The 72,089-nt window shown below is 39.3% G+C and overlaps 2 protein-coding genes across 3 annotated transcripts; one reads left to right on the top strand and one right to left on the bottom strand.

The window, feature by feature from the left end:
- The first annotated feature begins 13,113 nt into the window (after positions 1-13,113).
- LOC129729550 (zonadhesin-like) lies at positions 13,114-33,235 on the top strand. Its single transcript, XM_055688198.1, has 3 exons — positions 13,114-13,181; positions 28,824-32,922; positions 32,991-33,235. Exons 2-3 carry the CDS (start codon positions 28,824-28,826, stop codon positions 33,161-33,163), a joined length of 4,272 nt encoding a protein of 1,423 aa, XP_055544173.1. The 5' UTR covers positions 13,114-13,181; the 3' UTR covers positions 33,164-33,235.
- Positions 33,236-52,607: 19,372 nt separating this feature from the next.
- Positions 52,608-67,712, bottom strand: LOC129731249 (glycogen [starch] synthase). Of its 2 annotated transcripts, none has more exons than XM_055691092.1 (6): positions 67,403-67,712; positions 55,267-55,391; positions 54,829-55,205; positions 53,433-54,773; positions 53,238-53,376; positions 52,608-53,178 (listed from the first exon to the last, which is right to left on the bottom strand). In XM_055691092.1, exons 2-6 carry the CDS (start codon positions 55,388-55,390, stop codon positions 53,072-53,074), a joined length of 2,088 nt encoding a protein of 695 aa, XP_055547067.1. In that variant the 5' UTR covers position 55,391; positions 67,403-67,712; the 3' UTR covers positions 52,608-53,071. The 2 variants fall into 2 exon arrangements, with proteins under 2 accessions (XP_055547067.1, XP_055547068.1); XM_055691093.1 differs by lacking the exon at positions 67,403-67,712 and adding an exon at positions 66,899-67,107.
- Between the last annotated feature and the right edge of the window lie 4,377 nt (positions 67,713-72,089).

Below are 72,089 nucleotides of genomic sequence, written 5' to 3'. Positions count from 1 at the left end.
TTTCTTATAATGTACGTATATGGCTTCTATATGGTTGGTCATATTTTACCAAATAAGTATTCACCTCACAGAGTTGAGCACGAGTTACGTAAACCAATTTGTTTGCTGGGTTACCTGCAGCAATGACAAGCGCATGGATACCTTAAAGGAGTGTTACCATGTCGAGTATTATCTAATGCAATTTTTACACCCGCGTCGAGTGATACCGAAAGTAATCACTCGCAATCCGGTATCTTTACCGAATAAAGGCGGGAATCCTCGAAAAGACCTGTTCCAGCCTTCAATGGTCAGTTTCGAGTCGGTGACCACGCCGTCGACCTCTACTACGCGAGTCTGGATATATACGTGATACTCCCACGTGAAAAGCTCCCAAGCTGCCATCTCATTTGCTTGCACGCCCTTTCGTTTTTAGTGCCTATTTGCTTATGAATGCTCCCAGTTGCAGTTCACCAACATTTTTTCCTTCGATCTACTCTACAAAACGACCATTTTCACAGTCATCTGACGTGGAACGCATACGGTTAAGCCCTATGGAAGACCCTTATCTGCTTAGCACATCTGTGCTGACTGTTGTATTCCCTCTTCTCGCCGTGCAAGTCCTTTCGGTCCTTCTTCTAGTGCTAATAATGGCTAATAATGCCTAGAATAGCAAGTATATTATAGATAATAATTTCCCATGTGATGGTTCTTCACCTCCCAGTACTGGATATCTTAATAGTAAAGCCGCCACAGCAGTTCTGATGTACAAAACATCGATAGGGTAATTTATAGCCAACAGAATTTTTGGTAATTAACAAAATCATCATTTCGTTGAGAGCAAAAGTGGTACATGTCCAATCTGTGCATGTTAGATGAATTGTAAGTCGAGGATCTTAGGATATAAAACAATCATGTCTTCAGCTAAGTTGGTCAAGTGATTGAGTACTTTCAGATGCAGATCTGTCTGCTTTGGAATTTTCTCACTACGTGGTGCTAGTGTACCCGTGACTATTTTGTAGCAGAAAGCATTTTACCTATTTCAGTATCAACTCGTATGCTGTTACCAAATACATATACACCAGCGCCACGAAGAGACAGAATTCCTCAACAAACAGATCATCATTCTATAGTACTCAATCACTTGGACAACTCTGCTGAAGACATGAATGTTCTATGTCCTAAGATTAGAAAGCTATAATGCATCCTTAATGCTCACACTGGACATGTACCACTTTTGCTCTCAACGTTTTCTGGTTGTCATTATTTTCCCATAGAACAAAAGTGGTACATGTTTTTCCATTGAAGTTTGTGTAAGTTTCTCAATCAGAACTTGTTATGCTTTCCTGTACCGTCTTTTGAAATCTTTCCAGCATTGATTTAGTGCAGTTGTGTTGAAAAAAATTGTTGGAAATAATTTACTATTTGAGTATTTTCGTTTACCGCGTCTCCTGAAAAATTTACTTAATGGCACATGTACCATTTTTGCTCTCAACGGCTCATATACTACTTTATCCTCTACTAAACTCTACCTTACATAAAAATTTCATGGTTTGCTGTGATAGGTGCACCGCAGTACTAGTGTAAACAAAGAAAACACCAAAAGTTGATGTTGCTGTAAGTTTTACGCTCGTGTGTTTGAGGTTTTTTGAGAATTTCTTCAATGTTTTCAGTCTAATCAGTTTTGCAGCCGCATGTTCAAGAAGGTATAAAATTTACAACTAATATTGTTATGAAATTGAAATTCAGCAATGATTTTAAATAATGCTGTAAATTTTCTAAATTGGAATGCTCGCTCTTTAAAAGCGAAAGAAGATGAATTTTTCAATTTTTTAACAGTCCACGATGTGCATATTGTAGTTGTGACTGAAACGCTTTTAAAGCCAAATATTGAACTAAAAAAGAACCCAAATTACATGGTTCATAGGTTTGATAGAATTGATGTTGCCGGTGGTGGAGTTGCAATAGTTATCCACCGTCGAATAAAACATCGTGTTTTACCCCATCTTGAAACCAAAGTTATCGAGAGTTTGGGAATTGAAATTGAAACAAGTATTGGCATATTATTTATAGCCGCAGTGTATTTGCCTTTTCAATACACTGGTGAGCGAAAAAATTATTTCAAGGGAGATTTGCAAAAACTCACAAGAAATGAATTTAAATTTTTAATCATCGGTGATTTTAATGCGAAACATCGATCTTGGAATGATGCTCAAAGCAATTGTAATGGAAAAATATTGTTTAATGATTGCTCGGCTGGATTTTATTCAGTTTTATTTCCAAATGGTCCTACATGCTATTCTTCTATTAGGAATCCATCTACAATTTGGTACTAACAAATCAAAGTCATTTATGCAGTGATTTATTAACTCATGCTGACTTTGATTCTGATCATCTTCCCATAACATTTTCTATTTCCCATGAAACTATTTTAAATCCCACTAGATCTGTGTTAAATTATCACAAGACTAATTGGGATAGATATCGTTCTACGATCGAAGAAAATTTGAATGATGATATTATTTTACAAAATAGTGCTGACATTGACAAAGCATTAGATAATTTTAGCAGCTTAATACTCAATGCCCGGAATTTATCAGTTCCTAAGGCTCGAGTGAAATTTAATGCTCCAATTATTGATAGTGAACTTCAACTTCTTATACGCTTGAAGAACATACGGAGACGTCAATACCAAATATCTCGTGATCCTGCTTTGAAAATTATTTTTCAAGAATTGCAAAAGGAAATTAAACATAGATTCACTCTCTTGCGAAATGAGAATTTCATGAGAGAAGTTGAACAACTAAAACCTTATTCAAAACCTTTCTGGAAGCTTTCGAAGGTTCTTAAGAAACCTTCGAAGCCCATTCCAGTCCTTAAAGATGGTGATTGCATTTTTCTAATGAATGAACAAAAATCTCAAAAACTTGCTCAGCAGTTTGAGAGCGTTCATAACTCCAATTTGAACGTAGTAAGTCCTATTGAAAATGAAGTAAACCAAAAGTATGATCAGATCACCACCCAAGAATTTCTTTCTGAAGAGGTATTGGAAACAAACTTGAATGATGTGCGAACTATTCTCAAAAAATTCAAAAACATGAAAGCACAAGGAGATGATGGGATTTTCTATATCCTCATCAAAAGACTTCCCGAAAACTCTTTCAATTTCTTGGTAAAAATTTTTAACAGATGCTTTGCACTAGCACATTTTCCTACGAAATGGAAAAGTGCCCAAGTCACTCCAATTTTAAAACCCGAAAAGAATCCAGCTGAGGCATCAAGTTATCGACCAAATAGTTTACTTTCCTCTATTAGCAAACTTTTTGAAAGAATAATACTCAATAGAATGATAACACATATTAATGAGAACTCAATTTTTGCAAATGAGCAGTTTGGTTTACGCCATGGGCATTCCACTACTCATCAGTTACTTAGAGTAACAAATATGATTCGAACTAATAAATCTGAAGGCTATTCGACTGGAGCAGCTCTACCAGATATAGAAAAGGCATTCGACAGTATTTGGCATAAAGGTTTAATAGCTAAAATGTCAAATTTCAGTTTTCCGCTTTACCTTACAAAAATGATACAAAGTTATTTAACTGACCGCACTCTTCAGGTTAACTATCTAAATGGTAAATTTAATAGATTGCCTGTTAGAGCTGGTGTGCCTCAGGGGAGTATCTTGGGCCCAATCTTATATAACATTTTTACTTCTGACCTTCCTAATTTACCACCAGGTTGTGAGAAATCTCTGTTTTGTGACGATACCAGCATTTCCGCAAAAGGAAAAAGCCTTCGTGTTATATGCAGTCGGCTACAAAAAAGTTTAGATATATTTTCTTCATACTTGCAGAAATGGAAGATTTCCCCTAATGCTTCTAAAACACAGTTAATTATTTTTCCTCATAAGCCAAGAGTTTCATTTCTCAAACCCACCCATAACCACATTATTAAGATGAACGGTGTGGTCTTAAATTGGTCTGATCAAGTTAAATACTTAGGGCTAATTTATGATAAGAACCTTACTTTCAAGGAGCACATTGAAAATATCCAGTCAAAGTGTAATAAGTATATGAATCGTTTATATCCTCTTATCAACAGGAATTCTAGACTTTGTCTCAAGAATAAACTGTTAATTTACAAACAAATTTTTAGGCCAGCAATGTTATATGCAGTTCCCATCTGGACAAGTTGTTGTACAACCAGGAAGAAGACACTTCAGAGAATTCAGAATAAACTTTTGAAAATGATTTTGAAGCGTCCTCCCTGGTTTAGCACGAACGAGCTACATAGGCTCACTAATGTAGAAACATTAGAAAATATGTCAAGCCAAATTATCAACAAATTCCAAAAAGTTTTGCAGCCGTGTTTATCTAGTAAAAGGCTACATTTTGATGAAAGATTACGATAAGTTTGATCAAAAATAGTGAGAGAAATTGCGTTATTAGGGATCCTGTTTACCCCAGTTACCCCAGGTACCCCAGGACAGTTTTTTGGGGTGATATGGTCAGGTTAGTTTGGAGTAAATTTTTTTGTCGCCGATGCTTCGGGCTTACAAAAACAAACGGACAGACGGCGGTGTACAAAGGATGAACTGCAAGAAGTATCGCAGGCAATCCGGGATGAATTATCTGTACACAAAGCATTGAATGTGTTTTCAACGCACAGTGGCAGGATTTGGAACAAAAAATCAGGAAGGTCTTTCTAAAATGACATGCAATGCCAATTTTTGGGTGTTGAACTCATTTCTGATGTCAGAAAATTTTATTCAACTTGAAATACCGTTAGACCTTTCTTATTGATAGATTTATTTTTTGTTCAGCGATGCTAAATATTGGTATATCGAAAAACTTTAGAGGCGACATCCATAAATTTGGTCCTTAGGGTTATTCTTTTCGAATTAGGGTTGCCAAAAATTAGCAATCTATTTTCAAAAACTTTGAGCCGTTTGGCCGATTTTAAATCATTCAATGGCAAATTGAGCGTACTTGATAGGTTTTCTTAGTAAAAATTAAAAATCTACGTCAAATTACGTTCGATATAATTTTTCCCATTTCTTAGGGGGTCCAAATTACCCCAAACTATCCTACAGCTCTCTCTCTCTCTCTCTCAGAGTACCAACTGCCATTCAGCGACGGTTGCTTCGACATTTACGCTTTGACGGAGAAGTGGTTCACCGCTAACACGATATCAAATCAATCAAAAATCAATTCAATGACTCTTACACAAATGTAGTTATAAATACTTTGAAGGTGGCGTTCTACTCGCTGTTCGATCGAGCTACAAACCACGTCTGGTAAGTCCTCCCGCTCTACGTATGTGCAGTGAAGTGTTGGACCATTTTTATTTCTGCTGTACATAAATGATGCCAACTTTATTCTAACGTACTCTAAAATGTCCTGCACAGCAATTAAAAGCCCTCTCTGACTGATGTTAACTCAACCGGATGTTTGGTCATCTCGTTTTGTCGCAGGCGCTCACATTCCATTTTAACTACGCTTTGGCAGTCATATACTTGAAGCGTGAATCGATGGTCCTGAGGAGCCTGATCGATACCAAATTAAACTTCGAAAAAACATGTTGCATACATCGTTTCGAACTCCTTTTTCGCTTTGCCAAGAAGTTGAAAAATATCTACTGCCTGGAAGCTCTTTACTGTGAAAATGTACGTACTTTTTCGGAATATTCGTCTGTGGTATGGGCACTCTATAATCAGGATGGAAAGAAACACCTTGAGACTGTTCAGCGTAGATTCGTACGCATCGCTTTACACTATCTTAGGTGAGCAAATCCTCACTACCTACCCTGCTACGCCAACGATACTTGCTGTTGAGATTGGAGCTGTTGCAAATAGACATAATTTGGCTAAAGCGTGCTTCAACGGTGACTCTATTCAGGCCAACATTGACTGCGTTGTGCTACTTAGCACTTTGTCCATCATAATACGTCGCCACAACTTCTGATCGCACTCGTTTCTGAGCATCTCTCGACCATCATGAGCCAATACGTAGTGAATCTCATGTGTTTGATAGCTATTACCATGTTTTAATTTTAATGTGTCTTGCGAATTGAACAAGCATAATTTTTTGCGTGTTTTGTGTTACTTTTTAATTTTTAGCTTTATTATTAGTTTTTTAATTATTAGTGGAATTTGTGGTAAAAATATTATCTGTTGACTAAATGAAATAAATGAATAAATAAATATGCAGCTTATTCTGACGGATTTGGGTGATATCGATCATAAATAAAAACCGGGGACTCAGATTCCTCAAAATTAGCATTGTATGCCTCCACTCTGGGCCGAAAAAACACAACCTAAGAGCCCGTAATTTATTCCTATGTTCTCCGTGATGAACACGCATCCAGCAAAATAGCTGTCTCGGCGCACTCAAACACCAAACTGTATGTAGCAATAGGCAGTAACGATCGGTAACACAAAGGAAGTAACACGTTGAGCGCGGATTAATTTCACACTGTACAGCACAAAACCAGGACTGGGCAAACAATTTCAATACACGCAGAACTACATGGAAACGATTGTCAAACATGATCGATGCTGCCGAGTGATCGAGACGGAATTGTTAGGACCTAAGGGGCCACAACTGCCTTCCTACTCTTTATCGCATACCTCGATGATGCTTGTTGTATTTTTCACATTTTTTGCCATTCACACGGGTAATACTTGAATGTTTCTAATGTCTGTTATAAAAATGATTCACAATCCCTCCTGCAGGCGCTAGATTTCCAGTCTCAGGTTGAAGACAAAGTAAACGCGTATAGCATCACAAAGCGATTCTCGTTGCCGTGGTTAAATGTACAGCCGTAAGAAGAGGGGTACATTAAACCACGGCAACGCGAATCACTTCACGGTTACTATGTCATCGACCTCAGGGTTACCGCAGAAACTCACAATTAGTTCACACTACACAACTTACTTTCGACAATCTCGTTGAACAACGGTGTGTCGTTCTCATGCTTCACACAAAGTCGTATCCATTCCTCGCACACTTTTTAATTTTTTGGAATGTAAAAGGGGTTATCCTGATGGGATTTTTTACTAATCCCGTAATTATAAGCTGTGCACTTCATTTAATTGTTTATTGAATATTATAACAAGTGAGCAATTCCACAAAGAGACGGGCAATCGATCATTTTTGATTTGGCTGAAACTTTGCATAGACGTTTCTATAGGCAAAAGACGTTATTTTGTGCTATTGTTTTGATATTTTGGAACACGGTTCATTTTTGAGAAACTATTGAATTTTTTTTCCGAAATATATTTTTTTGCCTTTCTCCTAGAATGGTACAGCAATCACTTGCAAAACCGAAAATATAAAAGTGCTCCAAAGAGCCGAATGGCATAAACCACTCGACTCAGTTCGACGAGCTGAGCATTTTCTGTATGTGTGTGTATGTATGTGTGTATGTGAAGATTTTTATTCTCACTCACTTTTCTTAGAGATGGCTGGACCGATTTTCATGAAATTAATTGCAAATGAAAGGTCTTGTTGTTCCATAAGACCCTATTCAATTTCATTGTAATCGGATTTTTAGTTTCGAGGTTATGTATCAAATAGTAAAAATCATAAAACATCATTATCTCAAAAACTACACAACCGATTTGAACAAAATTGGTCTCAAAAGAACGGGCTACCTGGAAAACCCTTAAGTTTTGAATTTTATAAAGATTGAATATGTTGTTTAAAAGTTATGAAAAGAAACGTGTTCTGAAGACTGTTTAATCTCACTCATGTTTCTCAGAGATGGCTGAGCCGATTTTCATAAAATCAGTGTCAAATGGAAGATCTAGTTGTCCCATAAAACCCTATCGATTTGTTTTGCAATCGGACTATTAGTTTGCCTGTTATGTTTAAAAATGTGAAATCCAGCTATGCAAAAGAACATATTCCGACGACTACTTGGACTCACTCACTTTTCTCAGAGATGGCTAACCCGATTTCCACAAAATTAGTGTCAAATGAATGGTCTAGCTGCCTCAGAAGACCCTATTGAATTTTACTGTAATCGAACTGTAACTTCATCTCTAATGTACCGACTTGTGAAAATCACGAAACTTCATTATCTCAGAAACTACACAACCGATTTGATCAATATTGATATCAGTTGAGCGGGCTAGTTAAGGGTTAACTGATGAATTATGAACACGTGGTTTCAAAGTTTGGCTGCCCTATACGTTCCCATTTCATTTGATTATGTTTGGTTTCTATGCATCATCACGTTTACGGAAATATCCATATTGAGTATTATTCGGTCATTTCCCACTGTTGCCTAGAAGTTGCCATTTAGCAATTCAAAATGGTGCCTGAGGACAATTGTTAGCTCCTTGCATCATTCTGGTTCCAGAGATACTCATAGTATTTTAGGCTGTTTTTCACAAACCGGTAGTCGCCATCTTGTATTTCAAAATGGTATTTAGGATACTGGTTTAAGAAAAACTCATATTGGGTGATATTTGGTCACTTTGGACTGTTTTCCAGAAACCGAAAGTCGTCATTTTGGATTAAAATTGCCTGTGAAATCAATTTCTGTCATCTGGGCGTAATTCTGGTTCCGAAAACATTCATATTGAATGGTATTTGGTCATTTCCGGCTGTTTGCCAGACACCGGAAGTCACCATCTTGAAATTCATGACTGTGTCTGTGATCAATTTTTAGCTTCTGTGCCTCTTTCTGGTTCCAGAAATACTCATATTTAATGGGAATCGTCCATTTCAGGCTGTTTTCCAGAAACCGGAAGTTGCCATCTTACAATTTAAAATGTTGTCTGAAGTCGATTTGTGGCTCCAGTGCATCATTACGGTTCCGGAAATACCCATATTGGGTGGTATTTGGTCCTTTGCGCTGTTTTTCCGACACCGGAAGTCGCCATTCTGGATTTCATAATGGCATTTGTAGACAATTTCTGGATTTTGAACGGCATACTGGTTGAAGAAAGACTCATATTGGGTGGTATTTGGTCATTTTCAGCTGTTTTCAGAAACCGGAAGTCACCATCTTAGAAGTTAAAATGCTATCTGTGGTCGATTTTAGCTCCTGTGTATTATTCTAGATCCGAATATTATTATATTGGGTGGAAATCGGCCATTTTTGGCTGTTTTCCAGAAACCGGAAGTTGCCATCTTACAATCCAAAATGTTGTCTGAGGTCGATTATGGAACATATTTGTTACCACTAAAAACATTCACCTGCCAATATGGTTCCATTTAGTTGATTAGTTCGCGAGATGTGCAGGAATTTGTGAAAAAACATGTACTTCCAGAAGAGGGAGGGGTGTCGAACCATTATGGACAAATTTGTTACCTCTAAAAACATTCACATACCAAATTTGGTTGTATTTTCTTGATTGGTTCTTGAACTGTACGAAACTTGTATTTAATTTTTATGGGACCCCTCCCTTATAGCAGAGGGATTCTGGTGTAAAACCATTATGTACATATTTGTTACCACTAAAAACATTTACCTGGCAAATTTTGTTCCATTTGGTTGATTAGTTCTCGAGATGTGCACAAATTTGTGTTTCATCTAACTATTATGGACATATTAGTTACCCCTTAAAACATCCACATGCCAAATTCGGTTTCATTTGCTTGGTTTGTTCTTGAGTTGTGCAGAAATTTATGTTTCATTTGTATGGGACCCCTCCCTTCCAGAAGAGGGAGGGCTATCAAACTGTCATAGGAACCTTTATCGGCAACAAAAACCCCTACATACAAATTTTCAGACAAAACCCCTACATACAGGATCAGACAGACAGACAGACCGGACTGCATTTTTATATTTATAGATTACAACATCAATATTTCAGAACCAAAAGAGTGAATATACATTTATTGGATGAAGCGTTCATGTAAATCTGTTTTCACAAATAAAAAATTGAATGAGAAAGGCTGGGTCTGACCGTTAGGTGGATTAATTTAGGTTTTTTTCTTGATTTCTCCATGATCTGACCGGTTGCATTGTTTAGATAACTCCTTGAAGTTTTTATGAAAAAAAAAATTGATTTAAAAAAAATTAGCTCTTTTAGATAATTGATTTTTAATTTTTATTTGAACTTTTTTTTCAAAAAATAAAGAATTTTTTTTGGAGTGTATATTTTTTCGGAAAGACAAAGTTATTATCTACAACTTTGTCCAGAGCGTCACACCGATCAAACAAACCGTTTTGGCCCTAAAAATATTTGTAATCATCACCTTCCCAAAATAGCATTTTTCTATAGCTTCTCAAAAATGAGTTGTATTCCAAAAAATATAACCCAATAGAACAAAATTGCATCTTTTGCCTATAGAAACGTCTATGCAAAGTTTTAGCCAAATCAAAAATGACAATTTATAAAAAAACTGGTTTACACAATACATTGTTTGTGGAACTGCTCAGGTGAAATCGTAAATAAATCATGTATCATTACAACGAAAACATGAGATTCAGAAACACTGTCAAAATCTATTCCCAGTTGTCTCCCTTCAGATAAGGAGTATTGAACATCGCTATTAAGAGTGCTACTAATACCATAAATTATGATACAAGAGCATTCAAAACACATAATAAATAAATTTCGTTCTGAACCCGTAATTCTTTCTTAAATTTACAAATGTAGTTGAAAATAATTAATCTGGTAACAACGACGTAGGAAAAATTCAGTAGAATTTGATTACGAGCTGTGGTTGATTACGAGCTGTGGTTGAAAGCTGTGGTTATTACCGAGAATTATCTACGTTAGATTACGAACTGAGCAAAAACCACAATCTGCACGCGATTCTTAAAAAAATGCCATTGCATATCTGATGAAAATCGACTAACTGGGAAGATTGTCTTTCCAGTTGATCTCGAGATAAGATGCTGGTCAGGCAAGCTAGTCATTGTATGTTCGAATCTCGGGTGGAAGAGACCGTTAGAGTCAATAGAATTGTAGTGCTGAACCCTGCAATTGTCCTGTACCGTGCTGGATCGAAACCCGTACAGTATCGAAATCCGTACACCTTGACGTTTTTCTTCAGTTTTAAGCATTATAAAAATGAAAATTCATGTGATAGTTACATGTACATGTCCGTTGAGCTGTTGGCCTTCTGTTAAATTAAACTATGCGTCAGTAGGCCATTAGATAAAAATATTAAAAATAAAAAATCAATCGTGTATCGCTTTCAGTTGTCATTTCGTTGTATCGTCAGAGAATTTACTAAGGAAACGTTCTTCAGATAAAAACGTCTTTCAAGTGGGATATACGTGTTTTACTCTGTGAATCTTCTTGAAATTGATGGAAAAGGTAAGTCTTTGTCATTTTCGAGCTGTATATTGTCTGGTAAATAGTGTAAATTGTATTTATTCAACCAAAACTGTGCCGTACGGATTTTGTTCCTTGTTAATTGCTTGAATCGAAATCCGTACAGCATGTGTATTGTTGAATTTTCTTCTTATTTTTAGCATATAATGGAAGAAAACAAGTATAAATATACAGCACACAATTTCGAAGGAGCTGTGACTGAGGTGCGCAAGGGAAAGTCGTACCGGGAAGCTTCAAGAGGTTCTATTTAAACATGATTTTTTCGAGTTTCGGAGTGATTTTAATCATTTTGCTTGAAAATAGTGATAAAATATAAGTAGACCTATAAGTAAACATGTTAGTTTAAAGCAATATGTGATTTCTTGATTTTATATTGACCGTCGAAGATTATCATGTGCTAAGGTGTACGGATTTCGATCCAGCACTGTACACTAACGGTTGGCAGCCCGCATAATCAATAACCATAAAATGTGCCTAACACCTAGTTCGGGATATAGTCACAACTGTATGGGCTATCGTTAAACCATATGGATTATCATCCGTTTATGGTTATTGATTATACGGGAGCAAAGTGTGTATCAAATGAACATAACGTCCAATTCGGAAACGAATGTAGTAGCACCTACGCTTTGCTTTTTGGTGAAGGCTTGAATGTCGGCCTGTACAACTGCCTTTTTCGTTTTCGTAGCCGAAACTTGTTTCTGAACAAAAAATACGAAAATGTTTTGGTGAACGTTAAAACTTTGCACATTTATTTAGCTGTTTGTTGTTTTGTTTTATTGGAGGAAGAAATACTTCTCTAGATGGGCGTATGCTTATCACATCTTATTTAAGGCATTGCAGCTTTGAAACCTTCGATTTTTTCAAAAAATATCTAGGAAGAAGAATTAGCAATTTTGTACGAAAAAAAAACGATGGGAAATACACATTGTCAGGCATTTTTTCCTTAAAATTTATAACACTCATTGGTTTTGTTGTTTTTCAAATGTCTATTGCAGTTATTGTACGCATACACATACTTTATCGACATTTTCACTAATTTTGATCAAATATTTCAAATTCAAAACAGAGTTTTCCAGCATCCGAAGACTTCAACCGGATTAAAAAATCAGACATTTGTAATTTCTCAGTCTTTTGTTACAGGAGTATTTTTGAAGATGAAAACTATGTCAACTTTGTCAAATGTTCGGCAATAAAGTTCTTACACAAATTTGTTATGACTGCCAAATAATTTTTTGTTGTTGCCATCGACATGCCTCTGTCTGCGGTAATCTATAAACATTCTTGGAAAAACGCAGTTTTAAGCCTTGAAGTTGGCGATAACCTTAAAAGGTTTTAAAATGACCTTGCCCCAGAACTCAGGGAAAATTTGAAGCTCAACCCAGTCAGTACTATGCGAGAAATCTACTCGCGTTTATTGATGCCACCTTTGCTCGCCAACCGGGTAGAATGGAGTTCCTAATTATACCTTACCCAGAATTCTGGCAAGCTGAATGATAATGAAGCTTGTGAATCGCGCTCGAACGTCGAACACTAGAATGACGTATTATAAATAAAGGTCATAAATGATGATTATATTTCTACCACAAGAATACTAACCACGAAACTTACAATGTCGTGCAAAATGTTGACTCAATTTTAGCTAGCAATTTTTACATTTGTTTAAGTGTTGCTTTGTGTTGAAGGTTTTTAACCCTCAATAACGTTTTCCCCGAAGTAGCATAATTATTTACGATTCCAAGAATGTTCCTATCAGCATCAACGCCGAGCATTCACGAATGTGTTGATAACATACATTGTTTCCTTATTTTGGATTTCGGATTCAGCGTCAGTCTTTTTCGAAAAATCAATTCAGCAGGATGTCTAAAGTTTAATTGTGCAGAAGGTTGAATTCAAAGTTACGGTGAGTATTTCCAACCAACGCAAGTTTGAGTGCTGAGAAGAAGTTGAGTTACTTTGAGGACATATTTTCGTCCTTTACAAGCCAAAATAAAAAACAGCAATTCAAAAACTAAAAAAAATTAATCTCCGCCACGCACACTTAATTTATGAGACGTTTAAAAGCAGTGAAGTATTTATCTTATTTTCAGATTAATTTCAAATAAATAAATTTTACAAATTTAACTAAGGAGAAAACTATCTTTCAATAACCTTATCAAGCAAGGAGAATGTAGTTATTTTTATTTTCTCGAATAAAACTAAGATTTAAGTAAAAATAATGTGATTTTTTTCTCTTATAATCTCTTATAACTTACAATAAATTATGATTGATCTATGATGAACACTAATTTTAATTGAAGTTCTAGTCTTATTTTATGTCAATGAAAATCGATAACATTTCCAGTGAGAAAATTATTTTCTATTGTGCCTCGATGCAGTTTAGCCTGTTATTTTTTCTAATTAATGTAACTGCTTGGCAGTTTAGATTGTTTACATTATTATTACAAAAAGACTTTCCAGTTGATCTTTAGATACAAAGCTGGACTCGCAACCAATAGGTCATTCGTTCCAATCTCGTTTAGAAGAAACTGCTAAATGCAATGCTGCAATCGTAGTGCAGGCCTCAAAGGACCAAAAATAGTTTTGTGACGTTATTTCATTAATTTATTGTGGTGTGAATAGATAAACTATAAATAAAGAATCATAGGGGGTCGTGCAAGACACAATTCTATAATTAGTTGTGCTATTTTTGGAAAACTTATACATGAAGAATAATTTGAAAAGATCAGAGTTCTTACTGTAGAACATGTGATAGGATAATCTATGTTACTTATACTGAAGTAACGGACTTCCTGTCCAACCGTTCTTGATATAGCTACAAGTGTGAGTCCATATACCATAATATATTTGCTGCCAAATATATTTTTGCCGAGGCGACCACACTGTACGATAGTATGACGAAATTGTTAATGAAATATTAAATAGCTGTTGTTGATAAGCAATCACGTAACGAAGATGTCTTATGTAATCACATTGAGCTATTCAAAGACCGTTACATTTTGCGTGGCTACAAATAATTAATCTTCATTGCTTTTACTAGTTGCGATCAACAAACTGTGAAGTGACAAAATTATATTTTATTTACGTGACAAACCAGCATTGCCAAATAGATTGCAGTATGAATGATTTTTCTAGAAAAACAAACCTTCGAAATTATCTCACGATTTTTTGAGGGGTTACTTTCAACACCGTGTTGGGTTAAACAATTTAACAAGACCCTGGAAGTCACTTTGTATCACAAAACAGTTATTTTTCGGTTGATGACAATATTTGATTCATTTTGGTTTCAAATGAAACTGATATTTTCTGATGCTTGAAGTGAGAATGGCACATGTGAGAAGAGTTGAATCAACTAAAAGTTTTGTTACTTTGAAGTCTACGAAGGCATGACAGTATTCTCTCGTGTAATAAGAAATAAAAGTTTTGTTGCGATAATTACGGTCGAGACTGTGATCTTTTCTGTAAATAGAACTGCATTCGAAAACTGTGTTAACCAATACGGTGTGGTTTTTTCAATTGTTAGTAACAACTTCTGGTATACTTTCTTGCTGGGGCCGCGATACCTAGTTTTGCAATGAGGCCGTCATCTTGGATGAAGCTGGCGAATCATTGCAACTCAGCCAGTCGGTACGAACCAGACGCTGTCACATGCCGTCCAACATGGAATAGCGGGTGTAGTTAATATATTCATCTGAAGTTTGCCAGTCTTAGGTTTTCAGTTTTGATCGACGGTCAGTACTTTGCGGATGTTATGGAGCGGTAGATGTAAAGCAGGAAAAACAGTGTAACTTCTGATTTGGTGCCGAGAATGATCTGTGCCAGACGATAAGAACTGGATCAGGAGTCGTACACGAATAGAAAACAAAAAAACACGAACTACTGACCTGCCTGCCGCGTAAGCATCAGTTTGGCTCTGTCCAGTCTCTTCTACGTTGAAGCCTGCGTGACCCCGTGAGCCTTCATTGAATTGTCGTCTATATTTGGCTAATTGTCAAGTCCTGTCCTGGTTTTGTGTCAGTAAAGGCCCAAGCACAATTGATACGTTGCGGATGCATTTGTGGCAATTTGATTGTTAGTCCATATATTTTCTATCAAATTATATCAACGCAACGGATCCTGCGATGCTCGACTGGCATACAAAATCACCCATTTTGGCATCACAATTCTATGCTCTTCGGCGGAAGAATTCGACAGAGTGAAAGTCTACCAAAAATCCAAATGGAGTTCTACACGCACGACAAACCAATCGATCCAATCGAATCTTATCGGGTCGTGCTCCGTGGCCTCCCTCTGGCTGACTCAACCAGGATCCTGGATCGGTTAAAGAAACAATCCAACATCTGCAAATGTGGCGAGCGGCTCTGCGTCCGTATCGGCAACTGAAACGCTCGCTCTGTTAGGGTGAAATAGATCGAGCTAAGCAACTACTCAACAAAATATCGATGTAGGAGTAATCACCGACACCAGGCTAAATCCAACATTCAACTTCTCGCCTGTCCAACCACATCATGGTCCGGCTAGATAGCCTCAGCTCCTGTAGTGGTGGTATTGCTGTTGGTGCGATCAATGCGCTGTAATCGTCAAACACGACATACGCTACGAAATTCTCCGGTATCCGAAGACGAGTATCATCGAAGCCATCGGAGTAAAAATCCATGCCCTCCACGGAGATATCATGTTCGTCAGTGTGAGGAACGCAACGGTTTATCCGAAAAGATCTTCAATAACTCACCGATACCAGAACCGGCTTTGTGGTGGTCGGTGACCTCAACGCTCGCCATATACAGTGAAAAACTGTGAACTCGAACTGTATCCAACACCTACCCCGGTCCAGATGATGCGAGACTATCATCGGGACCCATTCAGTTGGCCTGCATGATAAATCGAATCAGCTTTCCGTTGAAGCCATAATGATCAGCTGCGAGTCTTTGGGGATGTAGTACTTGCCGCAGAGTAAACCTGCTTTCGTGGGGTACCGGTGAGGCACCAATTCACGGTGACTGAGGCTCACACAAGTAGGCTACGAGCTGCCTGCTAAAGAAACAACAAGCCGCCATTCTGAGCCGTATAATCGCTGACCGGGTGGAAGCTTCCCGAAATTGGTGACCATTAGAAGTCGTCCTGGAAGGTGGTGAAACTTCTGAAGCAGAAACCAAAAGTGATACCACCTCTGAAGGACGAAAAAGGTGGTATGTTGGTGTTCACCCTCGAAAAAGTTAATGCAATCGCCAGCAAGTTTGTGCAGGCACACAATATCGGAGCCAGCATGGAAAGCCCTCTCGTGGTCATGGTGCGCCAGACTATCACCCAGCTTCAACATCAAATCCACGACTTTCCTCCCAACAATCAGGTGTCAGAGAGGATAGTAAGCGCTGCGGTAAAATGTGGCAAAAATAGGAAAGCTCCAGGTAACGCTGTCGTCTTCAAGCTCGGAAAAAACCCCACTCTTTCTACAAGCTACAGGCCCATCACTCTACTGTCAACGGTGAGCAAATCGTTCTCCAACAACACTACCATGGCGCTACTGGACGTGGAAGAAGCATTCGACAATGTGTGGCACAATGGGATATGGTCATCAAACACCGCCAATCGACAAAAGTTTCTCCACCACAAAATTTTTGTGTCACGGAAAATGGCTGCCCCATTGAATGGCCCAGGAAGGTTGGATACCTTGGGATTATCATCGATGAGAAACAATATATAGTTATACAATACAACACTATACTCGCTGAGAAGCCGAAGGTCACGGTTGTCGCAACGGAACAAAATAGCGGTGTTTAAGATTATCATCGCTCCAGTTATGAATTACGCCATACCATTATGGGAATCCTGCCCTGAGACGAATGAAAAGAAGCTGTAAGTAGTCCAAAACCGGCTGATGAAAAATATCTTGAATCTCCCGTTACGACATTCGTATAACAGATCTACGTCGAGCTGTCGGATGTAAAACTATTCAGGAGCGAATTGAGGTCTCCTATGCTTTTTCTTTAGGGAACAGATTGATGTGGTAAGTTAGAGTATCAAATTTATGTTCAGTGGGATTTTTAAAGTTGAATACGGAGCTCTATAGTCCATAGCCTTCTCCTTATATTCACTCTGCTTGTTCAGCAGTTCCGTAGAGCGGGGAGATCAAAAATCTTACCGAGAAAATCGATTAAATTCTCTAGACACCACGCTTGGACGGTTGAAGGACGTCAAGATCCTTCCCGTAAAGGTCCTGAGAGCTTCCCGCGCCTGGATACGTCCCCAAACAATCGCCGACGCGGCGCTTTGGAACCGTGGGATTATGTGGGACGGGTGGATTCTGGCTAACGTCGGCGTGCACAGCTGATCGTTTTTAAAATTGTTGTTCCAAGACAAAGAGTTTGTCATCAGAAAACACGATCTCCTGACCTGCGTGCCGGAAACAACTTTGCTACGACGTCGCGGTATTCTTTCATCGTGCGCAGTAAACAAACAACAAATTTCAGCAAGTTGACACCATGCGCATCGATTAGCTTATATATAAGGCTAAAGCTAACACCAATACCAATACACTGAATGCACATGGTGCGCACCTTCACAACGTTGAATGGTTGTTTTCGAACTTATTGAACACCCTGTAGACACTAAACTCATGAACACATAACCTTACTTGTAACTTGTAACTTGTAACTGAACAACACTACCCGAAAAAAGTACGATAAATTTTGCGGTGAGAACAGTGAATGAACAATGATTTTTTTTATTGTAACCATAAAAACATGGTATTTTTACTATAAGCTTGCAAACGGTTTTTTTCATTACCAAGTTTTAATGACGTTTTTTTTTGTTTTTTAATCTACCAACAACAATAATTTTACCATGAAAAACATTGTTAGTGACTTCTAAATGTATAGGAAAAATGCCTGAAAATTTGCTATTGAGATACATGGCATAGGTTGGCAAACGGCTGGGCAGAGCGTACCAGTAGTACAACCCGTACTAGTTGGAATAAAATAGACCCCAGCGTGGTCCAGAGCATACTGTCCAGCAACGTATATCCCTACCTCCACGTGGTACCGACTGGGATACTAGCAACTTGGTCGTATGCTGACAGGGAAGGGGGAGCTGTTCTCCTAGGAGAGCAGCATGTCTGAGCGTCTGTTCTCCATGTTAGGGGCGGCTCAAACAGTGTCTGATCCGGAGCGGACGGCTGAGTATTGAAATGCGGTGTTTCGCCAGCTACACCGTAGACGGCAGCCCCGTCGCGAGGCTAGCCATCGCAGCCCTAGCAAGGCAGCATGCTAAAACAATACTACTATGAACAATCGAGAAATAATAGTAGATCCTATCGCGGAAATGACCTTCAAATACCACATCTACTACGGTTGCGGCAACAGAGGTGAACGACAAACCCGATGACATGAAGGAGGAGTTCTATGAGCTCCTCGATAAAACATATGGAGAGTGCCTAAAGCATGATATTAAGATCATCATCAGGGATGCAAACGCACAGGTCGGACGAGAGCAGTTCTTTCGTTCTATTATTGATAAGCAAAACCACCAGTAATGAGAATGGCCTGAGGTTGGTGAACTTCACCGCAGCCAGAAACATGGCTATCTGTAGCACGTCCTTCGCGAGGAAGGAGATCTGGAAACACTCACGGCAACACTCTAATGGCGAAGCATGCTCGCAAATCGACCACATCCTGGTTGACGGTCGATGTTTTTCAGATGTCATCGATATGCGGTTCTCCCGAGGCCCAAACGTCGACTAAGACCACCATTTTGTGGTAGAAACGATTCGCGCACGGCTGGCCAACGTATACAAATCAAGCACTTCGAGGAGGTTGGGGTTGGATATCTAGAGGTTGTCAGCTGACGGAGTTGCTGCTGAGTAGACCCGGAAGGTTGACGGGCGGATTGGTGAACCGGTTGAAGATCTGAACGCATAGTGGAAGCACATCCACGACACGGTCAGCTACACAGCGCGAGAGGTGTTGGGCGCGACTGCAGGTACCACACGCAACACGTGGGTCGATGCGGAGTGCCAATAGGTAACAGATGATAAAAATCGAGTCCGTGCTCGCACGATCGTGGCTGCAAATCGTGTGACATGTCAGATGAGAGAGAGTTATCGAGAGGCTATATCGACCGAAAAAAGATTCCACCAACGCAAGAAATGCGAGCACTGCGAAGGCGGAAGTATGCTTCTCCAGGCACGACACGAGAAGTTTCTAAAAGGTGGTAAACGGAATCAGGAACCGGACTGTGCCAATTCCTGCCATGTGCAACGACAGGGAAGGGAACCTGATAACCGATGATGCAACATTTTGAGACTTTATTGAACGGCGAAGAGGATAGAGCAGTCGACAGAAACAGGAAAGAATCAGAGGAGGATGGACAAGCTGTGGATCCGCCAAGCTTAGACGAGGTGCGGGAAGCTTGTAAAGAGCTAAAAACCACAAAGCTACTAGTAAAGACGGCCTCCCAGCCGAACTTTCCAAAACCGGGAGTGAGCAGCTACTAGCGGAAAGGTTGGACGGACTCATTCGCCCAGTCAACAAAAAGGGCCATCGACTCGACTGCAGTAACTATCGAGGTATAACACTCCTCTATTCTGCGTATAAAATTCTCTCACGCATCCTGTTTCATATACTAAGGCCTTTGTAGGAAGCCTTTGTTGGAGATTACCATTGCGGTTTTATAGACTACAAGGCGGGATACGATTCAGTTAGGCGCAACGAGTTATGGCAGACTATTCTTGAGCACGGTTTCCCATCTAAACTGATTAAGCTGATTCGTGCCACCCTTGACGCTTTTTCACTAGCGTCAGGATAGCGAGCGTAAACTCGGACTCGTTCGTGACGTTGGACGGTCTGAAGTTAGGTGACGGGCTCTCGAATCTGTTGTTTATTATTGCCTTGGAGGTTTGCATACGGAGATCTGGCGTGCAACGGAGCGGTAGAATTCTTATATGCTCATTGGCTTTGTGGATGATATTGATATCGTCGGTATTAACCGCAGAGCAGTGGAAGAGCCATTCGTGCCTTTTAAAAGGGAAGCAGCGAGAATTGGACTTATCCTTAACTCTTCCAAAACAAAGTAAATGGTGGCTGGTAGAGGACGTGGAAGTTTGTCGAGTCTTGGTACTGACTTACTGAGATTGTGCTAGATGGGGGTATTTATGAAGTAGTTAACGAATTTGTGTACCTTGGTACTCTCGTGACATGTGACAACGCTGTTAGCCGCGAAGTGAAGAGACGGATGGCAGCCGCAAATCCCGCAGTACGCATGTCCGCACGAATTTTTTTTTAAAGGTTGCAGGGAAATCTGCGAACAGACACCTAAGAAGAGAACTCAGGGTGTGGGGATGAGACTAGGGGAGAGATGCTGGGGTAGTTACACTCCCCCAAACACCTGCTGATCTCTGTCCCGATCCACTAAAACAGCTCCAGTCTCGAGCCCTGGTCTTCCCGGAACGACGGGTAAGTATTACGTCGGGTTGTGGCTTTTGTGCGTGATGTACCCTATTTACTCTTATAACCTCCTAGCTAACTACCTGGAGACTAGCAGTTAGCTACCGCTGGCGTGTTGGTGGTTGATCCGCCACACACGTTGCAGCTCCAGGACAATATGGGAGGCGGCCGCACATGCCGCGCTCCAGATGTCCGGGTCGCCGCACATCCTCCAGACTAGATTGTCCGGAGTAGTGCCAGGCCCGCTCACAGCTATCATGTCGCTCCTCGCTCTTAAGAGGAGCATACGAAGAAGACATGCTCAACAGTCTCCTCTTCCTCCACGCACTCGGGACACATGGGGGACCTTGCGTGTCCGAACCTGTGCAGATATTGCCTGAAGCAACCATGGCCTGATAGGATATGTGTCAGGTGGAAGTTCACTTCACCATAGCGCCTCCCGATCCAACCGGATATCTCCGGTATAAGTCGGTGCGTCCATATACCCTTTGTGGAGTTAGATCATTCCCGCTACCAGTGGAGCATCGAGAATGACCTTCTGGTACCTCGTATGCCTCTTGTATCACGTTGGTCGAAACACTCTCTGTCCTCCTTGATGGCGATGCTGATAGGCATCATGCCGGACAAGACACAGATTGCATCATATGACACCGTACGATACGCACTCGCAACTCTCACATGGGCCTGTAGGTACTTTCCAGTTTACCACGGTAACTGTTTGTAGCTAGCGCTCTGGACCACACTGGCCCACCATACCTAAGTATGGATGAAACCACGCTGGTAAGAAATCTTCGCTTGCTGCCATAAACCGCTGAGCTATTGGACATCATACGAGATAGTGCTGCAATAGCCGATGAAGCCCTCTTACAGGCATAGTCGACGTGACTCCCGAACGTGAGCTCATTGTCCACCGTAACCCCAAGAGCTTCAGAGATTGCTTTGAGGTGATGGTGCCGTCGCCGACTCTGACCACTGCCTGTTACTCAGATTCACAACCGTGACCTCCGTCTTATGATGCGCAAGCTCCAGTTTCCTGGAGCGCATCCAGTCCTCGACCTTACGCATATAGTGCGTGGCCGTCAACTCAATCTCCTCGAACGACTCGTCTGCAAAACCGAGGATCACAACCCGCACAGGGAACTTGAGCTTCAACACTCCGTTATACATGACATTCTACAACACCGAACCCAGGATAGAACCTTGCGGAACTCCTGCGGTAATTGGGACGCACTTCTGACCCTCCTCTGTGTTGTAAACACACCGTTGCACAGCGACACCGGTACATGAATTCTTCTGAGCGCGAGCGCTATGGAGTTCCAACTGGCGCTATTGAACGCATTCTTCACGTCGAGCGTGACGATTTCGCAATAGCGTATTCCCCTTCTCTTGCGCTGGAGTGCTACCTCCGCCGTCTTGGTGACGGAAGAGATGGCATCAAGCGTGGACCTGCCCTTCCGGAAGCCGAACTAGTTACTTGCCAGACCGTGTACACCCTCCTTGTACCTTACCAGTCTGTTGAGGATAATCCTCTCAAGCACCTTGCTCGCAGTGTCCAGCAGGCAGATTGGTCTATATGCCGATGGGTCCCCTTGCGGTTTCCCAGCCTGCAACAGTAAAATCAGTCTCTGCCGCTTCCACCTGTCCGGAAAGAGACCAGGCACCTCTGCATTATTGCCCGGGGCCGTTTCTATCGCCAGCCTGATTGCCAGGTTTGGGATACCATCCGGTCCCGTTGCCTTGCTCACCTTTAGGGATTTGGCTATCACGATGAGTTTCTCACTCGTAACCCTTGCCTCTTCCTCAACCCCGCATGGCTGTCGTCGCTCACGGATTGGATGTTCGACAGGCTGGCCGAGCTTCCCTGGCCTATGTCTGAAAGGCTGGAAAGTCGGACTTGAGACTCGACCGCCGGAGACCAAGAGCTTGGCTCGTGGCGCGGAAAGAGCCCTTCGATGATACGCTCCAGTAGGCGCCAGCCACCTTTAGTCTTGGTCATTGCGATCCCGTAAGCGTCACTCCACGGATTCGTGTTGGCTCTCGCACATTGCCTATCGAAGCAGGCTCTCTTGCTAGCCTCTATCGCACCCTTTAGCATCAATCTTGCAGAACTGAATGCTGTGCAGCGCTCTGTCCTTTCTTCTTCGCGGACGCTGCATCCTTCGCATCCTCTTACACCGAGGCATGCACTGCGAAGGTTGGCTATCGCGTCCGTCCACTAGTTAACCGGTGGCTTCCCATTTCTAGGTTGGTGAGTCCTAGGCATGGTTAGTTGGTTAGCAGTCGGGCGGAGCAAACAGCCCCTCTCGCGCTCTCTTCTCATTGCCTCTTCGAATACCTCGGCATCGAAGTACGATGTCTTCCTCCCGGGGACGGCCGGGGTGTTGGCTCTATTCGTCGCTTGCCGCCTCTCGATGTTGTCTACATCATATCATCTACCCTCCAGTTCTTGATCAGTCCTGGGCTGGAAAACGTCGCGCCAATGATCGACTCCACACCATGTACTTTTGTTCCCAACGTTGACCAGATCTAGGCTGAGCTTTGCCAAAGCCTTCAACAAGATCTGACCCCTCTGATCCGTGAAGCGACGACCCCACTCAACAGCCTTAGTGTTTAAGTCACCCGGAACTCCCAATGAAAGTGACTTTGGGCGAACTGTCATTGTACCGATTTCGAGCAGTTTTAATTCGTGATTTAAAAAACCGAAGGACAACGATGGAAAATTTTAAAATATCACGTTTTGCTCAGAAAATTACACTCTTTTGGTTGATATATAATAATTAGAAATCCGTGAATAGCTAAATTTTACAAAGTATAGAGAAAAGCTTAGTTGAATGCATAAATTCTTAGCACATTTTGCATTGTTTTGACACATTACAGACGAAATTATAGACAAAAAACTGATTTTAAGGAGGGGTGTTCCACAAAAAACTCTATTTTGTCGTGTTTAACGTACAGATAGGACAACGCAGTATTTAGCAATTGTTTATATTTTAAAATTTTACACAACTTTGCTGAAGAAAGCAATCCGGTATATTGAAAATTAGAAAAAATATTTTTTTCATCTAACTGTAAGGTGGATTGATCGAAAAACCGAAAACGCCAAAAGTAAGGCCTTGTTCAATGCAACAATTTTGCTGAAGACATTGAGTAAATAAAATCAAGTTTTCATAGTCAAATCTAGAACAACCACAATTTTTCGAATTTAGATCACTGTGCACTGTGGGATTTTCAAATAAATCTTTCCACCAATTGTAAATGTCTTGAAATATATACTTGGAATGTGTAGAAACGTCGTTTTTATATCACTTTTTTGTACTTCACGACCTTCAAAAGGGTATTACTCAAAAATGTACCGTACGATGATTTTGAAATTTTGACCAGAGATTCTGGACGTCATAACGAATCGAATGGTGTACTCAGATTCTTTGGTGCATTTTTTTTATAACAACGGTCTGTGCGAGCACCGTGGGCTGTGATGATGATGACGTTAATAACATATTCCGCATCACTTTCCCTTGGCCTTGTGTCCATTCGGCCTCGCGTCCATTCGGCCTCGCGTCCGTATGCCTGCCGTCCATTATGCCTAGCGTACTATGCCTCGCGTCTGTATGCTTAACGGGGTGTCATCATTCATCAAAGTTAAAGAGCTTTTCTCCCAAAAGAGAGTAAATAGAGACCCCGCTTGATTCAGGCAATACGCCGGTTTTTTTTCCGTAGTCAAAATCGAACCATACCAAAAGTGAACGATATTCTTTTCATGACTTTTTTAACTAACTACTTACTAACTTTTACTAACAGTTGATATGATCACCTATGTTAGGGGGATTTGTTAGTAGCTTAAGTATTTATGATAAATATTATTAAATAATGAGTATGTGTGTCCAATCACAAATGGTGACTTCTCAACACTGTTAGTAATTTGTAATTTTAATTGTTAGGATTTGTTTGCTTTCGCAATTAGGACTTATCATTCGTAGGGATTTAAACCTACTTGTCAAGAAAGGAAAAACAACTTACAACTAACTTAAATGCTCACTAATTGGCTATAAAGAGAGCTTATCATAGCAATTGGGGATTTCAACGATTTTTGTCGAAAATTGTTAATAATTTTATTTGACATAGCTTCTAATGGTTCAACACCAGTAAGTCTATGTAATTCGAGTGTACCAAACCAAGGAGGACGCTTCAAAATCATTTTCAGAATTTTATTCTGAATCCTTTGGAGCGTTTTCTTCCTTGTTGAACAGCAACTTGACCAGATCGGTACAGCATAAAGCATTGCTGGTCTAAAAATTTGTTTGTAAATCAAAAGTTTGTTCTTCAAACAAAGTTTAGAATTCCTGTTAATGAGAGGATATAAACATCTCGTATATTTGATGCACTTGGCTTGTATACTCTCAATGTGCTCTTTGAAAATAAGTTTTTTATCGTAAATTAGTCCCAAGTACTTAACCTTGTCAGACCAACTTAAAATAACCCCATTCATCTTGACAACGTGATTATTGTTTGGCTTGAGGAAAGAAGCCCTAGGCTTATGAGGAAAAATTATCATTTGAGTTTTAGAAGCATTGGGAGAGATTTTCCACTTTTGCAAGTAGGAAGAAAAAATATCTAAACTTTTCTGCAATCGACTGCATATGACACGAAGGCTTTTTCCTTTTACGGAAATGCTTGTGTCATCGCAGAACAATTTGTGCATCCTAGAGGCAAATCAAGAAGATCTGAAGTGAATATGTTGTACAGGACTGGACCCAAGACTGAACCTTGAGGTACACCTGCTCTGACAGGAAATCTATCAGATTTTGAATTCTGATAGACAACCTGCAGAGTTCGATCAGTAAGATAATTTTTTTCAAAATTTTGATTAGGAAAATTGGAAAATTAAAAGTTTGCAATTTCGCAATCAAACCTTTATGCCAAACACTGTCGAATGCATTTTCTATGTCTAAAAGAGCAGCACCAGTGGAATAACCTTCAGATTTGTTAGCTCGTATCATATTAGTAACTCTGAGCAATTGATGAGTAGTGGAATGCCCATGGCGAAAACCAAACTGTTCATCTGCAAAATTTGAATTTTCGTTAATGTGTGACATCATTCTGTTGAGAATAATTCTCTCAAACAGTTTACTTATTGAAGAAAGCAAACTGATTGGTCGATAACTTAAAACTTCAGCTGGATTCTTATCCGGTTTTAAAATTGGAATAATTTTTGCATTTTTCCATAATTTGGGAAAATATGCAATTTTAAAGCAGCAATTGAAAATTTTCACTAAAAATTCCATTGTGCTCTCAGGGAGATGTTTGATTAGTATATTAAAGATTCCATCGTCACCAGGTGCTTTCATATTTTTGAAATTTTTAATAATTGATTTAATCTCATTCAAGTTAGTTTCAATTATTTCTGCAGATAAAAAATTCTGGGAAGAAATTAAATCAAATTGACGTGTGACTTCATTTTCAATTGGACTCACAAAATTCAAATTTGAGTTATGAATACTCTCAAACTGCTGAGCAAGTCTTTGAGCCTTTTTTTCATTGGATACAAGAAAACGTTCACCATCTTTTAAAACTGGAATAGACTTTGAAGGTTTCTTAAGAATCTTCGACAGCTTCCAAAAGGGTTTTGAATATGGTTTCAATTTTTCAACTTTAGTCTCAAAATTTTGATTTCTCAGGAGAGTAAATCTATGTTTAATCTCTTTCTGTAAATCTTTATAAATAGTTTTAAAAACAGGGCCACGAGAACGTTGATATTGACGTCTGCGGACATTTTTCAAACAAATTAGAAGTTGAAGATTTTCGTCAATTATTGGTGAATCAAATTTCACTTGAGCCTTTGGAACAGAATAATTCCTGGCATCAACAATTGCACATTTTAATGCTTCCAAAGCGGAATCAATATTCACTTTGTTTTGCAAATCAAGCTCATTATTGAAATTTCTCTCAATATGAGTTTTGTATCTTTCCCAACTAGCCTTGTTATAATTAAAAACTGAGCTCATGGGGCTTAAAACTGATTCATGTGATAAAGAAAAAGTTATTGGAAGATGGTCAGAATCAAAGTCAGCATGTGTGATCAAATCACTACATACATGACTTTGATCTGTTAGCACCAAATCAATTGTTGAAGGGTTTCTTACGGAAGAAAAGCATGTAGGACTATTCGGAGACTAAATAGAATAGCATCCTGAAGAACAATCATTGAATAAAATTTCGCCATTGGAATTACTTTTTTTGTTTTTGTAAATCACCTTTAAAATAATTTTTTTGCTCGCGTGTGCATTGAAATGGTAAATATGCTGCGGCAATAAATATAATCCCAAGTTCAGTTTGAACTTTATTTCCCAAAGTTTCAATAACTTTCGTCTCAAGATGGGGAAGAGCACGATGTTCGATTTGGCGATGAATAACAATTGCAACTTCACCGCCGGAACCCTGAATCCTATCATATCATATCTATTTTATGTTAGGTTTCAAAAATGTTTCAGTAATGATTGCAATATGCACATTATTTACTGTTAAAAAATTAAAAAGCTCATTCTCATTGGCCTTCAATGAGCGAGCATTCCAATTTAAAATTTTGATCGGTTTATTTAAAATCATTGCTAAATTTTAAATTAGAAACAATTTTAATTGTAAAATTGGTACCTATTTGAATGGCTTCAAACATTGATTTCGCCTGCAACATGGCGTTCATGAGATCGAACATTGCCTGTTGCAGAAAAGAAAGTTTACCTGCCGTAATAGGCCCCAGGCAGTTGACATTAGAAAAAATATTTTCGGTAGCAATATTAGCTGGAGTAATAGGTGTACAATTATTTTCTAGCGTGTTTTGCTCACCCATATTAACGGTCATTTTCGAACTACCAACATTAGGCGGTAGAATGTTCGTGTAGAATGTTAAACGGGTATGCAAAGGAGTAGGTAAACTATACGTTATTGGTACGCTTGGAGAATTTTGTTTTGAAGCTTGATTTAATTGGGAAATTGAATTTTGTTTACCTTGCCTTGCCTTAACAATTGCTAAACGGACTGGGCATTGATAAAAATTCGACATATGGCTGCCGGTACAATTCGCACAGCGAAAATTTTTACTCCCTTTCACAGGACATGTGTCCTTTTTGTGAGAAGAGTCTCCACAAATTAGGGAATTTTTGGTCCATGTTACAGAACTTTGAACCATGGCCATAACGTTGGCAAACACGGCATTGGGTGATATGCTTTTCACCTTCGCCAAACTTCCTATAAGCTTCCCATTTTACACGCACGTTATATAAAGCATGTGCTTTTTCAAAAAAATTTAAGTTGTTAACCTCACTGCGGTTAAAATGAATTAAATAGTTTACAAGGGAAATTCCAGTACGCTGACTGTTTTCGCCTCGTGATTTTTGTTTCATTAGAATTACTTGGGTAGGGGCTATGCCAAGTAATTCTGTTAAAGTAAAGATCACCTATGTTTAGTTTTAGGATTCCAAGTAGGATTCCAAGTCTACGTCAACCATGCGGTCCTGTCTTGGATACCACCCTCCTACTTTTTTTCAACAATAATCGTTTATTTTCAGAGATATAAAAAACCATGTTTTCGGAGTTGTTTGAATTGTTTTTAGGACAACATTTTTCTCCACCTACAAAGATTATTTCATAGAAAATTTTGGTAACTTTAATTTTTTGATAACATAAAAATGAACGCTTTATCATGTGTAATAACTTTGTAGAAGAAAGTTTTTCACTAGAATATTGTTGTCGAACTCTAGATCCAAATTTCCTCCCATATTTGTTTTTTCTGGACATTGTTCAATGGTACCTATTTTGTATCTTTCGAAAATACACTAAGGTCGCTTTCTACGCGGATTCCAGAATTAACGCGTTTTTTTACGCGGATTCCGGAATTTACGTGGTATTTTTTTTTGCGTGGATTTCGGTTTCTCTTCACTCGGATTGCAGAATTAACGCGGGTTTTTTACGCGGATTCCGGAATTTACGCGGTTTTTTACGCGGCACGTATCCCCCGCGTAAAAAGCGACTTTAGTGTACTTAGTTACAGCATTGCCCATAATCCTACAAGACCACTCATACTGATAGTATCTACCGTTCTCCTCTCTTAGATGAAAATTGTTACGGTTACTACACTGTGGATCACCGCGTTGGCGTTGGTACTCCTGGGCGAGGAAGTTTCCAGTTTACCATTTACATCGAATATAATTTGCCCCACAGGTAGTTCGTTGGAAAACAACCAATGCGTACAGCGCCAAACGTACTGTCCGGACCGGTATCAGCTGGTCGGTTCAATGTGTGTCGGCCAAAGTGTGTGTCCTCCCGGATATACAATGTTATCGGATGGAATGTGTCATCGGCCACAGTTGACCGGATGCCAACCGAAAACTACCAGCCCGAGTTGCGCTACTGGCTTCACGCTAGTTGGTAACCGGTGCGAACGGTATGAAATTCGAGACCCTGAAATACAAACGAAGAGCTCAGCGATCACTGCTCCGTTCACCTGTCCGAGTAAGAAATACATTTTGAGCCGGGACAAGTGCATTATTCACCATCGCGAGCAACCAACGTGCACTCGGGGTAATTTCCGGGTAGGAGACTGCGTAATCGAGGCAGTTTGTGCAAATGGATTCACGATGGACGATTATGGTCGATGTGTTAAAGTGTTGGTAGCACCCACATCTTGCCCCAACGGGACAATTTTTTCGGAAGGAGTTTGCCAATACTCTAATCCAGGATGTCCGACCAACTATAATCTGATCGGGGGACAATGTATGTTAGAGCAAACTGTTCCGGTGAGATGTGAGCAGGGGTCGAAATTGGTTAATAACCATTGTGTCGTAACTGAACCAACATGTCCTAGTGGATTCGAGCGTGTTATGAACCAGTGTGTTCAAACACGACGTGCCGAAGCGAAGTGTCCGAGTGGAAGTATTATGCGTAATAAAGTTTGCGTTGCGCAGGATATAAAATGTTCATCCGGTTATGAGTTTCGTGAAGGTAATTGTGTACTAGAAGAGCGAATACCAGTTAGGTGTCCAATGAATTCTGCAATCGACGGCGAGTTGTGTGTGTCGCGTCAACCACTTTGCAGCAATGGTTATGACTATGATCAACGGTATGGACAATGTGTTAAGCATGATAAACGGCCAGCAATTTGTGAAAGTGGATTCACGCTGCGAGGTGTTCTCTGTGTAGCGAATACGACCGGCTGCAGCGAAGGGTATGCCTTAGATAGCGGCGAATGTATGCGAGAAGAGCAACGCTCCGGACGGTGTCCTGCCGGCAGTCGTTTGCAGAACGGGCTGTGCGTACATTCTGAACCAGTTTGTGAGTTTGGTTACGAACTGTCTGAAGGTACCTGTTTGAAATACAACAAACGAGACCCAATTTGTCCCGCGGGTTCATACTACAAAGAAGGCTATTGTCGTCTCAATAACGTTGGTTGTCGGCCGGGTTTCCAACTCAGAGATTCCCAGTGTGTTAGAGAGAGCTCCGCCAAACCAGTTTGCCCTGATGGATTCACTTTGAGCCGAGGACACTGTTTGTCACAGCCTAGATGCGACGATGGTTTCACTCTGGAGAAAGGATTTTGCAGGAACCAAGTTGTTGGCTCGATAACGTGTCCTCCGAACTCTCTTTTCCAGAACGGATTATGTGTAAGTGACGAAGTGGAATGTCTAGCTGGTTTTGAATTGCAAAACGGTAACTGTGTTCAAATCAATGAAGTGAGTACGACATGTCCGCCCGAAGCTCTTTCCGAGGACGGACGTTGTGTAGTAAAAAGACCACCTACTTGCCCCCTGGGAGCAACAATTGTTAATGGTGAATGTCGTATTCATGACACAAGACCACCGAGTTGTCCTGCTGGATATTTTTACCAGAATGGCGTATGCCGTGGCATGGCACCAGCTCCGATAATGCCGTCTCCATGTGCTACCGGGTGCATGCAACCACAATTCCCTACTGGTTGCGGTTCAAATTATATGTGCAGCGCTCAACAAACGTGTGGGTCATGCTGGCAGCAAGGTTATCCTCAGTACCAACAACTTACCGCATCACCAGTTTGTCAACCAGGATATACAGCAGCCAACTCGATGTGCACCATGTCATACTCTATGCCAATGCAATGCCCATCTGGTTTCGTTCTGGAGAATAATGAATGTGTCCAAAACTATCCAATGACTTGTGAATCCGGATCGACATTAGAAAACGGCCGTTGCGTTCGTCGAGAGTCGATGCTAGGAAATTGCCGTCCAGGATTCCAAATGAGGAACAACCGTTGCGTCTACATGCATCCTGAATGTAGTTCAGGCTATCGTCTCATTGATGGAAAATGTGTTAAAATACTTGAAAAATTAACCAACTGCCCACCCAATAGTAAGATGCTTAGAAACTTCTGTGCTGCTCAGCCAGTTTGCCCGCCTGGCTTGAAGTTGCGAGATAACGTTTGTTATCAAGTGGAGTACGATGTGCCACGTTGCCCAGCAGGTTACATAATTGAAGGTGATTACTGTGTGGCGGCATTCCAGTGCCCTGAAGGGTATAGATTTGATAATCATATGTGCGTTCAGGCTGAGCAAATGTCTGTACAATGTCCATCCAGCACGAGACAGATTGATAACTATTGCGTTGTATCTGGTCCAATATGTGATTCTGGCTTTGAGATGAAAAACGGAGTATGTATGAAGGTATATCGACAGCCTGTAACCTGTCCAGCGAACAGTCGGTATCAGCAAGGGGTTTGCATTACTTCTCCTAGATGTCCAGTTGGTTTTCAAATGATATCTGGCCAGTGTTCTCGCTCCGAACAGTTACCCACACAATGTCCGTCAGATTTCTTTATCGATGTGAATCGATGCGTTTCAAAGGACATCATCTGTCCGAGCGGTTACCAGATAGACCGAGGCGAGTGTTTACGGGAAACGTACGAAACTGTGACCTGTCCTGCCGGGTCGACGCTTCGAGAACGGGTTTGCATTGCGGGACAACCACTCTGTCCCCCTGGGTACAAAGCAGAAATGAGTAAGTGTGTACAGTACGTTTATCAAATGCCACGATGTCCTCAAGATACTGTTATGAGAGAAAACAGCTGTGTGACACATCCGGTATGTCCAACCGATTATCGTTACATTAACGGTCAGTGTACGAAGAGCCTTTACGCTCCTGTCAATTGTAAATCTGGTACGCAGTTGAGCGGTAGATGCGTTGCTCCAGGACCAACCTGCCCCTATAACTACCAGTTTGTAGACAATCAATGCGTCAATAAGGAAGTCACTAATCCGACATGCCCATCGGGAGCCAAACCACAGCAGCAGTATTGCATTGTAGACACACCCAAGTGCCCTGCTGGATTCGAATACAAAAACTCCATGTGTTCACGAGCATCCACGGTAGACGCCATTTGTCCGAAGGACTCCGTTGTGAAAAACGGTCGTTGCGAAGGCGTACGTTACACTCAATCGTTCGTTTGCCCAGAAGGTTTTAATTTAATGATCAACAAATGTCTCAAAACATACTACAGTTCAGTTACTTGTTCTGCCGGTTACACAATGGGGGCAAATGGTCTTTGTGTGGAACCAATCAACAGTTCTCCTGTTATTATCCCACAGGCCCAACCCTGTGGACAAGTAACCTATGCTGAGTCAGTAAAACCATTTTTCCCAGAAAACGCTGTGTACTCCCCAACATACAACAGTCAGTATACTAATTTGCAACAAGAAACATCTACATCGGCAACGATAGATGAATCACACGACAAATACGAGACCAACCAGGTCGAAGATATATTCGCTCCATTCTTTCAAGACATTCCCAGTTGGAAAACGGTGAAATATGACAATTTACCGACACCATCCGTAGAAGTTACCGAGCCGTCGAAGGTTCACTTATTCGTGACGTCAGCTCCTGAATACAGCATCTCGCAAACAACGGAGCCCTCCAAGGTGGTAGAAACCTCAGAACCAATGCTCAGCTGTACGGTGTACACACCGAAGATTTGCACTTATGCCGATGACACATGGGAATGCGATCAAATTGGGTTCGAAGATGTGCCAACCCGTTATTGCCGTGAGGAAGGCGGACGTTTGTACTTGAAACTAAGCAAAACTGATTACGACGATGACAAGGGTGTCCTGGTTGTTGCCGCCCAATCCCAAACTGCGACCGACGATGATGATGACGATGAGATGGAGTATGACGACGAATTGGGTAGGACTTGGGCTGGGTTTCTTGAGCTCATAATTGAACAAGCTTACTCTGTTGTTATTTAATTACAGATTGTGCCGGCTGCACCTCTGGGGGATACGCGTGTTCGAAAGGTTGCTACAAATACGACTGCGACGAGGAATGTAACTTGATTGATGTGAACGATTTTTGCGGAGAAATTCCCAAACCTGCGAAAGGTTGCTACTGGGATGACGGCTGTCGTGGCGATAATTGTAGAGATTAACTCTGTTCAGATGGTGTGATGACAAATTAGTGGTACGATACCTTTTTCGACAATAAATAGTCTATTAAACAATGTTGGGAAGGTCACGAGTTGTTAATTTAGCACTAACGCCAACTAATGCGTTGAGTTTTGGTGCAGTTAAGATTCATAAGATTTAATAGTCCCGAAATCCAATAGCATGAAATTCAATTAGCTCAATTAGTCATTCTATGAGTGTTTAACCCTTTATAAGGCAGTGGCAACTATATTTCCACCAACAAAATTTATGTTTTTCGCTGCACTTAGAATATTGTTTTGACTCAACCAAAGACTTCTACAGGTGTTTTAGAATACTTCAGTTTTTTCTAAGACTGCTAGAAGTGTATAATATTCATGTTGGTATCATTTTTATGTCAACAAACTGCGATTTTAGACCGTCTTCAGGACATTCATTTTTAATTTGGAGAAAATCCAGCAAATTGGTAAGTACTTTCACTTTCATTAGGAACTTTCTATTCAGGACCTACTGTGTTAGACTATGCAGTAGGCTGTCCCAAAAAAAATCGATGTTGAAAAAGTGAAGGTGCTCAGCCCTAAATTGAAAGATAATGTTATTTATAGCATTTTCGTAGAACATTTCGACTTCCTAAAAAATTGTTTTCAGGTTGCCCAAACGTGTTTTATGAAAATATAACTTTTTTCAGATACAAACCCACTCTTCTGCACTTTTTTCAACTCTGTTCGGTTCCTAATTTTTTCCATATATTTTTTTTATTTTTGTGGGGTTGTTTTTGAATACTTTTCATGGTTTGGTTCAGCATCGCATTCAATTGTTTGACTCACAAAGCCCATTGAACATCACGAAAAAAGTGAATTTTTCTCATAATTTTCAGATAAAACCCTTCAAAACACATATAAAAAAATTTTTTGATCAAGAACTGAAATTTTCATTGCAAAGCGGAATTCAAGACGAAAATTTACATGAAAAAAGATCCTTGATATCTTATCGTGGGGCTGAGATATTGGCGTGTTTACATGTGATGGAAAACTATGCATTTTGTCCAAAATGCCACTAAAGACTCAACCAAAGACTTCTACAGGTGTTTTAGAATACTTCAGTTTTTTCTAAGACTGCTAGAAGTGTAGAATATTCATGTTGGTATCATTTTTATGTCAACAAACTGCGATTTTAGACCGTCTTCAGGACATTCATTTTTAATTTGGAGAAAATCCAGCAAATTGGTAAGTACTTTCACTTTCATTAGGAACTTTCTATTCAGGACCTACTGTGTTAGACTATGCAGTAGGCTGTCCCAAAAAAAATCGATGTTGAAAAAGTGAAGGTGCTCAGCCCTAAATTGAAAGATAATGTTATTTATAGCATTTTCGTAGAACATTTCGACTTCCTAAAAAATTGTTTTCAGGTTGCCCAAACGTGTTTTATGAAAATATAACTTTTTTCAGATACAAACCCACTCTTCTGCACTTTTTTCAACTCTGTTCGGTTCCTAATTTTTTCCATATATTTTTTTTATTTTTGTGGGGTTGTTTTTGAATACTTTTCATGGTTTGGTTCAGCATCGCATTCAATTGTTTGACTCACAAAGCCCATTGAACATCACGAAAAAAGTGAATTTTTCTCATAATTTTCAGATAAAACCCTTCAAAACACATATAAAAAAATTTTTTGATCAAGAACTGAAATTTTCATTGCAAAGCGGGATTCAAGACGAAAATTTACATGAAAAAAGATCCTTGATATCTTATCGTGGGGCTGAGATATTGGCGTGTTTACATGTGATGGAAAACTATGCATTTTGTCCAAAATGCCACTAAAGCTCAATATCTCCATTGCACAGTATTTTATTTTACCGTTTATGCGTATAATTTCCTCAATGGATTTCCTCAAAGATTCAAATGATGATTATAGCCATAAGATATGTTTGGAGGAGTTTCAGGATATTCAAAAAGGCATCTTTTAATGTAGAAAGATGGGTGATCAATCCACCTATGAGTGAGACAAAAAATTCACTTTTTAATCAGAATAAGATAGACGCTGGGTGTCTTCGACAAAGTTTTAGGTTATATTAAAACAAGAAACTTTACCGAAGACATCATGTTTCTATCTCTTATATATCTCTTATATATGAGAAGGCACTAAAAATCACAATTTCCGTTCTAACTTTTTCGCAAATTTTTCCGAATTTTTAAACCTTCTACTAAGTTATCAGCCATCTAAAAATGCATTTGTTTTCTGAACATTGTTATTTTTTATCTCCCAAAATGAAACAGTTATTCAACATATTTGTTAAAATGCATAGTTTTCCATCACATATAAAAATGACAATATCTCAGCTCCCCGATAAGATATCAAGTATCTTTTTGCATGTAAACTTTTGTCGTAAATCCCGCTTTGCAATGAAAATTTCAGTTCTTGATCACAATTTATTTTTATTTGTTTTTTGTAGGGTTTTATCTGAAAATTATGAGAAAAAAATTTTTTTTTGTGATGTTCAATGGGCTCTGGGAGTCAAAAAACTTAATGCAATGCTGAACTGAACCATGTTAAATATTCAAAACCAACCCCACCAAAATAAAAAAATATATGGAAAAATTTAGGAATCGAACAAAATTGAAAAAAGTGTACAAAAGTGGGTTTGCAGCTGAAGAAAGTAATTTTTTCATAAATCACGTTTGGGCAACCTGATAACAATTTTTTAGAAAGTCGAAATGTTCTACAAAAATGCTATTAAAGGCATTATCTTTCAATTTAGAGCTGAGCACCTTGACTTTTTCAACATCGATTTTTTTTGGGACACCCTACTATGCAGTTTTTTCGTTCAAAATACATGGTGTATTGGACGACAAATTAAAATTTTTTTCCTAAAAATATTTTCTGGATACCACTCGAAAAACCCATTACTATGATCTTTTCCATGCAAAATAAATGAAGTCCTACTGTTACATTTTAATTACTATGATTTTTTATTTTTATAATTACAAAAAAACAAACTAACAATGCAGATGCAAAAAAATGCTTCCATCGTTTTTGGGGTTAACGGGCAGTGGCAACTATATTGCCACCAACGTTTGTGCGGTTAACGGGTAGTGGCAATTATATTGCCACCAACATCGTGGCGTTACCGGGCTGTGGCAACTATATTGCCACCAATGATTTTGGGGTTAACGGGCAGTGGCAACTATATTGCCACCAATTTTTTCAATTGATTCAATAGTTAGTTTTTTAACAAAGGTATATTTGTGTTGTTCCTTCTGTAAGGAATACGTTTTATTGAAGTATATGTAGGTTCTTTGCGTAGTTTTCACGGCCTTATTAAGGGTTAAAAAAAAGTGGTGGGGAAACAGAGAAATAATCTTCTCCATTTATTCAAAGATATGTTTGGGCATGCCCACGGATGACATGCCCCTTTAAGATATCGTTAATTTATAAACTGGTTATGTAACTATCGATGCTGAAACTCGCTGCAACTGCTACGCTATCCGTAGTCATGCCACAGTTGTGACCGCTATACGCTGCTATTAGTATCCTCTGCCCCTGCATCAGCTGGCCCAGCTGCTATCGATGCTGAGATCCGCTGCAACTAGTGCGCTATCCATGGCTATGCCACAGCTGTGGTTGCTATCCGCTATCGCTGGTATCCACTGCACTGATACTGCTGCTTCTAAGGGAGGACTGCTGTTGTCGCTATCTAGATAAGTAGGATAGGCAAAATTTTGATGAAATTTGAAATGCTGTACCTTTGCCAAATGTTATTCGATTTTAATAATTCGAACACCATTGAACTGGAAAACTTTTGAAGTTTTATTCTCTGACCTCATCTTTGGCCTAGATCACCGGTTGTAGGAAATATTCCTGAGTTCCGGTAGGCATGTCAAACCTGCTAATTTTTGGATGGATTTGGTAATGGGTTATTTGATAAAAATGCTTATTTGCATCATTGGCATAGATAAAAAAATCATTTCTGAAGCGAATGGTTCATCAAGATCCGGAATCGGCCAAGAACTCATCGAGAAATGGCTATTCTTCACCCGGAAGTCCTCAGAGGAACCTTTAGTAAGGGACATTTACATTTTTGCATCAAATATAGCGCGTGACACCTCTATATTCAGGATTTCTCATCGGGAATCATCCAAAAGACATATTTTTGAATACAGACTTCGTTGGCCACAAACGGAACGATCCTGATGCCCCGGATGAACCCGTAATGGGAGAATTTATATAGCCAATTAATATGTCTTTTGGATTATTCCTGATGAAAAATCCTAAGGATAGAGGTGTCGCATACTATATTTTGATGCAGAAATGGAAATTCCCTCACAACGAGTTCCTTCGGGGCATCTAGGTCGTTCCGGAAGTGGCCAATAAAGCCTATATTCAAAATTATGTCTTTTGAAAGATTCCTGATGAAAAATCCTGAAGATAGAGGTGTCACACGCTATATTTGGTGCGAAAACGTTAATGTCCCCTACTAAAGGTTCCTCTGAGGACTTCCGGATGAAAAATAGCCATTTCTCGATGAGTTCTAGGCCGATTCCGGATCTTGATTAACCATTTGCTTCAGAAATGATTTTATCATCTATGCCAATGATGCAAATAAGCATTTTTATCAGGTAACCCTTTACCAAATCCATCCAAAAATTAGCAGGTTTGACATGCCTACCAGAACTCAGGAATATTTCCTACATCCGGTGACCTAGGCCAGATCTGAGGTCAGAAAATGAAACTTCAAAAGTTTTCCAGTTCAATGGTGTTCGATTTATTAAAATCGAATAACATTTGGCAAAGCTACAGCATTTCAAATTTCATCAAAATTTTGCCTATCCTACTTATTTTGACTATCCCCTGTATTATGAGCGGCTTCGGCTGAAACAGGCTCTTATATATGATTCTGTCGACCGTGATTGGGAAGCAATCATATAACGACCAATCAAAGGTCGAATTTTTCGTTTTGACAAGGCTAGACAATTTTCAATAGTACAATAGTTTGAATAATAAAATTACAATTATCTTCATTTGGGAAGAATCTTAGAAGATTTTCCAATCTATTGCTGCAAAGACGAAGTAAATCCATCGAATACTAACCGATTTATTAGCATTTAATATTGGACATGTTTTTCACTTTTTCCGGTTTTAGGTTTTCATTCCACATCCCTATGTAGCCGAACTTCCCGAGAGAAGTATTCTACTTCAGAAATGATTGATTGTATTATGATTAGTATTTTCTCAACTGCTTTTGCGAGTGAAATGCTTTCGGGCATGTTAAATTTTTTATTACCTTTCTCTTGAACCTCTTCGTAGGGATATCTCTGGTTGAAATTAGAAATCAGGACACCTTTTTTCGGTACAAATTTGAGCTAAGCTTTTCTTCGAAGTTTAAAATAATATACCACGTTAAATGTGATTTGCACTTCAAAAACACCGAAATACTTCTCTACTTGTTCAACATACATCTCAAACGATCTAATATTATTAAGCAGTTTTGAATGTATAGGCAGATGTGCTGAACATGAAAACTTTTTCAAATTAAACTTACCGTTTAGATGGGACTGACTGGGAAGTCGAAAAATAAAAAATGTGATTTTTTCTGGATGTTTAGGGTGAAATGAAGTGTTCGGGTATTTTGGATATTGATTAAGGTATGTTTGGAGATGTATTTTGTGTGTCGTGTGTGCAAGTATAGTTAGTACACTAAGGTCGCTTTTTACGCGGCTTCTTTTACGCGGTTTTTTTTACGCGGATTCCGGAATTTACGTGGTACTAGTTTTTGCGCGGTTTTACGTTTCTTTTCACTTGAATTGCAGGTTTTTTTTCTACGCGTATTCCGGAATTTACGCGTTATTTAACGCGGATTCCGGAATTTACGCGGTTTTTTTACGCAGATTCCGGAATTTACGCGGTTTTTTTAGGCGGTACGTATCCCCCGCGTAAAAAGCGACTTTAGTGTATAGCATGGCAGCGTTTTTCGCGGAACCATGTTTTTTAACTTATGGTGAGTTTTTCTCAGCATCTACTGAACCTATCTGGCTGATTTTTTTTTCCAGCATATAAAAATGGATTATCTTACTTGTTACATAGCCGTTTTTCAAAATTAAATTTTTTTTCAATTTTTTATGATTTTCAAAGTGATTTTTTTTATGAAAAAGCTAATTTTTTACTAAAATGGCCGCCGTTTTGTCTATTTTTTTCAATTTCAAAAACGGCTATGTACCAAGTTAGAGATCCATTCTTACATGCTAAATAAAATTCAGCCAAATCGGTTCAGTACTTGCTGAGAAAAACCTACCTCCGATTTAGGGAGGGCATTCACGTTCCCAGCTGCCAACAACTTAATACACTATATGTGCAACCACGACATGCAAGATAAATCTTCACATGAACCTTAATTAATAGCAAAAATAGCCAAACACCTTACTTTACTCTAAACATTGAAAAAAAAAATTATTTTCGACCTTACAGAGTAGAGTCCCCCGTTAAGCCAAATCTTTAACGGTTACAATACCTAAAAGATTTCTCTCGTCACTTAACTAAGATTCAACTAAAAATAAAATTGTCCGTAGTGACCGTTGTGTTCTAGAATCAAAAAATTATTGATTTTGAAAAATTCTGCATATTATTATCACACTACAAAATTGAAAACCTTATAAAAATCAGGACAAATGCCAGAAAATGAAAAATAAATCAGGACGTCAAAACAGGGTCTCAAAATCAAAACATGTCCTGCTAAATCAGGACGGATGGTATCCCTACCTCTTCGGTCATCCTTTCTGTAGGTAGAGATAGCGGTTTGACTAATTCTATAGTTATGAATTAAAATCCTGTGCATAGCAGTAGGCATATAGTACCCAGGGTACAAATCGACGCAACGTGTTGCTGTGTCAATACAGTACCGTAAAAAAGGGGTGAATAGAAACAATCTCTGTTATATTTTTCATTGTAAAAAAAATACTGTAATCTCTATAACGAATATTAAATTTTTGAAACATAGGTCTAATCTTTCTCTATCAAGGGTGTAAATACCATTTTTATAACTGAATAGTGCATTCCTTTATTGAAAAAAGTAGGAGGTTGTATCCAAGACACGACCGCATAAGTGACGTAGAACTACGTACACTATTAACAAATGCATTGAGTGTTTCATTACCCTAGTAACACAACTGTTTTTATCAAAGTTTTATAGCGCTTTTTTGGCTGTATTGAGCGCTATAAACTATCAAAGTTTTATAGCGCTTTTTTGGCTGTATTGAGCGCTATAAAACTTTGATAAAACCAATATTTTTACTTGTGTAATGAGTTATAATGTCTACTAATGAAGGGTTGTGAATTTCGTGAACCGGATTCAGCAGTTAGCAGATCGCGCCGCACACACACACAAATCATACCATATCATAGACATACACACATCCTACCATATCATTATACCATACACACATCATACCATATCATACACACATACACACATACACACATGATACCATATCATACACACACAGCAAGCAAGCGACCAATCAGAGGACGTTATTTTTATTTCACCAAGGCTTGACAATTTTCAATAGTGCAATAGTTCGTAGATCCAAACAACATTTTTTTGCATTTGGGCAGATGCGTGTATAATTTTCCAATCGATTGCTGCAAGAATGAAGAAAATCGGTTGAAAACCAACCGACCTATAAGCATTTGAAAAGGGACAAATTTCGTCCCAGTTTTTCAGTTTGCACCCCTGTGTGGTATGCTAAAGTAAAACGCAGTTCTACGTCAAAAAGGTAACATATTTTCTATTCGCCCCGCAGTGGAGCGAATAGAAATATTCATCAATCGACTGCATTTTTCCTGTTCTGATGAACAATTTTGATTTTATTTTGAAAAAAAAACAACTGCATTTTCTTTATTGATAAAAAGCAAAGCCTTGGTACTACATTCTGATTTTGAACTCGATCTACTGTTTATTATATGTTTATTATACATAGACTTCGCAGCCAACTGTTAAGTGTACAGGACAATGGCAGTAAGATCTTACTGACACTAACAGTCTCTCCCGAGCAGCGTTGCAAAGCGAGCGAGAAGCAAAACCTTCCTCCTCCTTCCCGCTTGAGACCGAGACATATGCTACGCTACTCAAGTCTTTTGCACACACGTTTCCAAGATACTCGCTATTCTTCATACATTCCCCTGAGTATCAGCAAGCACGCACTGATACGAACAAACTCTTTTGTATTGCTACTCAGCGTCTGTAAAAGAGTACGCGGGTTCCTGCCAGCGAGTAGGAGTACTCGACTAAATTGCTCGGATAGGAGGAGTACTTGAAAAACTGTGCTCGAAAATGCTCTCTTCATCTACCCGCTTCTGCTTCATGCACCGACAGCCGACAGTGTGGCGAAGAATATGTAAAGTTTCGCATATACTGGCACGTGTAGGGTATTGGACTGCTTTGGTAAGTTTTTTACAGCAGATGCAAAACCAGCCGAAACAAACCGATGCCGAAGTAGGTCGATACCCTATTATTTTTTTGTCCCTCTGCAACTAGAAACAATAGTCTTCGGCTGGAGAGCGAATGCGAGCAAAAAAAGCGAAAAAGAACGAGAAATAGCTCGAATGGAGAATTCTCCACTGTGTGATAGCGGTAGCAACGAGAGTCTCACACAGGGTTGCCAATGTTCCAGTTTAAACTGGATTCCTCCAGATTTTTTAAAATGATCTAGTCAAACAGTTTATACCCAAAATCTTCCAGTTTTTTCAGATATTTGCCAGTTTTGTCCAGTTTTTCATTCACTGAAGCTCCGAATGATTTTCGGAACTATTTTCAAAACGTAAATTTTCAGTATTCTATCTTCTCACACGAAACACGGTCAAATTAAAGACTGCATAACATGGTTGAAATGAAACCAAACGAATAGATTTTACCAGACCATGAAAAAAATTTATTTCTGTTTATTTTCTGTTGCGTAGAAGTTAAAAAAATGTTAGAAGAATTAGATACCAAAAGTTAGCGAAGTCAGAAATAATTGAAATTTAAAATTCACAAATGTAACGGAAGAAAATGTTGCTTTATTTTCTTAATTTTGAGATAGATTGATTGCGTAATTTTAAATTTTGCAGCTGTTAGATGAAATTTTTCAGTCCATAATTTTAATAAAGTGTAGGCCGGTACCAAACAGTTCTGATTAAAACGAGTAATTTTTTGCGGAGAGTTATCTCTTTAGTTTTTGTACAAAAAACTGACACTGGATTCAGTCCCCATAACAGAAAAGCAATCTCACAATCATTTTTTTTGCTCTTTTTTCAATTTATTTGGAATCCAGTTCCAGAAGAAGAAAAAAAAAAAATTGGAATCCAGTTTTTCCAGTTTTTTCTTCAGCCTTTTTCCAGTTAAATCGAAAGTTTTATTGGCAACTCTGGTCTCACATGAGCTGTTGCATGCTGCTTAGGAGCGAGCCTAACAACACTGCTTCCGAGTCGAGACTCGAACCTACGACGGAAGGTCAGTTTTTTGCACGTAACATTATTGCAGTTTGCATCAGGCGAAGTGGATCCGGTTGTTTGTAAGTTTTTCAACTTTTTTGTTTGTAAGTCCTGGCCAAGATAGGCTGAGAATGTACATGTTTCAGGTATCTTTTTACATAAAACTACCTGTTTATGGGTAAAAATATTTTCTATGACATTGTTCTTATTTACCCCGCAAATTTCCGAACCGGGAGTTTTCCATGAAACATAAGTACAAGGTTGATGAATATCTTACAGTAATTCTCAAATTCACTGTTAAAACTTACAGTGCGTTACTACTGACTGAGCACAGCTCAAAGTTGAACAAAATGACTTCCATGGGCAAAGGTAACGCCGTTTACCATCGGGAGCATCTAAACTGCTCTAAAGTTTTTGGTACTACGCTTACTACGGGCTCAGCGGACAAAACTGAATGTTTAGCGATGGAATTTCGAGTAAATCGTCATAGGATATTACTAATGGTGATCTACAATCCCCCCGAAAACGACTGCTCGTCTTTTTTAGCCAAGAAGTTGACAAGTTTAGTAGTTTACTACGAAAACGAAATAGAATAGTGTATACCATGCTTGTGGAGTGCTGCCGCTGCAATGCCAAATACTTGCTGCCTACTACAGATCAGTACGCATGGCAAACTAGACTCTCACGTCAAAATCTCAGCCCACGGCAGATCTGCCGATAAACACTTAGCAAGCAGAGAGCACTAAACCGCTGTTCAACCGTTGTTGACCTCAGTCAGCTTTTCGCTCGACAAAATGTGCTGAACGAGCGTGCAATCGTGCATGTTGTACAGGCCATGTTTAGACCAAGTGCAGTTTTAATTGCCTTCACAGTCGCAGAAAAGAGAGAACGCAAGCAGGTCTATAAGATCCAGCTCTTCCAAGGTCTAACGGTCTGCTCTCATGCGGCTACAATGTTGATACCAGACTTCCACCTCTCCAACAAAATTGTCAGTTTCCACGATGGTTGGTTATAATTTCGGCTGAGCAGTCTTGAATAAGTAGAACGATCTGGTTTTTCACTGTCCGACGTTTCGTCACTGATCAGTGACATCTTCAGGGGAAACTGTTGGTGTTTATTAGCGATTAGTGTCTGTTTTAATTCTTAAATTTGTTAACAATTGATAAGAGTTTATCTAGTTGTCTGTGGTTGAGTTGTCTGTGACTTACATAATTCTTGTTCGTTCCTTGTCTGGATGCTTTTTAGAGCTTACCGTCAACATTAATTGGGGCGATTCGGGGTACATTCTACAATATTGGTGTTCATAAAAGTCTATGGTACAATTTTTCTCTTATAAATATTTTAAACAAACTTACAAATCTCTTTGCTGTGGACCTATTGCGATGGCGGATGGTAACGTTATGGAGAGTAGTTGGGATTCGTGGTGGTAGGAAATCTGTGTTACTTGTGGTGAGATTCGAAAGACAGGGACAGAGAAGGAACTAGTTGGCTGGTGCATTGGTATTCGGTATGAGACTCGACAGCACAGCTGCGTAAGCTGTGTTGAGTCCATCGAGATCGACTCGCTTGTTGACAGTATTGGGCGTGTTGTGTATATGACACATTTCTAAGAATGGTAGAATATGGGTGCGGTTGCTATGGTCGATAATAGTGGTTCGACTGAAGTCAAAGCTGTGTTTGTGTTGTATACAGTGGTTAATGAGTGCCGTTTTCTCTTTTAACTCGTCCAGCTCTCGTTTTGTGTTAGTGCTGGCACTGAGTATCTGCTGTAGCTTGTTTACGTTAGATTTGTGTCCTGCTAATCGCATATTATAAAACACGCATACAATAAAACCAGAACATTCCTGAAAAACCACCCAGAAATAAGTGTACTATCATCTGACAAAGGAAATAGGACAGTAATAATGTATGCAAATGACTACCATGATAAAATGACAGAACTAACCTCCGACCAAGCAACCTACAAAAGACTACCGAGAGATCCGACTAGCAGTATTCAGACCAAAAACAATAATATAGTGAAACGACTTTTCAATCTAGACCTAATTGACAAAAAAACCTCGAGACAGCTAACTGTATACAATGCCAGTTGCCCAAGGATATATGGCCAGCCGAAAGCCCATAAGACCAACCTTCCAATACGCCCTGTGATACCCAACATTACGTCACCAACATACCAACTATCCAAATTTATGGCAGAAATTCTCCAAATATCATTAAGCAATAAATACAGCACCAAAAGCTCGTTCGAGATTTGCGAAGAAATTAACCGTACAACACTACCTGAAAAATACATACTAATCTCTCTGGACGTAGTAACACTCTTTACTAACGTTCCTAGAGCTCTGGTAACAAAAACGATAATTTAAAGATGAAAGGAAATTATAACGAATATAAATTTAGATTTGTTTCTTGAGATAGTAGAATTCTGCATGGATTCCAGTTACTTCCGCTATAAAAACATATTTTACTCTCAAATACATGGTACCGTAATGGGCAGCCCGTTATCACCAATTCTCGCTGACATAGTATTGGACTCAGTGAGAGAAAGCGCAATAAACTCACTCCCCTTCCGTGTTCCGTTTATTGAAAAATACGTAGACGATCTGATTCTAGCCATACCGGAAAATTCGAGCCAAATCGTGCTGAATGTGTTCAACAGCCAGGAAAAAAGAATACAGTTCACCCTGGAGACCGAGCAAAACCAACATCTACCATTTTCAGACCTGATGATAGTAAGGAAAGACGACCAAACATTAACAACAGATTGGTACGCAAAGCCAATCGCATCTGGAAGGATGTTGAACTACAATTCGTTCCACCAACTGAAATATAAAATCAATACAGCCTGCAACTTCATCAACAGAGTAACAACATTCTCCACAACAAGCACCTACCAAGAACAAAAAGCAATCATCTATAAACTACATCAACAAAACAGTTACCCAAAAACCTTAATCAGTCGACTACTGCAACATAGAGCACAGAAAAACAACACCAAACGTGAAGATCCAATCGTCACCCAGCCACCAACGAATCAACTCGCCCACATAACACCACAGCAACCAATCAGCATACAACTTAGTACCAGCCCTCAGCATACCACTCCGAATCAACCATCCAACGAAGCATCAACCACAGGAGAAACAGCAAACCAGCCAACACATCTACTCAACATACAGCATAGCACCACACAACAGCATACTACTCCGAGCCAATCATCCAACGAAGCATCAGCCACCGAAGGTGAAACGAGCCAGCCGATACCGCACCAAGTAAGCACAAAAGCAGCAACATCACAGTCACAACAGCCAACATATCGATCAGTAACTTATGTCCCAAAACTCACTGAAAGACTCAAGAAGATATTAACTCCCGACTATGCACACATCACTATCAGCAGCAGACAGCACAACACGGTTTCCCAATTACACACGGTAGTCAAAGATCTAAAAATAAAAGAAGAGCACAGCCACATTATTTACAAAATTCCCTGTAGCGACTGCAACAGTTGATACATCGGAATGACTCAGAACAGACTTAATATGCGATTAGCAGGACACAAATCTAACGTAAACAAGCTACAGCAAAACGAGAGCTGGACGAGTTAAAAGAGAAAACGGCACTCATTAACCACTGTATACAACACAAACACAGCTTTGACTTCAGTCGAACCACTATTATCGACCATAGCAACCGCACCCATATTCTACCATTCTTAGAAATGTGTCATATACACAACACGCCCAATACTGTCAATAAGCGAGTCGATCTCGATGGACTCAACACAGCTTACGCAGCTGTGCTGTCGAGTCTCATACCGAATACCAATGCACCAGCCAACTAGTTCCTTCTCTGTCCCTGTCTTTCGAATCTCACCACAAGTAACACAGATTTCCTACCCCCACGAATCCCAACTACTCTCCATAACGTTACCATCCGCCATCGCAATAGGTCCACAGCAAAGAGATTTGTAAGTTTGTTTAAAATATTTATAAGAGAAAAATTGTACCATAGACTTTTATGAACACCAATATTGTAGAATGTACCCCGAATCGCCCCAATTAATGTTGACGATAAGCTCTAAAAAGCATCCAGACAAGGAACGAACAAGAATTATGTAAGTCACAGACAACTCAACCACAGACAACTAGATAAACTCTTATCAATTGTTAACAAATTTAAGAATTAAAACAGACACTAATCGCTAATAAACACCAACAGTTTCCCCTGAAGATGTCACTGATCAGTGACGAAACGTCGGACAGTAAAAAACCAGATCGTTCTACTTATTCAAGACTGCTCAGCCGAAATTATAACCAACCATCGTACAATTCCCAACAGTCGAACTCTCATACAACAATCATTGTCAGTTTCGTAAAAATTACGAAAGCTTCGGTTTTGCGCTTGAACTCTTCCAACGACATGTGTATTACGTTAGCGGGATGCAGCAAGGGCAACCCGTAGGTGCACTATCTGCACCGAACCGTATTTCCAGTGAGATTACAAGAGAATCAAGGTAATGAATTGTCACAGCTCGGTTCCAATACTCCAAGCTAGTTGATGCAGGCGGATTTGCCCGGTACTTTCTCTGCTGCAATGTCCTTGGATCAACTGGAAAGATAGCTTGAGAAGGCCATTTGGTTAGTTAGTAGTTACCACACTATCGCGGGGGTATGACGCCATCATGCCTAATCAGATGCAACGTGCTCCGTACAGCATTCGGCGTTTAAGAGTACGATAAAAGCGAGCAAAGGGGTTGGTATTCGCGAGTATCCAATACGAAACCGTGGAGTAACACTTACAAGTACCGATACAGACCAGAGATAGTCGCCAACCTGCCAGATATCTAATTCTTGAGTGACAGCAGTCGTGGCAAGACTGAGGAGGAGGCAATGGTTACGAATGAGTTATTAAATTCACTTTGAGGCGAGCAAGGCACTGGGAATAGATGGAATCCCTGAAGTGGCCACGGGCTGTTCAGGGTAATCTTGCAAAGGAACCTGGATGACTGCCTTTTCCCGTAGAGGTGGAGGCGACAGGAACTGGTCTTATTACCGAAGACTGGTAAAGTACATAGAAGGTGTAAACGGTCTGGCAAGTAGAAAGGTAGATCCAAACTGGATGCTATTCTCTCCGTCACTAAGACGACGGAGATGGCAGTCCAGCGTAAGAGAAGGGGTATTCTCTGTCCCGCAATCATTACGCTTGACGTGAAGAATGCATTCAATAGTACCAGTTGGGACTTCATAGCGCTCGCAGTTAAAGGCTTCCAGACATCGGTGTCATTATACAAGATTTTGGAAAATTACTTACTGCATCGACTACTAGTTTACAACACGGAGGATGGTCAGAAGTGCGTCCCATTCATCGCAAGAGTACTGAAGGTTCCCGGGATTGTAGACTATCATGAACGCCGGAGTGTTAAAGACAAAGTTCCTTGAGGGGGTTGTGAATCGGCGAATCGATCGGAGAAATCCAGTTCACGACCACGCACTGCATATGGTCGAGGACTGAATGCACTTCACGGAACTGGAGTTAGTACACCACATGACGGAGGACACTGTTGTGAATAATCGTAAATCAGGCAACAGGTGCCAGTCACAGTCGGAGACTGGACCATTATCTCAAAGCTATCATTGAGACTCTTGAGAGTTACAGTTGACGACAAGTTCTCGTTCAAAAGTCACGTCAACTATGTCTTCTAAACGGCCTCAACGGCTGTGAACAGCTGGTTAACGGCTGGATAATGCGTACCATCGGTGCCAAGTGCACCTACAGGAATAAAATAGACCCCACACGTGGTCCTTAGCCTCTTATCCAGCCGCTCCTAACCAACGATGGAAAAAAATCACCTCTAGCGATTTTGAATACATATAAAGCAAGCCTAAGATGCGTTGACATCGTCGTCAGTATGCGAATATCGGTGTCGGTTCATTCTCTTTGCTTTCCTTTTTACGATATATTGCTTGTCGTTAGTGTACACCACAATATATGGTTCTCAATATGCACAACTCGGTATATGAAGTTATTCGTCTCTGTTACACAGAGCGATCAGATCTTGTTATGTTCTAACTCATGAATATGATTTTTTGTCAGAAAAAGAAAGAAAATGACAATGTATGCTCTCCTACTCTCGCTCAGGTCAACCGTTGTCGAAGTAGTCCCTTCCCCCACACTTTCCCTCTCACCGCACCACACCTCTGATGCTGCTCAGGCGACATGATATTCTTCTGCTGTTATTTTTTGTTCCCCTAATGACCGGCATATGGAGAGACAAACGCAACGAGCGAATCGCTTTTCAGAGCAGATGTAGTCTAGTCATGTGTTTGTTTTCTCCCAGAAACCTATGCACCCTATCATCATTTTATTATGTGTTGAGAGGACTCAAGTTTAGTCGCGGTCTTTACATTTCATGATGTGTACATGTGGAGATTAAACGATGATTGCATCATATTCGTTTCGTTTCCATAACTGCTCCTAACCCCACCCTCCACGCAATGCCAGCTGGGATACGAGCAACCAAGAGAAGATCGGGTAACCAACCCTGGTGGGAACTAGGTAGTATGCTGACAGGAAAGGAGGGCTCATCCGAGTTTCCGAGCGTAAGTCCTCCATGTTAGGAGCGGCTCACAACGGCGTCAGTACTCCAGGTTAGGGGCAGCCGATTACCGTCCTCGTGCCAACGTGGGACTATAAACAATGTTGCACACGATGGTCCGCCGGCGAGGCAGGGGTTGGTGCGCAGGCCTTACAAGCCGCCACCGTAAAACACTCACAAGTAATGAGCGAGGGACAAAGAAATTCGGATTGGAACAATCAGCACAGACTCATGCGATGAAAACGGACTAACGATTGGAAACTCGGGTCGTGGAAATGCTGATCTCTCAATTTCTAAGGGAGCATTCGAGTGCTCTCCGATGTATTGCAATCCCGCAGGTTTGACGTCGTAGCGCTGCAGGATGTGTGCTGGAAGGGCTCAATGGTACGTATGTTCGGGGATGGTCATGTCATCTACCAGAGCTTTAATAGTGCTGGGCGGGATGCGGAAACGGGTGATTAGGTGGTGGCCAATCAGCCCTCGAATGTGCAGGTTGGGAATCAAGGGCCGGTTCTTCAACATAATCATCATAAACGTGCACAGCCCTCACCTCGGAAGTACCGAAGACGACAAGGATTAATTTTACGCGCAGTTGGACCGTGAGTACGACCACTGCCCAAAACATGATATCAAGATCGTTATGGGGATTTCAACGCTCAGGTCGGCCAGCAGAAAAAAAAAAACAAACCGGTGATTGGAGGATTCAACGCGCACTAGATGGCCAACGAAATGGGACTCAGATTCATGGACTTTGCCGCCTCCAAGTTGGCCGTGCGTAGTACCTACTTCCAGTAAAACCTCCTATACAAGTACACCTGGAGGTCACCAAATCAGACGGAAACACAAATCGACCACGTTCTGATTGATTGTCGGCACTTCTCCGACATCATCGACGTCAGATCCTATAGGAGCGCTGACTTCGACTCGGACCACCTGGTGATGGTTAAGATGCGCCCAAAACTCTCCGTTGTTAACAACATTCGGCACCGACGCCTGCTCCGGTTAGTTCTCGCACGACCGAAGCAACCTAACGTCGCCGAAAACTACGCGCACTCGCTCGAAGCTGCGCTGCCGGAAAACGACCAGCTGGAGGAAGGTCCTCTCGAGGAGAGCTGGAACACAATTGAAACAGCCATCAACAGCGTAGCGGAGGACGTCATCGGGCATGTGGGACGAACCCAACGGAAGGAGTGGTTCGACGACGAATGTAGGAGGACTGTGCTGCATGGGCGGTTAAGAGGCGCAGTGCCACTCGTCAGAATGTGGTAAGACACCGACAGAAGAAGATGCAGCGAACACATATCTTCCGGGAGAAGAAGCGCCGCCTGGAGGAGGAGGAGTTTGCAGAGCTGACAGCTGCATCATTCTCAGGAAACGCGAAAGTTCTACCAGAAACACCATGCATCCCGCAGAGGCTTTGTGTCACGAGCCGAAATGTCCCGGGATAAGATGGTAGTATTCTGAAGGACGATCGTGAGGTGACCGAAAGGTGGAAGCAGCACTTCGACGAACACCCGAATGGCGCCCAGGCAGTAGACCATAGCAGCGACAAATGTAGAAGACGTGCTAGCCCCAACGATAAGCGTAGTTAAGGATGCCATCAAGCAGCTGAAAAACAATAAATCAGCTGGAAAGGATGGCCTCGGAGCGGAGCTTATTAAGATAGGCCCCGAGAAGCAGGCCACCTGTTTGCACCGGCTGACTGCAAGAATTTGGGATACAGAACAGCAACCGGAGGAGTGGAAGGATGGGGTTATCTGCCCTGTTTATAAGAAAGGTGACAAATTGGCCTGTGGGAATTATCGTGCGATTACCGTCCTGAATACCGCCTAAAAAGCGCTATGCCAAATCATTTTCCGCCGCCTCTCACTCCTAGCTAACAGATTTGTGGAAAGTTATCAGGCCGGCTTCGTGGAAGGACGGTCTACGACGCACCAAATCTTTGCCATACGGCAGATCCTTCAGAAATGCCGTGAATATAGAACCCCCACGCACCACCTATTCATCGAATTCAAAGCCGCGTATGACACTATCGATCGAAAAGAGCTATGGAGGGTCATGGACGAAAACGGCTTCCCGAGGAAGCTGATTAGACTGATAAAGACTACGGTGGATGGGACGCAGTGTTGTGTGCGGATTTCGGGTGGGTTGTCGGCTTCATTTGACCCGCAGGGGGCTTCGACAGGGTGATGGTCTCTCCTGCCTGCTATTCAACATTGCGCTACAGGGTTTAATGAATCGAGCGGACATCAACACGCGGAGTACGATTTTCAACAAATCCAGACAATTCGTTCGCTTTGCTGATGACATGGACATTGTCGGCAGAATAACTAAGCCGGTAGCAGAACAGTACACCAGACTAAAACGAAAAGCAGTGAGGATTGAGTTGCAGATAAATACGTCTAAAACGAAGAATATGCTAGCCGGCGGGACCGAAGCCGACCGACAACGCCTAGGCAGTAGCATTACGATCGACGGCGATGAGTTCGAGGTAGTCGATGAGTTTGTTTATCTTGGCTCACTTATTACTGAGGACAATGATACCAGTCGAGAGATCCGGAGGCGTATTATCAGCGGAAATCGTGCCTACTATGGGCTCCACAAGCAGCTGCGGTCGAACAGACTAAGCCCCCGTACGAAGCGTAACCCGTACAAAACGCTCATAAAACCGGTGTTTCTCTCCGGGCATGAAACGTGAGGAGGACCTGCGAGTGCTCGGAGTTTTCGAACGACGGGTACTAAGGACGATCTTTGGCGGCATGCAGGAGAACGCAATATGGAGGCGAAGAATGAACCATGAGCTCGCGCAACTCTACGGTGAACCCAGTATTTGGAAGGTGGCTAAAACTGGACGGATACGCTGGGCAGGGCATGTTGCAAGAATGCAGGACAACTACCCTGCGAAGATGGTGTTTGCCTCGAATCCGGTAGGAAGAAGACGTTCAGGGGCGCAGCAGGCAAGATGGGTAGCCCAGGTGGAGTTAGATCTGACAGAGAGTACACAGTGTCCCAGGGATTGGAGAGCGGCAACTAATAACCGAGTGAATCAGGCCATGTCATAATGACGGAATGTCAAATAAATAAATAATAACGGCTTTGAACTTCCACCTAACACAGATCTTTTCAGACCATGGTTGCTTCAGGCAGTATCTACATAGGTTCGGGCACGCGGGTTCTCCCATGTCATGTAGCTAACTGCTGAGGGTGCATGCAGTACAAATAGCCACTTCCCGATGTAATACTTAACCGTCGCTCCGGGAAGATAAGGGCTGGAGACTGCAGGGGTTTTAGTTTGGAAATTAAACTCCACTGACTGAGCTCTCTTCTCCGGTGTCTGTGATTTATTCATCAATGGGTTGTATTATTGGCAAATCATACAAAATAAATAGCTACTAAAGATAAAAACATTTATTTTAGCTAATTTATAATATCGACTAAATAATATATGATAAACTCTGTAATCTCGATCTAACATTACTCTTATGACCGAACACAAAAGTAGAACAGTAGCTGCAAGAAATGGTCACGATTGATCATAGGATCGTCGGTTCTAGTAAAACGATGAGCTGTGATGCAGCTGACCTTCGCACGCGTAGCTGAATGGTTTGTGACTATAAAACTTTGTTCTAACAGATGCAAGCTAAACAAAGGTTTTATTAGCAGCTCAGATGTTATTATCATTCTGGGGCTCCACTATAAGATAGTAACGGCCTATTAGCTGGATATTGCAATAGTTGGTATAGCTGCCACTCAACTGGAGCGCTACTGCCGTAAAGCTGGGGGTCATCTAGTTCAATGCTACTGTTGTCAATTTTATCGCTAGTTGAAACATTTCCGTGACAGTTAACGTCTAGTCATGCAAATTAGCCTTCTTAAGTTCCTCCAACTCCTCTTCGGAATTCACAGAATCCTGTTCGTCATCAGATCCGTGTAAAGATGGAGCTGGTGTTGTGTGTCCTGAAAAAGATAGTTACGATGGAAATAGGATCTAGAACGTTGAATGAATTTCTACATACTTGACGAGCTTGGACTCGGTGGAGCACTAACTGGACGTGGATATTTGAAGTCTCCAGCACGTTTGAGGTAGGTGTCTGACTCATCGACATAGTCTGGGTACATGGTTTTAAGCGCCCGTATTCTGGCTTGACGATAGTACTAGAATAGAAATGTTTTTGATTTATTCTCAAAAAGAGATGTATTATGTTCCTTACAATTCCTAAGTTTTTCCAGTCCAGCAGATCGCTCAGACGTTCTGTACGATTCCGCTGAATAATTCTCTGACGTCGATTGAGCTTGCAGAACTCGTACATGAATTTCGACAACTGCTGAACACTTTCCTCCAGACTTACGTGGCGACGATCGACGATGTAAATTCCATATGATTTCGGATCAGCGATATGTTCTTGCATGAAGCAACCGAAGCCTGACAAGTTGGTAGTGATACTTGGGATACCCATGACAGTGCATTCGGCCGGTGTGTAACCCCACGGCTCGTAGTAAGACGGGAAAACACCCAAATGGCAACCACGAACAAATTCCTCATAATCCAAACCAAACAATGGGTTAGTTTGATTCAAAAACTCCGGATGAAATACGATTTTCACACGATCATATTCCGTGTTGAAAAGATGACATCTGCGAACCGATTCCAGCACCGGATCGTTCCAGTCATCCACCACGTTATGAGTGGTCACTGGTGGGTTACTGTCACGCTGCAAGGCATACAAACAACGTTTGATTTTCACGATATCCTCCTTGGTTAGAATTTCATTTCCATCGGGGAGATGTCCTTTCATGCAGGTTTCGAACATTCGTTTGCCGATTTGCTGCTGCAGATTGTTAATTGTATCGCGAAGTTGTTTGCACACAGCATGACCACGCAACGATTCTACGTTGAAATTGTTGGTCTTGGCAGGGAAAATCAAAAATGCCACTACGGTTACATCCGGTCTACTTGACTTCAGTAAATGATTGAGCCGAGCTAATGCTTCAATGAAAATGTCAGCACCTTTGTTAGTAAACTCGTACCTTCCGGCTATGAACATGTAAAGTGTTTTCTCCAGATCGAAGTTAAAGTGGCCGTAGAAATGTCCACGAGTGAACTCGTTTATCTTCTCTTTAGCCAGCGCATGGAGATTTTGGAACTCATGAATAGCGGAAAACTTTTTCACGTTCAAACCATTTGGTGTGATGATGTCCGGTTTACGCTTCAGTAGATGTTCTGCCTCGTAACCGGTAATCTCCGAAACCGTAGTGAACACGTGACTCAAGTGAGTTGCAGCTCGCTCGAGGCAATAGCGGTGATAGATTTGCCGTTTGCCGGCTTCCTCGTCAACCGGGAAGTTGGCGAGATTATTGTAAAAGTCAGTGTTGCCAGCGCACAAGTATCGGCCCAGTAGCGTAGCATGGGTGGTGAACATGGTTGCGACCTCAACATGATGTGTACGCAAGGCTATCAGTCCTACACCGGCTTGCCATTCGTGAAAGTGTGCCACGATACGCGGCGGTCCGTATTCATTGTCGTGTGAATAGTTATCAGCACAGCGTTTGAACTTAAAAGGTTTAATCAGTTAATAATACAGAAAATGGATTAATAGTTCTAAGTACCTCTTCAATGAAAGATGCGATTGTGTAACCTAGAATGATAGCATCGTTGGTCTCGATATCCAGGTGAGGTATTCCGATGTTGGACGATTCCCACAGGTCATGCTTGTAGGAGTCCAGCTTCCATGCGGCGGAGCCGATATCGAACAGAATGACCTGCGGATTTCCATCCACCAGCCAGCGACCGCAATGCACCTTGAATCCTTGGTTCCGCATTGCGTTGACGGCTCCGTAAAGTGGTCCATTGTTCGGGAACTCGCAAGCCTCAACTTCGGTTCGAGCGGATGCTTCATTGTACGGACCAATGAGACAGTACTGATCTCCGAGTTCCTCTGTCGACACGAATGCCTTCGATCGGATGACGGTGTAAATTCCACCAACTGAAAATGGAAGAGCTTTCGGTTTTAACATGAACTAGGTAAATCACAGTGCGGAACAGACCTTTATTGGCGACTTCCCATGCAACCTCAAACGTCCACCGGTTTTCGGTGTTGGCAGAATGCCCGCGATCCAAATACGCCAGAAGGTCTGAACTGGACTCCACACGCGAGTAGCGTCTGCTCATTCTAAAGAAAACAAGAGGAGAAACACAAAATTAGATGCAACTATCAAAGCAAAGTCAAGTTCACGACGCTGCATATACTAGCAAAAAAATCAGGTGTGTGAATGAAATAAGCATATTTTTAGAAATGGACACTGCTCACGAGTTTCTGGTGCGAGCAGTTGCAAGTAGATATATTTTCTCAGCTGTTCACCGAGTGATTTACCAAAATGTCGGAATGAGCAGTTTATGAATTCATCTAGCAGACTGCAACCGGTTTGAACAGGAGTAAAAGTTCTTTAATGGGAGAAAATTTCGGATGATTGATTAACCACGCACGAAAATAAAACTTATGATGAACCATGAATTATGATGAACCGAAGTGAAAAATTTTTCGGGTTATAGAGGACACGGAATGATATTGTCATATGGCTATATGATTGCCTCAATAATAGAACGTGCGATAAATTTAGAACAGGCGCGTGTCGTCGGAAGTTGTAGTGGAGTAAAATGGGCCGAACCGATGATAAAATAACTTTGGTAATTATGGGCGAACAATCGATATAACAGTCGTAAAAAGTTAGCTTCTCTGGTTTATGCTACAGAGTTTTATAAATACATTCTTAGCACAGTATCTACCTGTAATTTCAGTACAATGGCATCGCACGCAACTAGCTGTAACTTCCGAAACCTTGAGTTAAATTTATTGATTTTATAATTTTTTTTATGAAATTAGAATTACGTTGTCCATTGATGTGAACTCTCGTAATATATCCCAGTCAATCGCTATACGTGTCCTCTTGCGAAAAAAATGACCACTATTGCTGGGTTATCAGGTACGTACACCGACACGCTCCCAGTCAGGTAAAATATGGATTATGAAGCCAATCACCTTCCCAGGATTCAAAGACCAAATCTCTGTGGGCTGTAAACAGCCACTTCCAAGAAACCTTGATCTGCATTTAAAAAATGCACCAACACTGCACAGCAGATGTTCCGATGTCTCGCTTTTTATCGGAAAAGATTCCTGCACCAGTTTTTGTACCTATTTTTGAGCCATCTGTGAAAAATATTGTTGAGCCGTGACTGACATCAGGAACTCCGACTTTTCAGTCTGTACGCGACGTTTCGCATGCCTTGTAAGGAATATCATGGTAATCCTAAAGTGCCCGAGGTGGAGACTGGACCATTCATACTCATCACTGGCCCTCTTTTGAAAAAATTCAGTATAGTCAGGTGACCCACAAGATCACCTGACAAGATAGTTTTTGTTCTTTTGAGCCTTCCCTGCTTTTAGTTTCACGTACAACGGCAGCAAATGAAGAATCACATCAAGAGCTTTTGATGGGGTGCTGCTCATGGCTCCTTTTATAGCAATGCACGCAAGTCGTTGAACTTTACCTAGCTCTGTTCTAGCGGTGATCTCTTTGGTTTTTGTTCATACTAACGAAGCGTAGTTCAGTTTTGGACGTATGATCGATGTGATGTGGATAATCACCATTTTTGGTCTCAAGCCCCACTTTCTTCCAACGGTTTTGGACAACTTCGAAACCTTTTGCTTCTAAGCTTTTCAAAAGATCGTCCACCACCAAAGACCACATAAGTGCATTGGCGTAACTACACGGGGGCTAAGGGGCCATTATTCATACCATTACATTCATTGGCGCGCGGATCAACAAACAGCTGTCAAATTCCAAAAGCGGATATTTTCCCGAATCGTTTGAAATTTTGTTCTCCTGATTGTAATTGAAAGAATCGATTCCAGTAAGTGATTCAACTATGGACTCCGCTTCAAATAACCACAAATCAAATATTTCTTGTAAATGGCAATTTTAGGCGATTTCCTCCAGCTACTGCTGCAGTACCGAAATCGGATGCAGGATGCACTTGTTTACTTTACATAACATGGAGAATATTTAATGGAACAACTATACTCAAGACACTCTGGCTCTAAAATCAAGTTTTCTGGGTCAAAATCATTTTGATCACGTTTTTGCAGCTTTGGAAACAATGTGCGTTGGTTCAATAACACAGTTATGTGGCTCGATATTTCAATTCACCCATTCTGTATTCGAAAGGCAAAACGGACGGTTCTTACTGGAGCAGCAGGAAGCGGGTGGTGGCAAATACTGGTCGCTTACGAAAGCACGCACCATCGACTTGCTTCGAAACACATGTGCACTTAGGCACATACCCTAATACTTTTTTATTGTTATAATGCATTTTTTATAAATTTAAATCATTGAATCATGTTTTCTGTTTTTTATGTTATACAAAAGAAATCCAAATTTAACAAATCGCCGTTTCTTTACTTTTCTTTGCATATTTTTATTTCCTTGGATCACGAGATATTACGGGAAATCAATCCCCAGAAGCTGAAAACCGCTGGGAAATAGACGCTCCAATGACACTGCGTAAAAAAAGACAATTTGAAATTGAAAATATAACGAAAGAAACCGTCCAAAAATGTTTAAACCTCGTTTGAAAACGATAATGGGTAGTCTAGATGCCAAAATTTAATATTTAAAATTTTCAAGTATTTACACCAAAAATTGTATTTTTTTGAACGAAATTATGATCACTTTTGGTCTAAAACGGATAGAAAATGAGATCGATATCTAATAGCGTTTTTGTGTAATGGAGAAAAAACCGCGCAAAAAAACCTTGTTGCATATTCCCGACATCCTTTCGCCGGGACAAAGTGCTAATACTAGTCACCTTATTTCCCATGAGAGAGATCATGACGGTTGTAGCGAAATGAGTAGACAACGAAAAAGTGGGGCGATAGTTTTCTTTTCTTGGTAATTATTGATGACAGGCACAGAGCCAACAATTAGAAAGCTAGAAAAGGACAAAGATAATGATCAAAAAAGAGTAACTCTCTTTCTCTACCGGGTTTCAAGTAGATTAGGTTTAAGTAGGACTTGATTCCAGGCGGTCGTTATTTTCTCCGCAATAACGAGTGCACGAGTCCCTGGCAAAGGTATAGAAGATTAATTCAGCCTTTGCAATAAGACATCAAAGAAGAATTCAAAGTTACACATTGAATGATGGAAAAAGTCCTTTCAGATATCGAACATTTCACAGCCAACTTTTAAGTGTACATGACAATTACGGGGCTAGCCCCACGATCCTACACACCAAATTTACATTGCTGGAATTTTTTGCTGATTTTTTGTGTGCTGTGTTTCCAGCAATCTGTTCAGCAATACAAAATCTGCTCGTTTGCTGCATGGTTCAGTAAAACAAAATACAACTTGCTGGTTGCCAGCTATGACAGTTTGCTGTACATTCAGCAAAGCATAAATCAATTTGCTGGTTAACCAGTTAGTTCAAGGGAACCATGTTTCCCTCAGGCACCAGCTTCCATCCGCCCATCGGACCATAGCCAAATTACTGTTGAACTAGAGATGTATGATTATCATTTCAACTTTTAGGTTCATCTAGCCCAACAGTGACTTAGCAGTGGTCCCATATTCGCTATCAGGATCTTAGCGATGATCGCGTACTAGCTGCACAGCGATTTGGCGCGTTTTACTAATGACAGCTTGACGTAAAATTTTTTGACATATCAATTCTTTCGCTGGATTCCAGCAAACATTCATTTACTGTTTTCTGTTCAGCAAATAGCTTTGCTGTATTTTCGCGAATCACTCGTTCACTGGTTTTCAGTAAATTTATCAATAAAATACTGGCTTACAGCAAAAATAAAATTACTGAACGAAATTCAGTAAATTGTATAACTGAATTACAGTAAACTTTTGAAAAAAAAAAATGCTGTGATTCAGTAAAACAAGTGGTTTGCTGATACACTTTCAGCAATGTACTTGCAGAACCATAAAGAGAGATTTTGGTGTGTACTGACACTAACAGTCTCTTCCCAGTTGAAGCTCGAAACTCACGACGACTGGTTTGTTAGGCCATCTTGGAGAGAGTCAATCAGTACTGTTTCATAGAATGAGTTCATCTTACTCACTTCAAGCACGTTATGAATGAACCAGAATGGAAGAGCTGTTTCGTATAATAAAAATGTATAAAATTTAATATGTTCTAATAACTTAATAATGTAAGAAACTTCCACATCTTCTGCTCGAATCCCTCTTCGACAAGCAACTGCTATAAAGTTCGTTGTTGTGTGCGAGCTGTGAGGGGCCGTTTTCTACAAAACACTTTCCTGGAAGTTGAGGATAATGTAATGTCGATCCGATTGGATTCCAACTGACACCAAATGTCTTTAGAAATCGTCTTTTCCAGTTGCTTGGATTACACATAAAATTAGTAATACGAAGCAGTGTTTAGTTGACTTGGTTTTCAAAATACTTTAATTTTGTTTACCTCACTGCAATCCAACGAAGGGGCAAACAAATACTTTTTTAAGATCTGTAAAGGGGAGCTGCGTAGCCGCAAGGTTACAGAGTCCGCTTTGTCAAGCGAATGGTCGTGGGTTCGAATCTAAGTAGGATAAGCCATTCGATGTCAAAACTGGACTTTTGAAGTACGGCTTCATATTCAGGTTCCCCACCACTTACCCTTCCTTTACGCTGAAATCTATATCACCTTTGCGTGACTTTCTCTTAACAATACATAAGTCCCTCTTATTAATAAAACTGGCAAGAAGGACGCACGACGAAACTTCTCCATGGAATTATAATTGGAGATATTCGGCAAGAGGAACGAGCATCGGTATAAGTAGAACAGTAAGCGGGTAAAAGGAAGAGTATCACATTACACACAAGCACTGATAAACAATAATAATAAGCATGCCACTTCTCAATAGCGGTGTTGCTAATAATAGAAGTGCGGGATACAGCAGACACCCGGGCATATCTCACAATAGATCTACGATTCTGGTCGCAGTGAGAAAGTCCATACAGAAAAAAAAGATCTGTAAAAATGGCTGCTCATTTAGGAGCACAAATCTAACAATTTGTAGAAATAGAGTGAAAATTACTCAGTTTCGCAAATCAATGTTACTAATTTTGGACGTTTCGTATATAAATACTAAACAGAGCATCTTTTATTCAGTTTTAAGTAAAAATGGCTGAGCGTGTGAGGCCAGATATCAACTTCAGACACCATTTTGAAATTCAAAATGGTTCCTCCTGGTTTTTGGAAAGAGTTGAATTTCAACATTTTTCTCAAAATATTTGTATTCCAATAATTTTACACAAATGAAATAGTTATTTCTAATCCAAAAACTTATGATAATAAATTTTGTGAATGCATTCGTTTTTGAAGGAAACACTAAATGATACATTAAATCAAAAAAAGGATGAAAGTTTACCCTCAAAATAATTTTTTGTTGAAGCTTAACATTACTCCAAAAGTTTTGATAAAAGGTCCTGGATAGATGCATCTAAGTCAAATTTTTACTTAAAAGTTTCAGAGATTTCCGGAAATTTCAACATTTTTGAGGAAAATGAAACTTCAATAATGCAATATATTTGTAGTAGTATTTTCAAATTATAAAGCTCTGGCGATTAACTTTCTATATTCGTTTCTCGATTTAAAATTACTATTTAAATTGCTGAAAAACATTGGAATACAAATATTTTGTAAAAAAATTAAAATTTAATATTTTAAAAACTTATCCTTCCATAAAGAATTTTGTTTTAATTTTTCCATCTTTTTCTAAAACAAATATGTGTATATATATAAATATATATATATATATATATATATATATATATATATATATATATATATAGTATATATATATATATATATATATATATATATATATATATATATATAAATATAAATATATATATATATATATAAATATAAATAAATATATATATATATATATATATATATATATATATATATATATATATATATATATATTATATATAAATATAAATATATATATATATAAATATAAATAAATATATATATATATATATATATATATATATATATATATATATATATATATATAAATATAATTATATATATATATATATATATATATATATATATATATATATATATATATATATATATATATATATATATATATATATATATATATATAAATATAATTATATATATATATATAAATATAATTATATATATATATATATATATATATATATATATATATATATATATATATATATATATATATATATATATATATATATATATATATATATATATATATTTATATATATATATATATATATATATATATATATATATATATATATATATATATATATATATATATATATATTTATATTTATATATATATATATATATATATATATAATATATATATATATATATATATATATATATATATATTTATATATATATATATATATATATATATATATATATATATATATATATATATATATATATATATATATATATATATATATATATATATATATATATATATATATATATATATATATATATATATATATATATATATATATATATATATATATATATATATATATATATATATATAGGTATACCCCGATTTTACGCACATTCTCGTTTTTGAGATGTGCGTAAAATCGAACTGTGCATAACATCGAATCAAAATTTTTAATTTTTTTATAGCCCAAAATTAACTTCCGTGATCGGAAGTGTGCAAGAAAACATGTAGGGGTCATCCAATTAGTATGTAACGTTCGAAAGGGGGGTTGGAAAGCTTGACAACTCATAGACACAATATTAAGAGTCCAAAAAAGAGAATGACATAGGAGCGTGGTCGAAGAAGGTAATTATCTGCGTTACGTAAATAATAGACGTTTTCTAATGTGAAATGGTCATCGGTATAGACCGGTGTTTCCGATAAAAAAATTGTTAAAACGCTGGATGGCACCTTCCTCCGCATGGCGGTCAATATTTGGCTATTTACTAGGCTGAGAGCCGCCCAGAATCTTTCCAAAAACCATTTTCTTAATCGCGTATAAGGAAATTTGTTCTGCGAAATCACTTTCTTCATCACTAGAATCAACCAAATACTCAAAAACAATTTACGCGTTCTATATTTAAGTTTTTTTTTGGCGACAAATTTTCAAATATTAATAGCAAACTGTGGGAACCGAGACAGCATGAAATACAGAATACAACTAATGACAGTTCGCCAGCTTTCAGTAGAATAGTCATTTAAGCCAACGTTGCGGGACGTGCCTAGTTTTACGGAATTACTTCAAATAAACATATAAGGATGAAAAAATCCATGTACGCACAAGTTAAAAAAAACCTGCAAAAGAATTATGTTATCGTTAACTTGGGAAAACGGAAACAAAGTTGCGTGAAATGGAGGGAACATTTTATGAAGTAGAATGAACGTAGATCATTCCGGAAACGATTGACTGACGGATAAGTTGGTTTTTACTAGGGACGTTGCGACACCATTAAACATCGATACTTAGGATCGATACCTGTATCGAGAGCAAGTACTGATATTCCGATAGTATCGAGGCTAACGTATCGATACCTAAATATATCGTTGTGCGATACCAGTTCATTCAAAATATAAGTCATAATTCTTTTTTATTATTCGTTCCTCAAGATAAAACTTTTGATTCAATTAAACCATTTATATAGACCATTTTAAGAGACGTTTCTGAACTCAATCTATGAATGAAATTTGGACAGAAAGCTCGGAACCGCTGATATAACGCACGTAAAAGCAACATCATCAACAGCAGAATACGTGTCACCTGTCAGTTCGTAAAATGGTCTATAAATTTACTGAATCTAGAAACGCCAGCTTCTGCAAAAACTTAGTCGAAAGTCGAAGACGCTTTTCCTTAATAATTGATCCCGTTTTCGAAAATAGCCGCTTGCATGGCTCTGTAGATTTTACTTTCGAATCTGCATGACCGTAGAAAAGGATCGTTCCCCTAGGTTAATCTACAGAAATTTCTGTTAAATTGGCATTGCCAATGAGATGGCATGTATGCATACGATGCATCAAAATGGCACAGGAAACAGCAAGTTTTCTGCTTCGTTCTTCTTTACAGGGTTGTTTTGAGTCTTTTCGATACTGAGAGGTGTGTATCGGTATTGATGAAGTATCGCTGGTAAAACATCGATACCAAATATCCGAGTATCGGAAGTAGAAGGATCGATTCTGTATTAGTATCGGTGGTATCGCAACATCCCTAGTTTTTACTAGATCCGCAAAAAATATGCGAAATACATCACAAACAAATATTTAGCCAACGCTGGCTAGTGACGATCTTCAGAAATTAGCAACTGCCAGTGTGAAAAAGAAATAGTGGAATTGGTAATCCCCATTAGCAACGACCGATGCGAAAATCGGTTGCTATCCAAAAAAGCAACGGCCGTTGCTATCCAAAAAAGCAAAAAAGCGTTGTGAAAATAGCAACTCAAATGGCAACTCACCGGTGCGCTTGCTCTAACCGGCAGCAGCCGGCGCTGTTATTGCTGTAGGGGTAAACAGGGTAAGACCGCCCTGCGGGGTAAGACCGCCCACTGTAGTTTTACTACCAAGTTATAAAATAATTGAAAAATTTCTTTAACGTGTCTATTACAGTATAACTACATAACATTTTGCACGTTTTTCTGTTTTGATAGTGCGCGAACGGTCGCAGAAATAATCAAAAACAACCTTTCAGCTGGCAACCAGTCAATGCGCTATTGTTTTGCGGCAACGGGACTTAAGGTTTTTCAGTCTAAAAATCTATTGTTTTGTTCTTGAATATACGTTTAATCGCTTGTCTGAATCTATCTTCTTTCGGAAATATCGAAAGCCGTGAGTAATCTTGTAATTTTGACTACTTTTTCGGTCAAATATGAAAATGTTCCACGGGGGGTAAAGTCGCCCACCATACCACAATATTCATTGGTTTGTGCCAAGGTAAGAACCCCGATAACACTCACGGAAACGCGACGAGTGACAGGACACAACACTTATTGTTCTTACAAAACATAAAAAAGGAATTTGATTTACCTTTTTAGTCGACCGGTTTCGGGCAGCGATCTTGCCCATCAGCTGGACGATGTCCGACTCTCGGTCGGACATCGTCCAGCTGATGGGCAAGATCGCTGCCCGCAACCGGTCGACTAAAAAGGTAAATCAAATTCCTTTTTTATGTTTTGTAAGAACAATAAGTGTTGTGTCTTGTCTCTCGTCGCGTTTCCGTGAGTGTCGCCCACTATACAAGGGGTAAAACCGTCACGTATCCAACTGTTTGTTGTTTTACTTCAAGACCCAAATGCCTCGACACTACAAAGGGAATATTTACAGGATCAATAAAGCAACTTCAAGCCACATAAGACATCGATGTTAATCGACCATTTTCGATTTTTTTGAAGCTTTTCTAGTAATATATTTTAGCAAGACTTATTTTTGAAAAAAGTAAACCTGTGTGAAAATGGTGTTAATGAACCAAAATAATTTTAGAGCCAGGACGGTTTGTTTGATTGGTATGACGTCTCCGGCAGAATTGAAAATAGTAGTTTTTTACTTCCGAAAAAAGTACACACTCTAAAAAAATTTTAAAAAAAGATATAAAAATAGAATTAAAAATATATATTTTTTTTCAAATTTATTTGAAAAACCATGTTTTTGCCTGTAAAATCTGCAAAAGGTAAGCTAAAATTTTATGGTTGTTGGATCATGGAGTAATAGAAATATTAATAGCTCAATTTTTGTGAAGAATTTTTTTTTGGACGGTTTGTTTGGTGTATAGAGTCGTTGATAATTTTGTTCTTCAAAAAAAAAAAAAAAAACATAGAAAATTGAAAATATAAATAAACGAAATAATAATTATTAGTATTTTTCTATCCATAATAAGTCTTCAAAAGATTCATACAGGCAGGTTTAATGAGTTTAAATTTTTAGCTTAAAGATAGGTATATTATGAATTCAACATCTTGAAAACCCCCAATTCTGAAAAATCGATTTATTTTGAAAACCAAAAAAGTTACCTAAACATTGATCTGAACTTGAATAATCAGAAAACAAAATAAGTTGAAACTTAGAAAAAAAAATTTTTTTTTTCAGATTTTTCACAGTGTATATTTTATTTAAAAAGAAAAAAAAATACCATCTACAACTTTGTCAGAGACACTATTCCGATAAAATCAACCGTTTCGGCCCTAAAAATATTGTTTATCCTCAAAAAATGGTGGGCGATCTTACCCCGCTGGTGGGAGGGCTTACCCCGCATGAACAAGATCTGCACATTTTCAATGAATTTTTAAAAATAAAAAAAAGCTGGAAAATAAACAAAAATATTTCAGTTCTTATTTTTTAAATGCGGGTATTGAATAGAAGAACCTCTTAGCGAAGAAAAAATGAAATTGCAGCCGCAACTTTTATTTCTATAAACAGAATTGCTTAAGGGGGCGGTCTTACCCCGCTTACCTCTACATTGAAGATGGTTAATAATCCCAAATTAGCCATGTTATGGCGGTTTTTTTGCGCAACTTCACAAGCTCAGATCCATCACGGAGGAGCAACTGCGAAAGCTCATGTAAAATATTTTTAACATTAACGTCATGTAAAATATTTTCTGATTTGAATTTAAAATTTAAATCAGTTGCTTCTTACGTAAACCACGGTTTATATCATTTAAATAAGCGTGGAATATTATAGAATTTTCTATCATAAGCGATGGAGGCGATTCTTTACATGCGATACGACATAAAGTTTTATTATTGTTAACGTACGTTTAGTTACTAAATACCATATTTTTATTTACATGTGGCTAAAACAGAATCGTTAAACATAAAATTATCTAAATTTTGTGGACGAAACTCAAACCTGAATGTTTATTTTTTTATGTTTGTTTTTGTTTGAAATAAAAACCAAAATAAAATAGGTACACAAAAAACACAGCTATGAACAATCAGCAATAGTTTGAATATTTTCTAAGCACCAGGTTGTGTGGTGAAACAGCTATAAATGGATCAGCTAATACTGATTGAATTATTATTTTTTTCTTGTTTAATTTTGCAGAAATTTTTTTGAGTAATGATAGCTTAAATAGATGATTTGAAAATTCAAGTAAATACCTATATTATTTTACAATTGTCTGTTCAACACAAATTCGACCCAAACACCAGTTTCATTTTACACTCTTTTGGAAATGTCTCCAAGCATGTATCAGTTATATTGGATATAAACCGTCGACAAATTTTTACTTTCATGCTGATGAACCCCTCCGTCCTTGAAAAAAATGCCAGGTTGTCGAAGCATGAAAATAATAAGTACAATCGAGTTGGGTTGTTATTACGTCACATTCCAATACTTTTCTCCCGAGTGTAATTCGGCTGCAAGGCGAGAGAGAAAAGAGAACTAGTCCAAGGTCACCGAACGACCTTGACATTCGAGTTTAGTGCAACACCTTTGGCTGCCCACTTCCGGACCCATGTGGCGCGATCGACGGTCATCTGGCGCCTGACGGCCGGTTGTAGTACAACGACGCTGCTAGGCGCTCGGTCACACTTCAGGGTGGGTAATTGCAATCTTATGTGCGCAAAATGTTTGTAAACAAAAACTATTTTCGCTACGGTTGAACGAACACTCACCGCCAAATGGTGACAACATCGGTAGCAGCTGATTACCAGATAATGAGCTGCATTTGTTCAGAAACAGGTTGATATGACATTGTTTGGATCACTCTTGCTGGTTGTGTAACAGGGCATGGTAAAACTGAGGACACGTTCCAGAGAGGTTATTATATCCTAATTTCCTACAATCGCGGGTCACTATTTTCTTCAATTGAACTATCTTCCTTGGAAAAAAAAAACAATTTGCAATTGGTATACAGTACGAACAACCGAGTGATTGCTGGTACGTAGCATGTTTAGTTTATTGAACCAAAAACCAGACAAGTAACTCTCGCGCTATTTTTGAACACCAATAAAAAAAAAGATAACTGTTATCAGGACTAATCCTTGCGATCCCGCCCATCTCCGGCCTATTTCGTTCCAGCAAATACAATATCAATCGGGTCCAACTGGACTCGCAACCATATAAACGTATACTTGGCAGCGAATTGTTTAAAAGTCAAATAAAGGTCAATGTCTAACCTTACTCAAGAAGAGGATGGCTCTGTGTTCGTACTGCGGAGAAGATTAACCACTTCTAGGGTCAAGAAACCGCACCGTCTTCCGTCTGACCACTCAAGTTTCCTACGGATCCAATTCCAACGTGTTTATTTCCAGCGCTAAGCTTCCAACTACATCGAATGCACTAGGATAGAATGTTGAATTCCACTTGACACCCGCACACCTTTCACAGAGCTACGGGGAACAGTTGAAAATTTTTGGTCGACCGTACTGAGTGCGAGCACCACGCCAAACCACGACGAGAGTTTACTGAATACTGGCGCAGCTCTGGTAGCGAGAGACAATTTCTTCCGCACTAACGTGTAGCATATAGCAGCCCTAAAGCAGATCGATTTCGAATGTAGCGGTACCGTAGAGAGCCCATTTACCGACCAGTCGCTAACACCGTTGTTGAAGGTAATCAGTTCTGTTGTAGATAAAGTTACCAAGGTGGGGTTGTGATAAGGAAATATAATGGGATGCAAATTTATACACAGTTCACCCCTTGACCGCTGGCAGTACTCAACTTCTGCTATCACTACGACATTGGAGCGATAGGAAGAAGGCGTCTCTCTTTCGACTACGCAAGCAAACCGGTACGACATTCATCAATTTCGCCGCGGAGGACAAACGTGAAGCCGGTGTGGGTTTTGGTACTCTCAGAGAACCAGGGTTGCCAATGTTCCAGTTTAAACTGGATTCCTCCAGTTTTTTTTCAAGTGATCCAGTCAAACAGTTTATTCCCAAAATCTTCCAGTTTTTCAGATATTTGCCAGTTTTATCCAGTTTTTTATTCACTGAAGCTCCGATTGATTTTCGAAAATATTTTTAAAACGTAAATATTGTAGATTGATAAACTATTTTGACAAATCTTAACAGCGTAATCAGTATGCTATCTTCTCGCACGAAACACGGTCAAATTAAAGGCTGCATGACATGGTTGAGATAAAACCAAACAAATAGATTTTACCAGACCATGAAAAAAAATTATTTCCGTTTATTTTCTGTTGTGTAGCAGTTAAAAATTTATTAGAAGAATTAGATACCAAAAGATAGCGAAGTCAGAAAAAATTGAAATTTAAACTTCACTGATGTAACGGAAGAAAATGTTGCTCTATTTTCTTATTTTTGAGATAGATTGATTGCGTAATTTTAAATTGCGCTGCTGTTAGAGGAAATTTTTCAGTCCATAATTTTAACAAAATGTAAGCCCGAAACAAAACAGTTCTGATTAAAATGAGTCATTTTTTGCGAAGAGTTATCTTTTGTTGCTTCATAAAAAACTATTACTGGATTCAGGCCCTCATAACAGAAAAGCACAATCACAATCATTTTTTTGCTTTTTTTAAATTTATTTGGATTCCAGTTCTTTCCAGTTTTTTCTTCAGCCTTTTTCCAGTTAAATCGAAAATTTTATTGGCAACTCTGCAGAGAACGGCAAATCCGCTCCGGTCTGGCTCTCTCCGGTCAGACAAAACACCGGTTAGAGGAGTAACCAACATTATGCTGGCTGGTGAAGTTGTGTGTGCTGAAATGTTTCTTATGCTCGACGAGCATGTTATGCGGGATCGATGCTGAATATGCTGGCTATGGATGCAATGAGGACGAAAATTTATGATTCACTACTACCACTAATGAGCAGCAAATTGTCTCGTCAAAAAAGTGTTGTCTGGAAACTACGTAAACAGAGCACAAAATCAACATACGCCATTCTCGGAAAATAGGAACATAAAATGTTGATTTCCGATTGATATGTGTGTTCTTTGTAAACTGCAGGTTACACATATCGTCATTTTTAAATGACGCCCAGTCTATAAATAGATTTCTGTTTCATTCATAGAAATATTTCACAAATTGGAAAAATTTCATTTATAAGCAAGGACAAGAACCTGTTGTGGTATTGCGTATACCATTCAGGAAAATGGGTATATTTCGTATAGAGTGCAGTAGTGTTCCATTCGATATGTAAGAGATGGTTTTAGGTGAATAACAAAAAATGAGTTTTTTGATTTGTATGAAACGTTTTACTCAGGGGTAAGCGGGGTAAGACCGCCCCCTTAAGCAATTCTGTTTATAGAAATAAAAGTTGCGGCTGCAGTTTCATTTTTTCTTTGCTAAGAGGTTTTTCTATTCAATACCCGCATTTAAAAAATAAGAACTGAAATATTTTTGTTTATTTTCCAGTTTTTTTTCAATTTTTAAAAATTCATTGAAAATGTGCAGATCTTTTTCATACGGGGTAAGCCCGCCCACCAGCGGGGTAAGATCGCCCACCATTTTTTGAGGATAAACAATATTTTTAGGGCCGAAACGGTTGATTTTATCGGTATAGTGTCTCTGACAAAGTTGTGGATGTTTTTTTTCTTTTTAAATAAAATATACACTGTGAAAAATCTGAAAAAAAATTTTTTTTCTAAGTTTCAACTTATTTTGTTTTCTGATTATTCAAGTTCAGATCAATGTTTAGGTAACTTTTTTGGTTTTCAAAATAAATAGATTTTTCAGAATTGGGGGTTTTCAAGATATTGAATTCATAATATACCTATCTTTAAGCTAAAAATTTAAACTCATTAAACCTGTCTGTATGATTATTTTGAAGACTTATTATGTATAGAAAAATACCAATAATTATTTTTTCGATTATTTATATTTTCAATTTTCTATGTTTTTTTTTTTTTTTTGAAGAACAAAATTATCAACGACTCTATACACCAAACAAACCGTCCAAAAAAAAAAAATTCTTCACAAAAATTAAGCTATTAATATTTCTATTACTCCATGATCCAACAACCATAAAATTCAAGCTTACCTTTTGCAGATTTTACAGGCAAAAACATATTTTTTCAAATAAATTTGAAAAAAAAATATATTTTTAATTCTATTTTTATATCTTTTCTTCAAATTTTTTTAGAGTGTGTATTTTTTTCGGAAGTAAAAAACTACTATTTTCAATTCTGCCGGAGACATCATACCAATCAAACAAATCGTCATGGCTCTAAAATTATTTTGGTTCATTAACACCATTTTCACACAGGTTTACTTTTTTCAAAAATAAGTCTTGTTAAAATATATTACTAGAAAAGCTTCAACCAAATCGAAAATGGTCGATTAACATCGATGTCTTATGTGGCTTGAAGTTGCTTCACTGATCCTGTAAATATTCCCTTTGTAGTGTCGAGGCATTTGGGTCTTGAAGTAAAACAACAAACAGTTGGATACGTGGCGGTTTTACCCCTTGTATAGTGGGCGACTTTACCCCCAGTGGAACATTTTCATATTTGACCGAAAAAGTAGTCAAAATTACAAGATTACTCACGGCCTTCGATATTTCCGAAAGTGGATAGATCCAGGCAAGCGATTAAACGTATATTCACGAACAAAACAATAGATTTTTAGACTGAAAAACCTTAAGTCCCGTTGCCGCAAAACAATAGCGCATTGACTGGTTGCCAGCTGAAAGGTTGTTTTTGATTATTTCTGCGACCGTTCGCGCACTATCAAAACAGAAAAACGTGCAAAATGTTATGTAATTATACTGTGATAGACACTTTAAAGAAATTTTTCAATTATTTTATAACTTGGTAGTAAAACTACAGTGGGCGGTCTGACCCCGCAGGGCGGTCTTACCCTGTTTACCCCTAATTCAACCAGAGGATACATGACATTGCTTGTGATTTAGACCATTCTAGCTCAAGGGGAGCTCGCAGTCTCAAGGTTACAGAGTCCGCTCTCACAGGCCTCTACGTGACTCTTCCCTCGCGCTTAATTCCAGGAAAAATGTCACACACAGTTGAATGAATACCGTTCGAGGCTGAACAATTGTCGATACTTGGCAGGGTGATTAACGAAGCTTAGTGAAGAAAAGCAGTAGAGTCTTTAAAAAAGATTGTATAGGGAAGAGTAAAAGTATAAAAAATCGTCACTTGTTTTGATGACAAAGCAACCTACCATTTCGTTATCGTCGTTAGAGATGCAGAGATAAACTCGATCTCTGGTAACAACGATTGTAACATTACTTTCTTTTCTTCCCTAACCGGCCGTAAAAACGTAGCCGGCGCCGTTACCGATCTACACAAACAAATGCTACTGAATTGTTGTGCATTAACGATGGTAAAATAATCCCGAATTAGCCATCTTACGGTGGTCCTTTGTGCAATCTTTGCAAAGCTCAGATAAATCACCGGGGTGCAACTACGAAATATGCGGTCGTTCAAGCTCAAGCTAAAGCTCAAGGTATTTGGGTCATTCTAGCTCAAGCAATATCAATTTAGTATGTAAACTATAAATTTTTCCAGCAAACAACAGCGAATCTGACGTGAAATTAATCAGAAATACTCTTAGATTTTGCATCTTTGATGATAACCATATTCAAAAACTTGTTCTGAAAAAATACTTGTGTGATAATTCAAGACACTATTTTGTATCGATTATTTCCAGCCCTTCAAAGAACACTGTGTTCATTGGGTTCGCTAGTAGGAATAAATTGTTTATTAATTTGTAAGCAATTCTTATGAAAAAAAGAAGGTTTTTATGCCTATGAAAGAAGCGACTTTCGAAACAGTCATATTTTAACCTACTTCAACCAATCAGGTCTCATTCCGCGTCGAACACTCGACAGAAACGGACGTGCAAAGTGGTCGTTCTATTACAATCCGGTCCGTGTGTACGA

The sequence above is a fragment of the Wyeomyia smithii genome, chromosome 3 (assembly GCF_029784165.1).
Source record: "Wyeomyia smithii strain HCP4-BCI-WySm-NY-G18 chromosome 3, ASM2978416v1, whole genome shotgun sequence".
In the NCBI taxonomy this organism is placed as follows: domain Eukaryota; kingdom Metazoa; phylum Arthropoda; class Insecta; order Diptera; family Culicidae; genus Wyeomyia; species Wyeomyia smithii.
Note: the sequence above shows the minus strand (reverse complement) of the source record. Positions and strands in the feature narration are given on the sequence as shown.

What these genes read in the sequence shown, in the direction of transcription:
- LOC129729550 (XM_055688198.1), top strand. Translation starts at nt 28,824, where the DNA reads ATGAAAATTGTTACGGTTACTACACTGTGGATCACCGCGTTGGCGTTG. An exon ending in GGAGTATGACGACGAATTGG is followed by an intron (nt 32,923 to 32,990) that starts GTAGGACTTGGG and finishes ATTTAATTACAG; the next exon opens with ATTGTGCCGGCTGCACCTCT.
- LOC129731249 (XM_055691092.1), bottom strand. Translation starts at nt 55,390, where the DNA reads ATGAGCAGACGCTACTCGCGTGTGGAGTCCAGTTCAGACCTTCTGGCG. An exon ending in TCGCATCTTTCATTGAAGAG is followed by an intron (nt 54,774 to 54,828) that starts GTACTTAGAACT and finishes AAACCTTTTAAG; the next exon opens with TTCAAACGCTGTGCTGATAA. An exon ending in ACCGAGTCCAAGCTCGTCAA is followed by an intron (nt 53,179 to 53,237) that starts GTATGTAGAAAT and finishes TATCTTTTTCAG; the next exon opens with GACACACAACACCAGCTCCA.